The 72,089-nt window shown below is 38.2% G+C and overlaps 2 protein-coding genes across 6 annotated transcripts; one reads left to right on the forward strand and one right to left on the reverse strand.

The window, feature by feature from the left end:
- Positions 1–6,462: 6,462 nt before the first annotated feature.
- Positions 6,463–30,841, reverse strand: MDH1B (malate dehydrogenase 1B; the record flags this gene model as incomplete). Its single annotated transcript, XM_083358061.1, has 12 exons — positions 6,463–6,992; positions 7,944–8,009; positions 13,580–13,636; positions 16,692–16,743; positions 17,447–17,586; positions 18,956–19,119; positions 20,069–20,210; positions 21,286–21,785; positions 23,053–23,195; positions 24,271–24,405; positions 25,253–25,365; positions 30,820–30,841. The coding sequence occupies 12 exons, from the start codon at positions 30,839–30,841 to the stop codon at positions 6,919–6,921; spliced, it is 1,608 nt and encodes a 535-aa protein (XP_083214187.1). The 3' UTR covers positions 6,463–6,918.
- A 186-nt stretch (positions 30,842–31,027) lies between these two features.
- On the forward strand, positions 31,028–53,897 carry FASTKD2 (FAST kinase domains 2). Of its 5 annotated transcripts, XR_014493888.1 has the most exons (13): positions 31,064–31,347; positions 32,201–32,921; positions 35,729–35,832; positions 39,712–39,820; positions 41,248–41,371; positions 42,185–42,324; positions 45,054–45,226; positions 47,708–47,871; positions 50,030–50,245; positions 52,276–52,363; positions 52,466–52,579; positions 52,955–53,069; positions 53,244–53,266. XR_014493888.1 is itself a non-coding variant. In XM_083374780.1 (12 exons), exons 2-12 carry the CDS (start codon positions 32,247–32,249, stop codon positions 53,328–53,330), a joined length of 1,995 nt encoding a protein of 664 aa, XP_083230906.1. In that variant the 5' UTR covers positions 31,028–31,237; positions 32,201–32,246; the 3' UTR covers positions 53,331–53,897. The 5 variants fall into 5 exon arrangements, 4 of the variants coding, with proteins under 4 accessions (XP_083230906.1, XP_083230907.1, XP_083230905.1 ...); XM_083374780.1 differs by lacking the exon at positions 52,466–52,579 and having other exon boundaries at positions 31,028–31,237; positions 53,244–53,897; XM_083374781.1 differs by lacking the exon at positions 52,466–52,579 and having other exon boundaries at positions 31,046–31,072; positions 53,244–53,897.
- The last annotated feature ends 18,192 nt before the right edge of the window (positions 53,898–72,089 follow it).

Here is a 72,089-nt window from a genome sequence, read left to right on the forward strand (position 1 = left end):
GACTGACCGGTTTGATCGCATTGCAGTCCAAGGGACTCGCAGGAGTCTTCTCCAGCACCATAGTTCAAAGGTTTCAATTCTTTGGCGCTCAGCCTTTCTTATGGTCCAGCTTTCACTGCCATACAATGCAACTGGGAAGACCATAGACTTGACTATACGCACTTTTGTTGACAGGGTGATGTCTCTGCTTTTTAGTGTGCTGTCTAGATTTGCCATGGCTTTCCTCCCAAGGAGCAAGCATCTTTTAATTTCTTCACTGCAGTCCCCATCTGCAGTGATCTTGGAGCCCAGGAAAATAAAATCTGTCACTACCTCCATTTCTTCCCCATCTATTTGCCAGGAATTGAGAGGGCCGGATGCCATGATCTTGGTTTTCTTAATGTTTAGTTTCAACCCAACTTTTGCACTCTCCTTCTTCACTCGCAACAAGAGGCTCTTTAGTTCCTCTTCACTTTCTGCCATTAGAATTTTAATAAGATCAGTTAATAATTTCATTGTAATGTAATCACTTTTAAAAGAAATTAAGGCAAACAGATATAATCCATAAACTAATAACTCTTACATAACAGCAACAAAATGTAAATTAGAACAACTTATGTTACACGTTGCATAATAAAAAATAGAATATTTCAGACAATTGTATGCATAATTTACTCCCAGTATCGATAAATACTATCAGGAAAGCTTAGTGATCGATTATATGAGGTTCTTAACTATAAACTTCCATAAACCTCTTTATAGTGCATGGCACATGCTTTTCCAAACATCTCTCATTCAATATACTTCAGTTCCTTTAAGATGTTTAGGTCAGGGTGTAGGGAAGACAGCATTGCTATTGTGCCTAAGAAAAATCACATATCAAAAATGAAAAACTGCATTCTGCTATTTCAAGCATATACTTTTCTTTTACTGGCACAATCCTTAATGCATACATTTTCCTTAAATGAAAGCCTTACCTCTATGCTAACAAGCTACTGAAGATCTCTAGAACTGGCAAGGGAATCAGATCAGTCTGTCCTTGTTATATTAGGGCATCCTAAGAATAGCTGCTCTCTGTTTCAAAATAGTACATCATAATAATGCCCTATTTAATTCAAGCCATTAGGTCCTCCTGACTACCATAAAAATCTCAAGTACATTAATTTATAACAACTATTCTGAATAATCGAAGAGTGCCTTTGATCTGGCTCTCTAAAGGTTATTTCCAGCAAACTCACCTTCTGGTTTTCTAGAATGTGAGAACAAGCATTTACTGGTTGCTGAGAAACACAGCGCTGCTATGGCAACAGAAAGCAAGAGGAAGCGAGCGTCATTAATATCTTAAGAAGAAAATTACATGGTTTGCTTCATTACCATCTCTTTCTTTTAAAAAAGCTGGATCTGAACAGTTTTTAATGCTCTCAAGTTTACATGTCACAAGAGTTCAGCAAGGCATTTTCTAATATTATTACAAAACTGAATATTTTGTATCGACTTCTGTCTTGGGCAGAGGTTGGACTACAAGACTTCCAAAGTCCCTTCCAGCCCTATGATTCTATTTCTATCAGATATGGCTTAAAATGCAGAAGCATTCCTACTAACTATCCGAGTTATATGTAGCCATTAAATGTTTCCTTATCCAGAAGAATCAAAAACCTGCCAATGCTGATAGTCAACATTTACATAGCATTTTATCAGAATGGGATTATTCCCAGGTAATCCCATCGCTCCCCAAGTGTCCCCAAGTATCAGTAGAAGAGAGTATGTCCAGAGCAACTTACTATCTTTTCCAACGGGAAAGGTCTGGTATGAAGATACTTGGCTTGGCTGGTGGGAAACAATCCATGATGCTAGTGTGTGTTCTTCCATCCATAGACTTATAGGACAACGTACAGATTTTCAGTTTTTTTAAGAAATATTTTACATTATTTTAATTCACCCCAACCTGGGTTAAGTCAAAGGATTTAGTCAAAATATAAAATACTGATATGTATAAAACATTAAGTACATATAAAGTAATGGCATCAGTAAACAACTGATAAAACACCATCCCATAAATGCTTTCCAAAAAGGCAACTGGAGTTTCTTGATGTTTTTTTTCCTTGAAGACATTTTTTTTCCATCCAAGAAGCTTCTTCTGTTCTTCAGCAGAACTGAAGAAGCTTCTTGGATGAGAAGCAAAATATCTTCTGGGGGTAGGAACCTTTGGTACGACCAATCCCATAAATCAGGTAACCTAAGACCCCACAAACTGCTTTGATGTTAGATTGAGAAAGAAACTGAATGGCAGAGATGAGAAAGAATATAACATCCAAAATAGGTAAATAATTTTCAGCTTTAGAAATTTTTGTAACATAATTAATTCTGTAGGCTTCAATGTTTTTCTATTTTTCTGGCTGTTACTTTGAAATGTTTATACTCCAGCTTTTGGGATAGCAGATATGTTCTAATCATATGGTATCCTGACATTTTTGTCCACCAACTGTGGCTGGAACCTTCAGAGGTAAAAGCTTTGTAATTTCATTAGAACAACCTAAAAAACCCAAAGCAGCTGAAAGTGCACTGCTACATAATGGGCGTCTTTAAAGACAGACAAGTACTAGCAATCATATCAAATCACCATGCACAACTCCAACAGAAGCTATTAAGATTTAGAAACTGACAAAAAGGAATACAGTCTGACCCTTAACAGAGTCTGGTTTTCAGCTTTATGTCATGCTAAAATGAAACAGCGGCCCTGAATTAACAAACTGCATATAGCAATCTCACTTGAGTCATTCATTCATTCAGCGATCGTTGAAAAATAATAAACTTCAGCAAGATTCAAAGAGAGAAAGTAAAAAATTAACTCCTTTGGAATTTCTTCCAAATTCACCTGGATGAAGAACCAATCAGAAATCAGCCTTCCAATGATACAATCTAATTAGATATTAATTCAGTTACAAACACAAGAGGTCAGTCAGTTCCGGCTCAGTTGCCTGTGAGCTGCCAAGTAATGCATTACAGAGCAGATCGCTTTCACTTCTCAGGGTCCCAGCCACAGTTGCTGACAAAACCAAGAAATCAACTAATTAGAATATGTCCTATTAGCCTGGAAGCTCAACGCCACTGGATTGATGCTGGCTGGCTAAGAAAGACTTCATTGATATATTGCTTGTACCATTATAATTATCTCCAACCACAGAATGTTTTTGCACTCACTGAATTACAGCACATGAAGACATTTCAAATATAAGAAATAGCTAATTACTATTATGGAAAAAATCCCAAAGCTGTAGTATCTTAGTATATTTTTATTAGGTCAAAACAAAACATTGCAGAAGAGAGGTTGGCAGTCAGACTGGGAAAGTCTGCAGTCTTGATTTGGAATGCTGAAGAGGTACGGGCTGGACTGGAGGTGAAATTGATTTTAAATAGCATTCTGGACGGAATAGAAATCTGCCCGTAGCAGGGTGGTTTTGAATTTAACACTTCTAACACACCTTGAATTTATAAAACTTTTTCACCTTAGAACATTACCTCTCACTTAATGTTATTGCAATAAAATAGATAAACTTGTTAATCCAAATATTCTGACTCTTTTACCACATTAATTTGGCTAAAGCTAATACATTTAATACACAATAAAAGAAAAACTGCTTATGTTTTTATATAGCTACATACTCAATTAGATACAGAATGAAAAGGCAGTGTTTCCTGCACTCAATTTATTATTAAGTTGTAGAAATCAATTCATCCAGGAATGTTTCTGTTCCAGCTAATAGGATAAATTATTAATTTTATTCACTCTGCACAAGTTTAATCTCTACTTAAAATAAACCATTATTGATAAAGTATCACAAACTATAGAATAAAAATAAATAGAAGGGAAAAAACAGTCCAACCTACCAAAACCAGTGCCATAAAAAACAGAATAGAAACGCAAGTTAAGATAGGCAAGAAAATGGTACTTGAGCTCTTGTCCAGCCTAGACAAGTTCAAATCACCAGGACCAGATGGATTACACCCCAAGGCTCTCAAGGAACTGGCAGACGTGATCTCAGAACCACTGAACTATATTTTTCAAAGATCCTGGAGCACTGGGGAACTACCAGAGGACTGGAAGAGAGCTGATGTAGTTCCCATTTTCAAAAAAGGGAAAAAATAGATCCAGGAAACTACAGACCTATCAGCCTGACCTCAATACCTGGGAAGATTCTGAAAAAGATAATCAAACCACAAATCAGCGAACACCTTGATGCGAACAAAGTTATCACTAAAAGCCAACATGGGTTTGTCAAAAACAGATCGTGCCAGACAAACCTTATTGCATTCTTTGACCAAGTGACAAAACAAGTGGACCAGAGGAATGCTGTAGATATAATTTACTTGGATTTCAGTAAGGCATTTGATAAAGTAGATCACAACCTACTAAGATAGAAAAATGTGGGTTAGATAGCATCACCACCAGATGGATTTGTACAGGCCGTACTCAGTGTATGGTCCTCAATGGAACTGCATCTACATGGAAGGAAGTGTGTAGTGGGGTGCCCCAGGGCTCTGTTCTGGGCCCAGTGCTCTTCAACATCTTCATCAACGATTTGGATGAGGGGATAGATGGGGAACTCATCAAATTTGCAGATGACACCAAGCTGACAGGAATAGCCAATACTCCAGAAGATAGGCTTAAGATACAGGAGGATCAGGACAGACTCGAACACTGGGCACTATCTAACAAAATGAAATTCAATTGTGAAAAAAGTAAGGTTCTGCATTTAGGCAGGAAAAATCAAATGCACAGGTATAGTATAGGTGGTACCTTGCTCGATAGTAGTAACTGTGAGAGGGATCTCGGAGTCCTAGTGGACAATCACTTCAATATGAGCCAGCAGTGTGCTGCAGCTGCCAAAAAAGCCAACACAGTGCTAGGCTGCATTAACAGAGGGATAGAATCAAGATCACGTGAAGTACTAATACCACTTTACAATGCCTTGGTAAGGCCACACCTGGAATACTGCATCCAGTTTTGGTCACCACGATGTAAAAAAGATGTCGAGACTCTAGAAAGAGTACAGAGAAGAGCAACAAAGATGATTGGGGGACTGGAGGCTAAAACATATAGGGAACGGTTGCTGGAATTGGGTATGTGTAGTTTAATGAAGAGAAGGGTGAGGGGTGACATGATAGCAGTGTTCCAATATTTCAGGGGCTGCCACAAAGAAGAGGGAGCCAGGCTGTTCTCCAGAGCACCTGAGAGCAGGACAAGAAGCAATGGATGGAAACTAGTCAAGGAGAGAAGCAACCTAGAACTAAGGAGAAACTTCCTGACAGTTAGAACAACTAACCAGTGGAACCAGTGCCTCCAGAAGTGGTGAATGCTCCAAAACTGGGAGTTTTTAAGCAGAGACTGGACAGCCATTTGTCTGAAATGGTATAGGGTTTCCTGCCTTAGCAGGGGGTTGGACTAGATGACCTCCAAGGTCCCTTCCAACTTCTTCTTCTTCTTCTTCTTCTTCTTCTTCTTCTTCTTCTTCTTCTTCTTCTTCTTCTTCTTCTTCTTCTTCTTCTTCTTCTTCTTCTTCTTCTTCTTATTATTATTATTATTATTATAGAAGCTAGTGTATTTTGCTGTTCTTGCTTTTTCAGTAAGATACTTGAGTTAGTACTCTTCCAACTGAAGAGTTATCTTATGTTTATGGATCCCTGTATAAACATGCATAACTGTACATTTTGTCCACATACAAAATGCCTTATAAAAAAAGGAAAAGATAATTATTGTCCATATCAAAGAAAAGAAAACCAAATGCACATCTGAACTGTATACCTTCGGCCACATTTTCTCTCAGTTTATATTGCATCACTATTCTGGTCACTTAAATAACCATGGGCAAAAAAGATGCTTTTCAATTTGTGTGGTAACACACTAAAATTACATGCATGCAGGAATGTTAGTTATGACTTTACAGATATTGTAGTGCCATAATTTCCAGGTGTCTCTTTTACTAAATCTACTGTTCATCAATGTCTGGATGGCCACAGATTCTATAGTATTGCTCTAATGTCTGTAGGAATAAACTGAGAAACATTCCAAGGAGTGTAACAGCACATGCCCATAAATTCAGATATGAGTGCTGTCATTTTCACTTTATTTATTTAACAGAACTAACACAGATTGCATTCACATATCACACAAATCCATAATGTCATCTTAGTGGGAAATAGAGGTCCAGATACTGGATTAGCCAAAGTGATAAAATCACAGAATGCTTGTGTTGGAAGGGACCTTATAGAATATCTAACCCAAACTCTACTCTATGCAGGAATCCATTAAACCATCCCTAGTTTATGTAGTCAATGTTAGTGTGATATGCACTCCCAGGACTCAGACTTCATTCACGTCAGAAGAAACCAGAGAACAGAATCATACTTTGTTCTTATATTTCTTATTCTAGGAGAATAAAGACAGATAGATAAAGCCTAAATCTTCTTTGCAAATTATGCTAGGACACTGGTGTGTTGTTGTTGTTTTTTGCAACTGATCATGATTTATCCTAGAATCAAATTCAGATGTGCCCTCCTCAAATCACAATTCATCAATTCAAATCAAATATATTTTACATAGTTCATTCAAATTGTATAATTTCAGATGTTTGTGTCAGGCATATTTTTACTTTTATTTCTTCATATTCACATTTTGCCCAATACAATTCAGTAAAAATTATGACTAACATGAGGGTCTAACTGAATGTTTAACTCAGTGGGAGTCAAAATTCAAAAGCTTTGGAAAGATGCCAGGCATCAGTAAATATCAAAATAACTTTACATTGAAAATTAAATTTGACAAAGTAAAACAGTATTGCTTTCTTATATTTTTTGAAGTATATCATACAATTTTCTGCATTCACTAATGAATCAATAGAACTTTCGTTACGCATTAAAAATACTTTTGTATTTAGCTTCTTAATCATCTTCAGCTTCAATGTTTTCTTCTTCAATATTTCTGGACTCATTTAATTCATCGGTATCTTCTGTTTCTGTAATTGACAGAACTGTTAGTTTTACACATGCTCGTCTGCAAGGTGTTCATCTTTTTTACTTCAAGAAAAGAATGTGTGTGTGTGTGTGTGTGTGTTCTGCATGAATACTGAATGTGGTAGAGGTGAATTTGAATCAAGGATTGAATATGGACTCATATGTTAAGTTTTAGTAATGTGATCTCTTTTCCAAATGGCTTGTTACAGGTTATCTGCAATCAATTCCATTATACGGGTTAGCTTAGATGAGAACAAAGACTCATGTGCCCGAAGTTGTATTTTTGTCTTTTTAACATTGTTTTTAATGCTACTTTACTAATGCTAGTGATCAAGGGGCCTCATGATGCACTTGGAATGCATTTGTATGACTAACGGTGTTACACAAACATTGAACAAACTGGAGACAATATAATTTAATAGAGCTACACAAAAGATGAGGCTCTCCTGCCAGCTTCTTAATGTTCTACTTAAGAGTTAATTTATATAAGTACCTTTACAATTTCATCCTTGCAAATTAAGTAATAGATGGTTTATTACCAGGGCTTTTTTTCTCATAGAACGCTCAGAACAGAGTTCCGGCACCTGTTTTGGATGGAACCTTGTAGGGTAGGCAAGGTGGTTTGTATGACATATGTGAGTTCCAGTACCTTTTTCTTTTACAAAAAAGCACTGTTTATTACATTATTCATACAACATATCTCCTCAACTACCTAAAAGGAAATGCTTTTCAATGGGATCAGTTCTCTAGATTAGCTAAAGCTAGCAAACCTAACTCATTGCTTTTTCCAGTTATAATAGCCAACTACTAACTCTCCCAACCAAAAGAGGAGAAAAGTGTGAGAGAGTAATTCTGTGCCTGGAATTCAGCCAGAGAGAAATGGATTTATCTGCCTTGACTAGCACCATGCTCAAACTAATTTTTTTTAAAAAAGCATGTAGAAACAGATTTACCTTCAGCAACAGTTTGGTCTTCACTTTCCAAGGCTCTTTCTTGGTCAATTAAGGAAGCTCTGCGTTCTAAAAGAACCAAAATCAAAGTTAAACCAATCTCACAATCTTTTTGAAAGATGAATATAAAAACATTTATCAATCACTATACAGGTTTTCCTCGTTCAGCTATGCATACCAATTTGTAATGATTTTTAAATATAAATTTAAAGTATTAATATTCCTTAAAAAATCTTAGTTGTTCGTTTGTAATTTTATATATAAGCTAAATAGCAATATAACTATATAAATTACTAAATTACTATTTTTAGACTATACACTTACAAAGAAGAAACAAAACCTATTCTATAAAAAGAACTATATAGTGAGACAAGAAAAAAAAATCCAATGCTAATGGTCCTCGTTGATGGTAACTGGGGACTGCTGGAACTGCTGTTGCTAAGCAGCATGGTCACGTGACATTAGCCTTTATGAACGCATTGCTTAGCCATGGAAATTCTGCTCCCAATTACCATAGTTAAACAAGGATTACCTGTAAAGGCCTTCTCTGACACACTCAAGGCTTCTGGATTTCAGAGGATTTGGGGGAAATGGAGCCAAACAATGTACCCAACTAGTATTTTATCAGCATAATATGCATTGCATTTCAGTCTAAGATAAATTGTATTCCTTTTGTAAAATCTCAGAAGTTTTGAAAATATCATTGTAACTGATCATTGACCACAAAACATTTATACAAAAGTTTAATTTTGCTCTTGATGGTGAGATGGGAAGTGTATCATTTTAATTAATAAATAGTCAATAGTTAGTAAGGTAACAATCATATTATGAGCCCAGGTTTTCAACAATAAAAGCAGGAAAGTTTATTAGCCATTTTAAAATATGAATTGCTTCAATGTATCAATTTCTATTGAGAGGAAAAATCAAATTTAATTTTTAAGGGCAAAATATACCCAACTCCTCTGTTAAAACAGGAACTAAACCCATTCTCTAATTAGAACCAATAACCTGCCAGGATTGCAAGAGTACTAAATGGGAACTCTCAAACTGAGTCCACAATGGTAGGTATTCAATAATGTTTCCATTTCAATACATGATTAACAAGCCTAATGATGTTGTTTAAAAATTGGAACAATTGAAACTATTGTCAACATAAGACATATCTTTAACAAGGAGATCCTTGGTATTTGTTTAAAAGTTTAATCACTAACTTATCAATCAGTTTAAAACATTTAAGTGGAAGTAGTATAAACACTGCTTTCAAAAAGGCAAAATTAATTTTTACAAAATTTAAACTTTTAACAAACCCATGTGTATTTTCGTGTACTTCTTAATATCCTCTTACAGGTAGTCCTCAACTTTCAACAGTTAGTTTAGTGACTATTCCAAGTTACAACATTGCTGAAAAGTGACTTATGACCATTTTTCACGCTTACAACGGTTACAGCATCCCCATGGTCACGTGATCAAAATTCAGATGCTTGGCAACCAACTCATATTTATGATGGTTGCAGTGTCCCAATGTCACGTGATCACCTTCTGTGACCTTTTGACAAGCAAAGTCAATGGGGAAGCCAGATTCACTTGACAACCATGTTACTAATTTAACAAGTACATTGATTCACTTAACAACTGTGGCAAGAAAAGTCATAAAATGGGGCAAAACTCACTTAACAAATGTTTCACTTAGCAATAGAAATTTTGGGCTCAATTGTGGCTGTAATTCAAGGACTACCTGTATATCTGGGAAATACATTTTGAAATATTCTTATCCACTAAACTCGAAATTTCCTGAAGATATTATACATTTAAATGATGACATGACATGCCTGATGTCACTTATTCTCCAGCTCTTATTTTTGAGAGTTTCCATGGAAAATGTACTGTATTTTTCCATGTATGCTATTTTTTTCCTGCAAACACCCGGTTCAAAATCAGGTGCATCTTATACAAGTGGAACGTCTTATGCACGGAAAAATAATGGTAACCTCTGCAGCCCAGGGCATGCCTGTGTGGGCTGCCATGCCGCCTGGTGCAGGTATCAAGCCCCTGTGGGCTTGCCACTAATGGGAGGGGGGAGGGGGCAAGATCGTCGGCTGGCCGAACTTCCAGATTTGACAGCTCAGCTGTTTGACACTTCACTGAACAGCTGATTGGCACGGAGAAACTTGCATGCAGAGTGTCTAATACAAGGGTGTGTGCGTCTTATAGACGGAAAAATACGGTATCAAAGAAATCCAATAATATTAGCAGTACTGCTGTTATGTAGCAAATACATGCTCCCAAATTAACACAATAAGAAGTCCTGAAAATCTCTTATAATTTAGTCAAATTTGACAATCATTTATCAGCTGCCTAACTGAATCTGGATGATTAAAAAAACACTAAGCAAATTCAAACCTAGTTATTAGTAGATGAGATCACAAGGAAATCCCAGGGTTGTAAGTTAGACTAAGGAACAAGAAAAAAAGCTTCCTGGAAGAAGACAATAGCAAATCATTTTGTGCTGCTGAGAATAAAATTATATATCTGATCCATGAAATCATCAGGAATGTGATTTGAAGACTTTATATTTACATTGTCTCCTAATACATTCTTTACATTTCCCTATCCAAAATTTGTTGTGGACAAAAATACTGAATAAGGATATGTATATGGTAAAAGACCACATGTCCATCTTGGATGAGTTCAAATAACCAGGACCAGATGGATTATACCCCAAGTTCTGAAGGAACTGGCAGACATGATCTCAGAACCACTGAACTATATCTTTCAATGATCCTGGAACACTAGGGAACTATCTCAGGACTGGGAAAGTGCCGATGTGGTTCCCATTTTCAAAAAAAGAAAAAAAATGGATCCAGTAAACTACAGATTTATCAGCCTAACATTAATACCTGAAAAGATATTGGAAAAAATAATCAAAAACAGATCTGTGAACATCTAGAAACAAAGTTTAGTCACAAAGTGACTAAACTAGTAGACCAGCAAAATGCTGTGGACATAGTATATTTGGACTTCAGCAAGGCATTTGACAAAGTAGACTACAACCTACTTCTTGGTAAACTAGAAAAATGTGGGATAAACAGCATCACCACCAGATGGATTTATAACTGGCTGACATCAATACCTGGAAAGATTCTGGAAAAGATAATCAAGCAATAAATCTGCGAACACTTAGAGACAAACAAATTCATAACCAGAAGCCTACATGAGTTTGTCAAAAGCAGATAATACCAGATAAACATTATTGCATTCTTTGAGAAAGTGACAAAATTAGTGGATCAGAGAAATGCTGTGGAGGTAATTTATTTGGACTTCTGTGAGGCATTTGATAAAGTAACCAAAACTGACTACTTGGCAAGCTAGTAAAATGTGGGATAGAGAGCACCACCATCAGGTGAGTTTGTAACTGGTTGACAAATCATACTCAACTTATAGGCCTCAATGGAGTACATCCACATGGAGGGAAATAAGCAATGTGGTACCCAAACCTCTGTCTTAGGCCCATCACTCTTCAACGTCTTAATGATTTGGATGAGGGGATAGAAGGGGAACTCATCAATTTTGCATATGACATCAAACTGGCTCGAATAACCAACACACCAGAACATAGGCTCAACATACAAAAGGATCTCAACAGACTTGAATATTTGGCCCTGTCTAATAAAATGAAATTCAGTGGTGAAAAAAATAAGGATCTACATTTAGGAAAAAAAATCAAATGCACAGGTACAATATAGATCTGACTCAATAGTAATAACTGTGAGAGGGAATCTTAGCTGACAGTCACTTAAATTTGAGCCAGCAGTGTGCTGCAAAAGCCAAAAAATCTAACACAGTCCTAGGCTGCATTAACAGAGAGATAGAATCAAGACGATGCAGTAAAAGTGCTACACTCAATTTGCCAGCAAATTTGGAAAACTCAAGAGTGGCCACAGGATTGGAAAAGATCAGTTTACATTCCAATTCCAAAGAAAGGCAGTGCCAAAGAATGTTCAAACTATCGCACCATTGCACTCATTTCTCATGCTAGTAAAGTTATGCTTAAAATCCTACAAGCTAGATTCCAGCAGTATGTGGATTGAGAACTACCAGAAGTACAGGCAGGATTTTGAAGAGGCAGAGGAACTAGAGATCAAATTGCTAACATACGCTGGATCATGGAGAAAGCTAGAGAGTTCCAGAAAAACATCTACTTCTGCTTCATTGACTATGCTAAAGCCTTTGATTGTGTGGATCATAACAAACTGTGGCAAGTCCTTAAAGAGATGGGCGTACCAGACTATCTTATTTGTCTCTCGAGAAACCTATATGCGGGCCAAGAAGCAACAGTGAGAACTGGACACGGAACCACTGATTGGTTCAAAATTGGGAAAGGAGTCCAGCAAGGCTGTATACTATCGCCTTGCCTATTTAACTTATATGCAGAGCACATCATGAGAAAGGCAGGGTTAGATGAATCAAAAGTTGGAATTAAGCCGGAAGGAACATCAACAACCTAAGATATGCAGATGATACCACTCTAATGGCAGAAGTGAAGAGGAACTAAAGTGAAGAGGAACTAAAGAGCCTCTTGTTGCGAGTGAAGAAGGAGAGTGCAAAACTTGGGTTGAAACTAAACATTAAGAAAACCAAGATCATGGCATCTGGCCCTCTCAATTCCTGGCAAATAGATGGGGAAGAAATGGAGGTAGTGACAGATTTTATTTTCCTGGGCTCCAAGATCACTGCAGATGGGGACTGTAGCCAAGAAATTAAAAGACGCCTGCTCCTTGGGAGGAAAGCCATGGCAAATCTAGACAGCACACTAAATAGCAGAGACATCACCCTGTCAACAAAAGTGCGTATAGTCAAGGCTATGGTCTTCCCAGTTGCAATGTATGGCAGTGAAAGTTGGACCATAAGAAAGGCTGAGAGCCAAAGAATTGAAGCCTATGGTGCTGGAGAAGACTCCTGCGACTCCCTTGGACTGCAAGGCGATCAAACCAGTCAGTCCTAGAGGAGATCAACCCTGACTGCTCTTTAGAAGGCCAGATCCTGAAGCTAAAAATACATATGCATTGCATGCACACACATACAGAGTACCGTAATTTGCAGCAAACCTATGCAAAGTAAGAATAAAGTTGTTAATTGCAGGATGCATAAAACTGGGAAGGTACACAAACAGAGGTATAGATTTTGGGAAGAAATAGAGAAACTTTCTTCATGAGAGACTTGCTGCCTCTAGGATGTTACCTTTCAGCCTTAGAGATAAGGCAATGAAAGATGTGGGTAGGGGGACAAGTAGTGGATGGATAGATGGGAGAAGGCCAGGTGAGAGATAGTTCAGACAGATATGTACAGTAAGACCCCAACTTTGGGTATGGCAAAAAAGAAGAAAAGAAGGAGAGAAAGATTTCTAACCCTACCTAGGATTTGGAGCAAGAACAAGACAGAGTCAATTCCAAAAAAGGTGCCGGAACTCCGTTCTGAGCGTTCTATACCTTTTACTATCATTTCTTTAAAACTCTGTATTATTAACATTTTTAGTATTTTATTTTTGTTTTAATTTTGTAAAAATAAAAGAATGTGTAGGGGATGATAATAATTATTTTTAATTGCAGTTTTTAATATATTAAAACATTTCTTTGCCTTACCGTCATTTACTTCAAAGTCTTCCTCTTCTTCTACATCACGATATATCGCATGGACGTCTGTAAGAAATAATATTTGTGTTGTCCATTTAACTATACTCATTCTATTAATATGAAGATAAATAAAACACACATTGTCAATTGGCCATAACAAACTGAGTTATTAGCAGAATAAACTGAGTTATTAGCAGAATCCAAAAAATAAGCTAGTTAAAATGTTATTGTTATTACTGTTTGAAGTTAAAATTGCATTGTTATATCCATGTGTCTGCAAGTTGCTCCATGTATAGACATCTATAGATTTATATTGTAAATTAGGGATGTATAAATTCAAAATGTCAAGGGCTAAACTCCAAAGGTAGCAGAGCTGTTTTTTATTTATTTCTATTTCTTTTTCTATTTTTCCCCCACAGAAACAAATTGCCAAACTCTCCAATTTAGGAACATAGCTGTAATTTTTGTTAAAGAATCAAGAAAAAGCCAAGGAACAAACTCTTATTTCAAGCAGGACAGCAGTCAGATGAAGCAGCTGGCATAACAGTGATTGATACAGTATTTTATGTATTTATTTATTTTATTGAATTTGTATACTGCCCTATTCCCGTAGGACTCAGGGCGGTTTACAGGGCAGTTAAAACCATGAAATATAAAAAATTAAAATCAATTAAAACAATTAAATTAAATTCAAGCCCCAAGAGTAAATCTAAAACCCAGTTAAATTAACAACCCCACAGTCTGGACCAAACAGAACAAAGAGCCAAGTTTTCAGCTCCCGGCGAAATGAGCGAAGGTCGGGGGCAGTCCTAAGTTCCGTGGGTAGTTGGTTCCATAGGGCAGGCGCACCCACAGAGAACACCCTTCCCCTGGGAATAACCCGCTGGCATTCATTAACCGGCGGTACCCTGAGAAGGCCCTCCCTGTGGGGGCGCACAGGACGATGGGAAGATGATGCTGGCAGCAGGTGTTCCCTTAGATAGTCCATTTAGGGCTTTATAGGTCATTACCAGCACCTTGAATCTCACCCGGAGGGCAACCGGAAGCCAATGTAGCCCACGGAGAAGAGGTGTTACACGGGAGTATCGGGAAGCTCCCATCAAAACTCACGCGGCTGAATTCTGCACCAGTTGAAGCCTTCGGGTGGTCCTCAAGGGCAGCCCCATGTAGAGGGCATTGCAGTAGTCTAACCGGGAGGTCACGAGCGCATGAGTGACTGTACGTAGAGCATCTCGGTCCAGATAGGGACGCAACTGGCGCACCAGGCGAATCTGGGCAAAAGCCCCCCTGGCCATGGCTCCTATATGATCTTCCAAACTGAGCCGTAAATCCAGGAGGACGCCCAAGTTGCGAGCCCTTTCAATGGGGAGTAATACCTCATCCCCTATTGTTAATGATGGAGAAGGCTGGTCAGCCCGAGATGCCGGTATGAACAGCCACTCAGTCTTGTCAGGATTGAGACAAAGCCTGTTTCTCCCCATCCAAACCCGGACCGCCTCCAGGCAACGGGACATCACGGTGAGGGCATCACTGGGTTGGTTCAGGGTAGAAAGAAAAAGTTAGGTATCATCAGCGTACTGGTGATACCCCACCCCGAAACCCCCTAGTCACAGCTCCTATATGATCTTCCAAAGAGAGCTGTGAATCTAGGAGGACACCCAAGTTACGAGCCCTATCTATGGAGGGTAATATCTCACCCCCCATGATTAGAGATGGAATAATCTGAATTTCCCGAGATGCCGGCACGTACAGCTACTCAGTCTTGTCAGGGTTGAGCCGAAGCCTGTTCCTCCCCATCCAGACCCGAACTGCCTCCAGGCAATGGGACATCACATCGAGGGCATCACTGGGGTGGTTTGGGGTAGAGATGAAAAGCTGGGTATCATCAGCATATTGATGATACCCATCCCCAAAACCACGAATAATCTCACCCAGAAGCTTCATGTAGATGTTGAACAGGAGGGGAGAGAGGACCGACCCCTGAGGGACTCCACAAACGAGAGATCTCGGGGTGGACCTCTGTCCTCCCGTCAACACCGACTGGGAGTGGCCCAGGAGGTAGGAGGAGAACCACTGTAAAACAGTGCCCCCCACTCCCAGCACCCTGAGATGCCGCAGTAGGATACCATGGTCGATGGTATGAAAAGCTGCTGAGAGGTCTAATAGGACTAGGACAGAGGAACAACCCCTGTCCCAAGCCGCATTTATCAGCAAGGATCCTATGTTTTCAGTATTTTTAAAATAATTGTTTTGAAAACCTCACCAGAAATAATTCTTAACTCTTCCTTCCCTCATATTCCACTACCGTATTTTCCGGCGTATAAGACGACCCCCTACATTTCCTGTTAAATTATAGGGTTTGGGCTATACTCGCCGTATAAGACTACCCCTCTTCCAATGCACACCAAATAAAAATTAAAAAAACATCAGATTTGATTTTAATATGGTAATTTTAATTCAAATGCTTATGACATGCAGGTACTTAGTAGGAAAACTGTCACTTATAAACATAAGGCTGTTTCTCATCAAACATGTAAACATAAAACAGTGCAAGTGGATTAAACTTTTCCTAATTCACTCTAAAGCTTTCCCAAATGGGAGATCCGCTCCAGGTTTTCCAGCCAGCCCGCCCAGTTCCTGAGTCAAATGTGTCCTTAGAGCTAAGCAGCTGCTCTGGCTGCTGCATTCCCCACCTGCCTTTCAAGTTGGGATAGACTGCAGCTGCTCTTCAACTTTAGAAGGAAAGACGCCCAGACCCCAGCCTGTAAAAAATCACAGACTGCGGCTTCTTCTCCAATTGGTCCCGCTTTCCCTGCGCAGACCAAATGGGAGATCTGCTCCAGGTTTTCCAGCCAGCCCTGTCCCTAAAGTTTCAGCATCCGGCGTATAAGACGACCCCTGATTTTTGAGAAGATTTTCATGGGTTAAAAAGTCATCTTATACGCCAGAAAATACGGTAACTTCATAACTTTAAGCAAACTACCACTGAGAAAATACTAGTAGTAATTACAGCAACAGTGGAAAAAAATGTTAACTCCAGAGGGCACTCTACTATATAAGTAGTTGTTTATACTCCCTGTCCCACAACAATCAGTATTAAAAACTTGCTACTGATATTTACCTCTTCTCTGTGGATTCAGTTCTGCTACTTCACCTAAGGCAACTTGTTTTTCCTGAATAGAAAAAAACTGCATCAATTGGAGGTGATTTATAATAACACTGATAAGAAGACTTTCAATTAATAAAGACTTTTCATTAATACAGCTACTTGTATATAATGTGTTACTCCTACAATAATGTGTTACTCCTAAACAATTAATCTGTTAATATCATAAGTAGATTTGATTTTAACGGAAATTATAATTTCCACAGAATAATGTAATTTTTATTTTTATAATGATTTTTGCTAATTTTTATTTTCATAAAAATATTTTATCAGATACACCACTTGTTGCCATTGCCCACTGATGATGTAAAAAACCTTCAGCTTGTCTTTTTGAATTCACATTATCAATAAATTTATAAAAGCTGTCAATTATTTCATGCATCATGCCCTATTATGTACATATTCTTTTTTCCCATTGTCCAAAATAAACAGCTAACAAACCATCAAGAAAATAATTTTAATATAATAATTTAATAATTTTCAAATTAATTTTAATGTTTAAATTTCAATTTCAAAAAAGAACTAGACACTAGACTCTAAATGACTAAGTGTGTCATTTGCAAATAAGGCTCACTTTGTAGAACAGCTATAATATCTTGACGAAAACTTTCTAGGTTATTCAAACTAAAAGGACAAATTATATGAATAATTTGATATGAAAAATACAAATATGAAAAAATGAATATATACATAAACAATATGATTTTTACCCGAATGAGATCACAGGCCAGGATCAGAAGATACGATTGAGTTTTTTCATTAATTCCTATTTCTGTACAGATCTCCCAGCTGCCATTCTCAAACCTTATGGGCATTGAATAGACAATCCCCTCAGGTAGTCCAAATTGACCTAAGGAACAGAAATAATTGATTTCAAAAATATAAAACACACAAATAATAAATCCATAATATGCAGATATTTTTTCTATGCCATTTGAGCATCACAAGAATATGATGCACATCCCTCCGTTCTAATTCTAAAAAAATAAAACAGAATGACTAGAACTGACTTTTAGCAATAAATACTCCTCTCTGGTCTAGGAATTACTCCCATTGCTATGATGGAGAGAGCACTGTTCTAATCACTATAATTTAGGTTTAAACTACATTTTCTAGACATGGCCACTAGCAGAGGTATAATCTAGAAGATATTACAATATTTTACAGATCTAAAGAGAAGTTATTAATTTGGTAAATAAAACTGTATTAAATCTTACTGATGCATGATTTCTTAGAAATCCATCTGAGAAAAAACCAAAAGAGCACCATTATTATCGTTAATAATAAATGTCAATTGTTATTATTTCTAACTGTACCAAGTTGTTCATTAAAAAAAACCTAAGTTCTCATTTTGCTTGAGGATCACACACACTACTCCCCTAAAATAGGGATTGATTATAAATGTTGGGAAGAGACTGATCGTTATAATAAATATATATAAGTTATACATAAATGAACAAATATGAAATATACGTGCAGGCCAGACGGCCAGATTAATTTGATGCCAAACCTATATGCAGATCCATAGAACAACTCTTACATATCCAAAAATACAATATCGGAGAAGCAGTTGCCCTATTATAACAAAGAAGAGTAGATGCACACTTCATGCACATGTCTACTTCTATGTAAAATAAAATAAACAATGGACAAAGACAGAAACATTTATGACGATTACATCTAATGTTCCTATTTCAGTTAGATTTCTAAACTGAGATTCAGAGAATTGGCTCCTGTTTAAAGTAGATCCTGCAAACTCACGGGATAAAACCAGTTTAGTGTTGCAGAGGGTATTAGTCCCAGTCCTGTTTTGGACACAAAGCCAGCTGGATTTCCTTGATGCTTAGCCCTAAGGAAGCAGCCAATGGCAAATCACGTCTGAAAACCTGGTAAGAAAACTGCAGGAACTAGACTAGGAAGTTTCCAGGAATCAAAACTGACTCGAAGGCACAAAATCATCACCCTGATAGCATTAATTATCAGTCTCATCCAAGAGGAGGGATTGATGGCACCTCTGCAGCCCCTGCATCCCGATCACTTAGCTAAAAGGGCTGTGCATTTTACAGGTGCAGGGCTTTAAAAACACAGTCACATCTGCCATCTTGGCTTTTTTGACACCCCCCCTACAGGGATCCCTTGTTGAAAATATTCAGCTTTGGTGAAAAAGGCTTTAGTTACACCAAAGTAAGTGGGACAGAAAGGCTTTTCAGAACATTTACCTTCGCTAATTACTCCCAAGGAGATCATTTCTCCAGGAGGGGATCCTTGGTACCAGTATCTCAGCATAGTAGCAACTGTATGTGCAGGTGCCATTCCTATACCACGAGCTCCCCAAGAACTTAATGAACTCAATGAAGCCACAAATTCAATTTGCATCCATTCACTGTTAACAAGAAATTACAGCGTTTTAAAAACATAATACAGAAAACAAATGTAAAATGTCCTCTGACAAGATGAATGTCAATCAAAAAATTTAAATTAGCAGGAGGGGGTCCTGGAGACAAGCTTCTGTGCTGGAGCTCTCCTCCTGTAAAACCAGTTATCCTTAAAAATAAAAATCTACCTTATTATTATATTTAGAAAGTTATTCAGGCAGTCATTTTGGTATCAGAGACACAGTAATTATGGTATTAGGGAGATAACTAAACTAAATATTACGACTTTACAAACTATTGTCATGTGTTTTATTATATTTCTAAGCTATTTAGATTTGACCAATACAGATATCTGTAACAGAAAATTCAGGAAACAATATCCAGAAACAATTCTGGTAGCAAAATGTGTCTTAAAATCCATGAAGTAGAACTTTAAAAGAGCATTAGTTTAAAGCTGGACAACCATTTGCCTGAAATGGTACGGGGTTTCCTGCCTGAGCAGAGGGTTGGAAGAAGTCCCTTCCAACTCTGTTATTCTGTATGCTATAAAGCTGTTAATTGCCAGAGCAGCCCATTTATTTACTTTTTAATGTGGTAACCTTAATTATTTTAAAGGAAAATACCAAGCTTTAGGTAATGATATTCTTTAATAATACAGCATTACATACAGGGTTAGAAATATATCATAGAAATTTTAATCTGCACCAGAGTTCTAGAACTCTGTTGGTAGATGTAAAGCTGTAGGAAAATGCCTAATATCAAAAAAGATTTACATACTTTTACTGCTAATTATTTTGGGTGTTGAACATAAAACAAAACTATTGATGTTACAAAGCAATTTTAAATTTAAGTAGACAGCAGTCTTAACACTTTAATGTCAGCCTGTCAATCTTTCCATGTTTCTATAATGTTTCAAGAATTATATAATACCAATTTTAAAAATATCAGAAAGAATACCGATCAAATAGCACATCCAACAAAGGACGAAAAAAACTTGGTGGGCCCCAGATGGCACTATCATATCTATATAGCTCTGTTTTACTCAGATCAACGAAGCTATTGCCACTGATGTTCCCCCAGACAATGAGGTTTTTTATTCCTGTTGAAGACAACAATGGAAAATTGAAAGAACAGACTAACAAGACGAAAGATTAACCTATTTCAGCACCCTAATTGGCACTAAAATGTCTCAAACCCATATGCAGTCAATAATAGTCCCTGTAATTGTTCCCCAGCATACAGTTCTTCTAATTTGGAGGTGCCATGTAGTCAACATGGTCACCAGCATAAATAACAACCATCATTTGTGTGGGCTTTATCTGAGTCCTTCACATTCTCTTCCCTAAAGCACCAGAATTCCTTTACATTCATGCACAATATTGAACAACTTGTCTTCTGTGTATATCCAATCCCTCAAAATTTATAGCCTTGTGAAATCATACTATTACTAACTGGAATCCATTTATCACCTCATGAATTAGGATCCTTCCATATGCCTTTAGAGAAAATAGAGGATGGCCTGGGAGTGGAACAACACATCTGCACTTCATTCCCATGCCCCCTGACTTCAATTTTCCTGGGAATATGCAGAGAGCCATTTTACAAAAAGACTCCGACTAACTCTTTCCCATCTCCCTAGCGTGTAAGGGGAAGAGACATGGACTGATTTGCAAGATTTTGTTAGTGTAGACCAGGGGTGTCAAACTGCTGGCCCATGGGCCGAATGCATCATAGCGAAACCGCGCCCACCCCATTGCTGGCAATGGCAAAAAAGTCACAATACATTGCGACACGTCACGTGACGTTGCAAGTTTGACACCTCTGTTGTATCTCAATAAAGTATGACTCTAGTCCTCTTATGGAAACTCTTTCCTGATCTGTCTATCTAAGAAGGCCAACATTAATATTCCAAATCTTCCCAAGTTCCCTTTTCAGGAGAGGACCGGGTGGGAATAGTCTAGGTCTCTTCATAACACTCTTCTGACTCTCTAGATTTAACATGTTTCTTTTGCCCTAGTGTTTACCTAAAATGGCCTTTAGATTCTTTCTCTAAGTTCATCTCTCTGGACCTTAACATACATGCTTTAATTTTCATTTATAGTTTGTCTTTGTTACAGTTTTAAACATGAAACAAAAATAGTCCAACTAATTCAATGATTAAGCATCTAACGTACCTGCTGGGTGCATTTGCATTTTTCTTGCTACCACAGCCTTCGCTTCACTTTCCAACAGCATTGCAAGAGTGATAATATTTTTAGGATTTATAGAGGGTGCGTATGTCATAAGCATTAATGACTTAAGGTTGGTAAAAGTTTTTCCCATCACAATAATTTTGACATTGCTTTTGGCATTCTGCTCTATCAAAGGGCCATATGTTTTACATTGATTAGTCACTTGGTGGATACAGTGTTCGAGTGTTGGGATTGTTTCCTGCAGGATGTCGTCAAACAAAATGATGATATCAGCATCAAGGAAAATCTCCTCCAGTTCAGTATGTAAGGTGACACTACGAAGGACTGGGGATGCTAAATCTTGAGTCTCCATAACAATGCCATGAAGAATTTCTTTGAAACTACTACTGTCAAACAAATGAAGGCTTATCTCAGTTTCCATTCCAAATATTTCTCCATTGGTTAATAAAGGGATCAGATGATAGCTGGCAGAACTGCATGCTCTAAGAAAAAAGCAGTAAGGAAAACCTTTAGTTCTGAAGCATTTGGTATCCATAGAATTTATTTTTCAGTTCATTGGGGGCAGGTTGGTGGTAGTGGTGAAATTTTGCAAAGCAAGTGGCAAGAAAGGGAGACCAAAGCCTCCTTAGTCCATCAAATCCCTCACAATATATTAATGTGTATGTATGTATGTGTATGTATGTATGTATGTCTATATATTGAAAGGATCTGCATATTACATACCAATCCTGTGTGCTGATGCCCTTTTGCTTTATTCCGTGCTAGCATAAGCATCTGGAATGGGGTGGGTGGGTGAACTAATTCTGAGAAAAACAACTACACTGGCAGAGACTTTCCTTGCAAGTATCTGTAAAGTACTTTCCTCCTTTTTTAAAAGAGAGATTTTGAACGAATCTGGGGAGATTTTTATCCTATCTTTCAAATGAAATCAAGTTTTCATATAGTTTTCTTGGTAACAATATGGAAATTGCTTGCATTGCTTTCTTCCAGCAACGTTTTTGAATTTGTCATTCTAACCCATTGCCTAGAACAGGGGTGTCAAACTGCCGGCCTGTGGGCTGGTTGCATCATGCGGAGGCTGTGCCCACCCCAGCTTTGGCAATCCGAAAAAAGTCCTGATACGTCGCAACACGTCACATGACATGGAGAGTTTGACATCTGTGGCCTAGAATCTAGATTTCCTGGTGATTGTCCATCCAAATGCCACCCAAGCTTAACTTTTTGATACTGATCAAATTCAGTTATGTGATCTGACAAATATTACCCCCTCCACCAAACATTTGCATCTATCGGTTTAGCACAGTTGAAAATATATTTGCCTTAGGAGATTATATATAAACGTGTAAGAAACATAATGATAAATATCTGTGAATTTCCCCATTTTATTTAATCACAAAAATGATGAAACAAAAGAAAACCAATTTAATGGCAATAACACATCCAGGAATCAGCAAAAATATACAGATTCCTATTTTGAGCCAACTAAGCAGCATGGTCAGATAGATGGCAGGGATCATTCTCCTACTTTCCCATAGCTAACGGACAGTGGCAATCTGCAGTTGGACCCTAAAGAGGAATTATCCAAGTTCTTGACTGCTAATCTGGCAATCTTGGAATCACGACAAAAGAATGCACTCACTGGTATAGGTGCTTCCAGTTCAGCAAATATGACTCTGTAATCACTGTATTAATAAGAAAAAAATGAATTAAAGTTTTTCAGACTTTGTTGTTTCTTTTTCGTCTTCTCACCTATTAAGCCAAATGTGCAAGGGGTTGATAAGACTTTTTAGTTCTTTCTCTTCTGCTTCAATTTCTGTGCAAGTCTGCAAGTTTTCATTAGCTATTAGTAACATCTCTTCAGTCATCATATCTGATGTGATGTTATAGTATTGCTGAAGATTAAAAAGGCTGATCAATAAATATCAATTTATCTCAAATTCTGAAGACCAAAACACATTTGATTACAAAAATATAGAAATAATAACAGAATAGGGAGAGCAATCTAAATTTATGACATTAGGTGTCCAAGACGAACAGGTTTTACGTAAATAACATAACGTGGGAAGCAGATTTCAATTTTGCCAGATTTTATGTTCACCAGGCACTTATTCTACTACAAAGTCAAGAGCAAAGACATATTCTCGGAGTTTAACAATATGGTGTCTCTGGAAATTTCTTGATGTATGGATTTGTTTTAAATCCAGATATGAACTCAGTTCAGAGTTCCCACAAAAAATCTAGTGACTCCAGGGACATGCATAGAGTTTTACCGGGGGAAGTGCAAAAGTGTTTTGTTTTCTTCCCAGTTTAATCTACAGTTCTGGGATTTTCTGATGGTTTTCCTTTCAAGTCCTAATTCTGCACAGCTTTTCAAGATTGGTCAAGATCAGCTGCTACCACCTTATTGGCAGTTTACTTCCTCAAAATCCATTTTTCTTCATTTCAACATTCTTACATCCTGTTATTGCTATTTTTAAGTAATTGGGAAACAAAACCTTTTGCTAATCTACTACATATCACCCATTAGTCTAGATCAACAGTATACAGGATCCCATGACCAATTATCTTGGTGATTGGCAAGATTCTTTAGAATTATTTTACCTAGTGAATAAAGTTCTACAATTATGTACAGTACTGTTACAAATATTTTGCTGATTACCAAAACTGATTCATTAGTCTTTCAAATGGAAATTCCTTTTCCATTTACTTTAACAAACTGTTCTATTCCTTTATATTATGTTTCAAATGTCGTTCAATGAGATTCAGATATTTTACTGATATATTTAAATTTCCATTCACTAATTCCCTAACAATTTTAATTAAGCTGACTGAAGCATTGGGTTGTTATGGTAAAATATACTGTGTACTGAAATTTGGTTAGTCTGAAAACAATTAAAAGCAGATTGATGAGAAAAGAAAAGCTAGCAGAAAAATCAATATGCAACAAGTCAACATGCAGATTTTTACCTGAGCATGTTCTAGAAATTCATTGAATCCCCCTAGAAGAAGGCCCCTTCCACCACGGTCCAACAGTTCTCGCCAAATAATTGGGGAGCGTTTGTGTTTCCAGCCATTCTCATTACAGATCTCCTGAAGCCACTTCTAAAGATAAATGCCCTCAAATTAAGCATATCATGCAATGCTAATATGTATCAATCCATAAATGGCTTTCATTGCCATGTTGAAATAACCATCCTTCCATTTCCTACTATTATCCAAACATTATCCCTTCATACAGAACAAGAGGCTAATATGAAAAGTATATTTCTGAATAGAATCTATGAATGTGGATACTTCCATTCGAATGGAAGAGAGCTCACATACTAGCAAAGCAACTTGCCCACCACGTAACATTTGGTACCTGTATTTGAATGCCCAAGGTCAGCTCAGTCTGCAGATGAAATACACTCACCATTTTTGATTTACATAATTATAAAGTGGGAGACTTTTTCATGATTTGGTCCAAGCAAAACAGATGAAGCTTTTGTGTATCATCAGTGCCACTTTTATCCATCAATAAATATTAAAGTCATAAAAAGCTATTGTAGATTTCCTAAACTTTATTTTTATTTATTTATTTTAATTCCATTTATATCCCGCCCTTCTCCGAAGACTCAGGGCGGCTTACAAGCTTAGCAGTTGCCTTCATTCTATGTATATGCCTGCTTATTAGGGCTTTCACACACACACACCACAAGCGGCATTATTACAAAGTCAGCTTAATTGCCCCCAACAATCTGGGTCCTCATTTTATGCCTCAAGCCATCATACATTTGATATGTTACAAAGTTCATTAGCTTTCTTCATCATTGTTTCCATATAACTATGTTATGCAGTGTACATTTATCCCATCTCTCTCTTCTGCTACCTGTAAAGATACTTCTGAAGGTTAATGGATTCCAAAAGTAGAGAAGCTCCTCACTAGTGAACCAGACTGAAATAATTTTACCTCCCAGTTGTCAGGATGTTGAACAATCTTGTGTATCCTGAAGTTAGGCAAATTTTTCCCCAGATAGTCAGCAAGGAGTTCTGCCTTAGCATAGTAGGGACAATCTGCTCTACCTGGAAATTAAGTAGTTAATAAGAATTGTACACATTTATAAACATGTGATTTCTTTATTGGATTTACTGTATATCCCAGCTTTCATTCAAGAGCCCAAGATAGTGCTGCTTCTTCCTATTTTTCCCCACAGTAACCATCCAGCGGGAGAGGTTGGGCTGAAAGAGAATGACTGTTCCAAAGTCATGAGAAACTTCTATGGCTGAGGATGGATTAGAATTTGGGTCATCCACATCCTAATCCCAAACCTTGACCAACGCAGAGCCGCAGTAATGTTGAAGTAATTTGATATTAAAAATTAAAGAACATCAGAGTGTAATGATGATCAAACATTATTTCACAGAAACAATATTTGTACACAGCTTTGGTAGATTTTATTGGAATAATTTATAAAATAGCACTTGGATTGTTTAGACAATTCATGGAATTCATTTTAGTTTGATTTTGCAGCCCTTGGTTGATTAGGAGACACTGAAAACAAACCAGAAAACAGGCTAAAGTTAGATTATAAATTGCTCCTACAGCAAAAAATTAAGAAGACAGGAAATAAAGATTTAAATGTTTATGTTTCTCTTTGCTGCTATCTAGCAGTTGAATGTATTGTGCTGCCCAAATATAGCAGGCCTAATATTGTACAATGTTTCTCACACAGAAGGTATGGCTGGGTCCATACTGTTAAGCCATGATTTGTTTAATCAAGATTTACTGAATAATCCACAACAGACTGAATTCATACATTAAATCATTTCAATGGCTGGTTCATACAACCCTGAATGTTACAACCCAAATTAGATTTTAAGCCTGAAAGCCTATTTTTTTTAAAAAAAATTACTTGTCTTGGGCTTCCGGTTTTGACAGTGGAACGGAAGCAGGAAGATAGGGCTCTGTCTTTTGCATTCGATTTTGCCCTTCTGCGGATCCTGGAAAGGATCAAAAGTTACCCAGTAGAGGCGACAGGGAAGGAGGAGCCGCTTGATTGATCGCGGAAGGGTGGTGGCCCTTCCATTTGATCCAAGGAAGCCCTCCAAACCAGTGGGGGAAAGACTGGCTACATTCGTGTAGCCAGTCAGAAGCTGCTGACAATGGAAGACAATAAGCACTAACAAGCAACTTTACTGCAACGTGGATGAAACTGGTTGAGATTCTATCCTCTCTTTAAGACTTTAAGACCTCTTCCTGCAAAAAACTGCCCAAAGCACCCTCCCCGATGAGGAGGGAAGGGGAATTTCTACCCCATTCTCTCAGGAAGAGAAAAGCGGCGAATTACTTGAGAGAAACAGAAAATTACAAGATTAATTTGGAATTAATATACATTTATGGCTTTAAATTTAGGAACTAAAAGTGCTTTTGAGACTTTTTTTAAAAAAAAAATTTGAAAAGCTTACATTATAAGTTGAGATTTAAAAAGCTGGGAAACGGTGCTAATGACATCTAGTGATGAATTATGGCACTACAATTTCTTATGTCTAAAGGAAATTTGGTTTGAAGCCCAGATTTAGATAAGTCTCTTGCTGACCTTGGAAGCTTTCACTTTTGAAGCCTGCAGCTGGGGAAAGGGAAAAATATAAGAACTTTTGGGCTGCTTCTCGATGTGGCAGAGACAATGAACTATTTTGAAACTGGCTTGCCTGAATTACGAATATAAATATTATCAGACTTTCAGAGCTGTGTTGTGGAAGTATTTCCTGCAGGAAAAATACCCTTCCTTGCTTGAGATGATGGAATATTTTGGATTACATACAAAAAATGAAATGCACGTCCCATACTGAACTTGAAATGTTAATAAAAAAACATTTCTAACACCTGTTCCCAAAGGCTTCAGCTTGACATACTACCAAGAAAATATGGATGAAGATCAGAAAGAAATTCTCTCCATGATAAAATCAATGCAAGAGACTATTGCTTTAGCTCATGATGAGACTAGAAATAACACAAGAGGAGATAAAAGAACAATTTTTAATCTAAATTTACAAATTCATAATATGATTACAAAGAAGGAACTAGCAACCCAGAAAATAGAAGAAAAACTAGAGGAAGCAAATCCAAAGATGGAGGACCTAAAGGAAGAAACCAACTGACAGATTTGGATAACTGACAAACTAGAAGACGGAGTGATAATATCAGAAATGGAAAAAACATCTTACCAATTAAGAACTCAGGACATATGCGAGAAAAAGGAAGAAGAACTGAGTGAATGGAAGATAGAGCTGTTAGGAGAATTGTGGGAAATGCAAAAGGAGGGAAACTGTTTAATGAATATCAATGGGTTTTTTCCCCCAAAATACTTTAATCAAATGGTCTTCCTTATTCCAAATAATATACACAAAAACAGAGTAAAAATTACTTAATTATTCAAATGCATTGACTTGGAAAGTTATTTGGCAAAGGAAGAAAGCTAGAGTAAGACTGAAGAAAATAGAGGTTTTGATCAATTGATGGGGTATTACACTATGAACTAGATGTTTGAATATGGTGGAGAATAGATAATTGTTAGAAATAAAAGTAATATTATAACTAGAAAGTAAAATTTGTAACTAGAATAGTAGATTTTGGTATAAGAAGAGAAAGAGGAAAATGCTAAGAAGTTTGAATAAGGGAAGCTTTTGGTTACCCAAATATAACTTACTTTGAAATTATAAACAATAGAGACATTTTGAACACTGATGGGAAATTAAAATAAAAAAAGCAAAAACAAGATACTGATTGAACATATGGATATTAAGTGCAAATGCAATTAAGATACGTTTTGATTAGAAAAGTTTAAAACTGATATTATTGATATTATGAGAAAAATGTAACAAAGATGTTGATATTCAATTGTATATTTACTAATAACAATAAAAATTGTATTTGCCTAGTGTGGGAAACATTTGATAGTGCAATATAGGACCTAGATTGAAAAAGTTAATATATACCACTGAATTATTAATGGACTGGACAACATGTTGTCTATTAAATACTTGATTGTAAAAATAGAAAATTAATAAAATATTTATTTAAAAATTGCTTTGTCTTGGTAAATTACTTTGTCAAAGGTAGGACCCCACTCAATTAATATTGCTTTGCACTATCTACTTATGGATTTGGGTTTTACCCTTTAATTTGACAAGTCTCTTGGAGGCTTACAAATACAATGAAAATAATAATAAAAAAGATCCAGTTTGATATAGTGATTAAGGCATCAATCTAGAAATCAGAAGATAGTGAGTTTAGAAAAATGTGGGTTAAGAGAGAAAAATGTGGGTTAGACAGCATCACCACCAGATGGATTCGTAGCTGGCTGACTGGCCGTACTCAGCATGTGGTCCTCAATGGAACCGCATCTAAATGGAGGGAAGCGTGTAGTGGGGCGCCCCAGGACTCTGTTCTGGGCCCAGTGCTCTCCAACATCTTCATCAACAATTTGGACGGGGGGATAGATGGGGAACTCATCAAATTTGCAGACGACACCTAGCTGGCAGGAATAGCCAACACTCCAGAAGACAGGCTTAAGATACAGGAGGATCTGGACAGACTTGAACACCGGACAGTATCTAACAAAATGAAATTCAATGGTGAAAAAAGTAAGGCTCTACATTTAGGCAAGAAAAACCAAATGCACAGGTATAGTATAGTGGGTACCTTGCTCAATAGTAGTAACTGTGAGAGGGATCTCGGAGTCCTAGTGGACAATCACTTAAATATGAGCCAGCAGCGTGTGGCAGCTGCCAAAAAAGCCAACACAGTGCTAGGCTGCATTAACAAAGGGATAGAATCAAGATCACGTGAAGTATTAATACCACTTTACAATGCCTTGGTAAGGCCACACTTGGAATACTGCATCCAGTTTTGGTCACCACGATGTAAAAAAGATGTTGAGACTCTTGAAAGAGTACAGAGAAGAGCAACAAAGTCTGTAAGAATCAGTTTCATTCAGATTGTGACCCTGCATCAATTTTCTTTTTAGATGTATTATTTGCTTGCTTTGGAGGAAGCAAGTCGTTCTCCCCACTCTCCCAAATAATCCATTTTGTATCTCTTTCTGGGAATGAACACCCAAAGACTGTGGATATGGTGAAGATAGAAGAAAAATTATTTATGCTTACAGTGAGATCTATGTGTTTGAATATGTGTTTGAAGTTTTGATCTGATTTGATTTCTTGTTTGATTTTAATCCCTGTAATGCAACAAAGTCCTTGTGAGGGGGACGCAGGTATGAGACTGTTCCCAATGAGTTGAAATACCATTTTTAATGTGGAAAGAATTAATGTGTTAAATACTTGTAGAGGAAGGGACTGGAGACTAAAACATATAAGGAACGGCTGCTGGAATTGGGTATGTCTAGTTTAATGAAGAGAAGGACTAGGGGTGACATGATAGCAGTGTTCCAATATCTCAGGGGCTGCCACAAAAAAGAGGGAGTCAAGCTATTCTCCAAAGCACCTGAAAGCAGGACAAGAAGCAATGGATGGAAACTAGTCAAGGAGAGAAGCAACCTAGAACTAAGGAGAAACTTCCTGACAGTTAGAACAATTAACCAGTGGAACAACCTGCCTCCAGAAGTTGTGAATGCTCCAACACTGGAAGTTTTTAAGAGACTGGACAGCCTTTATCTGAAATGGTATAGGGTTTCCTGCCTGAGCAGGGGGTTGGACTAGAAGACCTCCAAGGTCCCTTCCAACTTTACTATTTTTTTTTTAATTTTTTATAAAACATTGATTTTACTGAAACTCTGACAACTGAAAATTACAGTGGATTGCAAAAAACAAATATAAAAACAAGAACTATACAAAATTGGACTGTATGGATTTTGAGTTTTGGTTAGCTTGACAAGGCTAATTACAGAGACTGGCATTTATGACAAACTACTTGAAAGGGGGAGACAACATGGATATGACATACTCAGCAAAAAATGACACAAAACAGCACTTAATATCTACTTAATATCCAACTTTACTGTTGTGATTATGATTATGAGTTCTAGTCCCACCTTAGGCAGAAAGCCATTTGGGTAACTTTGGGCCAGTCACTCTCTCTCAGCCCTAGAAAGGAGGCAATGACAAACCACTCCTGAAAACTTGCCAAGAAAGCTGCAGAGACTTTTGGCAATCTCTGAGAGACGAACACGACTGAATGGAAGGGGGGGAAAAACTTTATCGTAAATAAAAACTACTCGATTATTTTCGCCTTGCACCATCTGTATTGCAGATACTTATTTATAAGTATCCGCCTGCCGCCCCCATCAGTCTGGGCCCGGGGTAGGCAAGCTATGCTGGCTCAGGAATTCTGGGAGTTGAAGTCCAGGAGTCATAAAAGAGCCGAGGTTGCCTACCCCTGGTCTGGGCGATCTACAAAGAAGCACGAAACCATCAGGAATTCAAGGAAGGGAAGGCGACGCCAGTTTAGCCCAAAAGTATTCAATCATCCCCAGCCAACGGAGGTGTGTAAGAGTCGCCCTGGAGGGGTTTCCCCTTCACCTGCCAGCACGAACTTCGCCATTGACCAAGAGCCGCGGCAAGAAACCCTCTAATCTGAGGCGCTGCGGAGGGTTGCCTAGCAACTACGTAGGTGCGCACAGGCCGACGGGAAGCGAAACCGTGAGGCCTAGACAACTGGCTTATTTTGTCCGCTTCAGGCAACCGTATCTCGAGAAAGGGAGCCTCCCTTCGCGTCGCATGTGAAGTTGCGTCACCCGGCTTCTTGGTTTGAGCGTGTGGCGCAGAGAGGCGAGTAAGTGGAATGGATCGCTGGGAAAGTCTGGCAGGTTGAAGAAGACGCGGCTCCCTCAGTCAAGCAAGGAACAAGCAGGAAACCAAGAGCGCGGAGGAACAAGGGGTTTGGGAACCAGGAGGGCGGCGGCGTGGCAAAGGCGCCTTAGCCTTTTCTCGCGTGCAGGTCACTGTCCTCGGTGCAATTCTCAGCACTGGAGAAGTTGCGTGGATTTGACAATAGTTTCAGTATATTTCTTCTCTGATAGCGGTCGACCACAGACGGCCGAGAATTCAGTAAGGAGAGAGTTGCTTCTGTTGGTCCCTTATCCCCTAGTTCAGGGGTAGGCAACCTCGGCTCTTTTATAACTCATGGACTTCAACTCCCAGAATTCCTGAGACAGCTATGCTGACTCAGGAATTCTGGGAGTTGAAGTCCATCAGTCATAAAAGAGCCAAGGTTGCCTACCCCTGCCCTAGTTTATATTCCTAGATTTTCATAGCCTTATCTTCTGGCTGTGAACTCTGAAGCTTAGTATTGAACAGTAGACAATTTTGTTTTGCCTTTCTTCCTCGGTAATTGTTTAATACCTTGGGAAGCTTCCAGTTTTCTGAGAACCGAACACGTTTACTTGCTATTGTAATTCTTGCGTGGGCAAATGTACAAAATTGGAGGAGTGAATTAAAACTTTAAAAAACAAACAAACACACACCTAAACTAGTAATCTTTTCTTTTAAAATCAACTTAGAGATTTTTTTTTAAAAAAAACATTTAATCGAGCAAGAAAATCTCTTCATTTTCTTTGTCTATGGCAGTTTATTGAAGAAGTTTTGCAACTGAGACAAAACTAAACGCTTAGAGGCCAAACTAAATTTAGTATTTTGGATAGCTTTCAGAAATTGCAGTCACATTTACTTAAAGTGCAAATCCAACCTAAATACTGCACTAAATTTAAGTGTTCACAGTTTTGTCTCATTTGGGAAATTTTAGCCCAAATTGGTTCAGTCTTGCAATACTCAGCCCTCTCATTTTTTTTTTTAGATTTAGTTAGGCTATCACTTCATTTGGAAAACAGGTGACTGTACTAACTGCAGCAAAAAAACCCCAAATAAGTTATGTTCACAGCTCTCTTCTGATTTTCTTTTTTAGGTTCAAATACGTATTTCCAAGTAAGATATTGTAAAGAGACAGCAACATGAACAGGAAAGTGGAGTATTTTATAAGGTCAATAAGAAGGCTACAGGCATGTCACAATACAGGGAGATCTTTTCCTAGAAATGAAATCAAAACAACTGCATTTGGGATTAATGGTTATAAAAGTTCTGCACAAAGTATTCAATGTCCATTGTATGTTCCTTCTTGCTGGCGTCATTCTTCTATTTCAATTAGTTCTCAAAATACTTTTCTTTATGCTGGGAGCAGTGATGCAAATGAACAGAAAATAACTAATGATCTTGGCCATAAAGAGAAGTTTAAAGCCGTTCAAGTGAACTTCTCAGAGGAAGTTAGAAATACCATTGAAGAAAAGGATGAATTTGACATTTCCAAGGAATTTTTCAATGACCTTCAAAAATGTGTATCTCCTTGTGATGTACTAGACCTTACTGCAAGAAGTCTAGTCTATTCAAAGTATGTCAGTAACTGTTTTTCAGCTATGTGGACGCTTAAAAGAAATACAGTCAAGAGTCAGAACTACGATGAGACAAAGACAATGCTTGAACACCCTCAGTTTCGAAAGCTCTGCCAGTCGGTGATGGATGAAGCTAAGTACATGTATAGCAATGATTTGGCACACACTCTACTTTCTGTGGTAAAATTAGGAGTTCCACAAAATACCTTGTTAGTTCAGACATTACTGAGGACTTGCCAGGTAAGCAAAACAAACAACAACAACAAAAAACACAATCTAGACAAAATTTAAGGATGCTTTAAAACAGTTCTGGCTTAAACAGTTAAATTTATTATTTAGTATGTCTCAACTTTATATATTCTTTTCTCTTAAAAAAATAACCTAAGACATTTCAGTTTTATCATCTACGCATTGAAAAAGCTACTATTAATCTACGATCATGGGCACTCCATCACTGGAGATTTTTAAGAAGAGGCTAGATAGTCACTTGTCTGAGATGGCATAGGTTCTCCTGCTTGAGCAGGGGGCTGGATTAGACCTCCAAGGTCCCTTCCAGCTTCTATTCTGTATTCTATTCTGTTCTGTTCCTGTTCTGTTCCGTTTCATTCCGTTCCATTTGACTAAAACTTACAAAGAATGGCTGCAGGACTTGAGTTTGGCTAGTCTAAAGAAAAGAAATAGGGGAGACATGATAGTAATATTCCAGTATCTGAGGGGCTGCCACAAGGAAGAGGGGGTCACGTTCACCAGAGCACCAGAGGGAAGGACGAGAAACAATGGTTGGAAATTGATCAAAGAGAGAAGCAACCTGGAATTTAAGAGATACTTCCTGACAGTGAGGACAATTAACCAGTGGAACAGCTTGCCTTCAGAAATCGTGTGCGCTCCCATCACTGGAGATTTTTGAAAAGAGGCTAGAGACAGTCACTTGTTTGAGATGGTATAGGTTCTCCTCCTTGAGCAGGGGGCTGGACTAGAAGACCTCCAAGGTCCCTTCCAGCTTCTGTTCTGTTCGTCTGTACTCCATCTGAAAATGGAACTGAATTTAGGACTTATTTCCAAATTGATATGTATCACTGACCAGATACCTCACTTAGTCAATCAGAATTGGAGCTAGTTTGTACCCAGGAATTTTTCAGAAACTATCAGACCAGGAATCTAGACTAGAAAGGGTATTTTTAAAGAATAAAGTCCCAGATAAATGTTGAATTTTAGGGCGTTCATTGGTGCTCTGTTGGTGGGTGAATAAGAAGATACGAAAGGTTGAAGGGAGTTTCCTTTTGTTTTGACGTCTTTATGGCAGCTGATAGACAACAAAAATGGTAGAACCCTTTTACTTGGACTCAAGCAGTCCTTCACTGCAGGTGCCTAAGAGACATTTTTACAGTGGAAGAGCAGCTGATTTGGTTAGCTAGCACATGTAAGCATGGGTGATAATTTAGCATGTTTGAACTACCCTGTAGTACATGAGTGAGCAAATTTATTAACCGAAGATAATTGAGGATAACATGCTTCCTTTAGCCCAGTTTCAAAAGGAGCGGTATGCAAGAGATTTGTTAGGCTGGAAAGAACTTTCTGTCCTATTTCTTCCTTGTTTTATCTCTGGCCTTAGTTAGTACTTGTTTCAGCCTGCCTACAATGCAGCCCAAATCCCCATTCCCTATCACTGAGGGAATGGGGACTTGTTGGCTTACCCTATTACAATATATTAAGCGCTGGGGTTAAATTTCCTGGACTGGCTGTATATTTCTTCTGTATCTGAAAAATTAGAACATTTAAATATTCTAATTTTTGAGACAAAGGGAAAAGAAAAAGCTATTGGGCAATCTCATTTTTTAAAATAGTCTCATTGACATTAATAAGATTCAAATGAACTATTCAAAGTCATTTAAATTGATCTACAGTGTGACTATGAATCCAAACCTCCCTCTTAAGTTCTCAATACTTTATTGCTTTAAGTCAGGAGTGCCAAACTGCCGGCCCACAGGCCCAATGCATCAGGCAGAAGCTGTGCCCACCCCAGCTTCGGTCAGGGGAAAAAAGTTGTGATACGTCATGACACCCCTGCTTTAAGTCATCCATGTTATTTGTAGTGAGCAATGGTTTCATCTAGGTTGAAAGAGTCAGAGAAAAAGGGAACAGAGTTCCAGAAGTATTCCTCTCATCCCTGTCTTCAGTAGCGTAGCTGGGTGGGAATGGTTGGCAGCAATGAGCAGCACGGTTGGAATTGCCACTTTTATGAGCTCCGTGGACATTATCCGTATAGCATTTTGGCAGAGCAGCCAAATGCTGATTCCACTCCCAGCTTTCTGGTTTATAGCTAGAAAAGAAATGAAACCACCTTTGCGCTGCCACCATACTGCACGGAACCCTATATTGAGCAGGGCTGTGCTGTGGAATACTTGTTCTTTTTTTAACATTAGAGAAACTAACTGAGAGAATGAGAATGCTCACTGTACAATTAATAAAGCACTTATAAAGGTGGTACTGTACATTGTGGCTCTTTCCCCATAACCTCATCCCGCTAGAACAAGCCCATCTTACTTGTGCTAGCGGAAAGGACCCATTGGTCAAAGAACTCCGACTGCCAGGATCCAGAAGCAGAGCCTTCTCTGCTGCAGTGCTTGCCCTTTGGAACTTTTTACCCTCTTGAGATCTGCTCCTACCCTCCTATAACTCTTCAGTGAGCCTGAAGACTTGGCGCTGCCAGTTGGCCTGGGCACCGAATGGAGGAGTTCCACGCTGGAGGTAGCTGCTGGGTTGATGGCAGAAGCCACCTCCCCTCTTGCTCTCTGCTCTCCGCCCATCCATCTTTTTGTTATCATATTGATATATTCTCATGCTCTGTCATTTTTTTTCAATTTTCTTTCTCTTTATTATTTTAAGCTGCCTAGAATAGCCCCATGGCAAGATAGGCGGCAAATGAATTTAATTAATTAATGAAACAAATAAATAAATAGTAGGCATTTAATTTGTTAATTTTTCCTCTGTTTGGCCTATGATTTTATCTTTCCATGAAAATCTTCTAAAATGAATCTTTTCAATAGGAACGTATCAATGAATTTAATGATCGAAGTGTCTCAATTATTGCAAACACTTTGAAAGGCATGGAAAAATGCAAGAATGTGGAAGCTCTTCAACTTGGACTACAGTAAGAAAAGACTTTAATTAAGTTTGTACATTGGTACTCATCAGTTTTTGTGCACATGTGTGGGAGAAGTTTCTTCCTAGTTAAATACTTGTAGCTTATTCCAGTTTATATCTGAACCCAAATATCCTGAGCTTAGTCTTAATTCCAGTTCAAATTATAGGTTTTTAGTAAACTTTAATTAAGACTAATCATAGTTTAATATTCAGATGAAGCACTCATCAGATTTTTATTGGAACCAGGAACGTTTTTCTCCTTGTGATGGTGCAAGAGGAAAGGGAATTGGCGGCAGAGGTACTACATGAGGTTGAATTTAGTGATGCATCCAAATGTGTCCATAACTAAAAGGAACAAGAGTTTAGAACTGTGAATTTAAATTGATTAAATAGCCAATAGGATATTTGAAAATTAAATTAAACAGGTTAAATATGAATTGAAACTTTGTGTAAAATTGCTTCAGAATATAAAATGGAATAGATAGGAAATGTATGCATTTATTTAACAGCAAGCCACATTAAGCTAATGGGCAATTCCTGACAAATATACATAAGATCAATTTTTACTTTCTTAGACCAAATTCAACATACTATGATTCCAACTAAGATATAAATGAAGGATTTAACAGAATACTTTTCCTGTTTATATTATATTAACCTCTGGTGTAGTTCCTGAGAAACTTTAGTGTCCATATCCAGGCTGTCCACTGTTATTTGTTCTGGATATTTGTTTATCCCATTTTTAATTTTTTTCAATAATAAAGGCATCTTATAGTATTAGAGAGCATATCTGTGTCTATCATCTATTGCATACCATTAAAATCAGAATTGAAATTATCATAATGAATAATTAAAGGTTTGGTGGAAAAGCTGTATTTTTAATCTTCCTAAGTATTGGCTGAGTGGAGGTCAAATACATCTCCTTAGGGTGCCCATTCCACAGCCTGGGGCCCATGCAAAAGAAGGTCTTCCTGACCTACTAGATAACAAAATTCTATTAAAATGTGATCTGAAGAGATTTTTTTCTACTGATCAAAGAAGGCACGTTCATAGTTGGACATGTAGTTCTCACTATAGTCTGGCACTAACTAAAGCATTAAGGGCTTGAAGGTCTATTTATTTATTTATTTATTTAGTTACATTTATATACCGCCCTTTCCCTGAGGACTCAGGGCGGTTTACAGGGAATTAAAAATCCAACATGCAAAAGTTAAAAACCAAATTAAAAAATATTAAATTGACCCTGTACGCTTAAAAACCCCAATTAAAAATTAAAAATTAAAAAGGTCAATGCCAAACAAGTTGAATTAGGTCAGAAAACCAAGCATTAGCCAGTGCAATTCTTTCAGTATGGATTATGTGATCCATGCAACAGGTAGCATCCTGGCATTTTGCATCAGTTGCAAATTCTGGCATTTTTTGAGGGTACATGTATCCTCATGTACACCAGATTGCAGTATAAGTAGTTCTTAATTTATGACCACATTTGAGACTGGAATCTCAATTGTTGAGCGAAGCGGTCATTAAACAAGATGTCCATGTGATCATTTTGCTCAACAACTGTAATCCTGGCACTCCCGGTTGTGGTTCTTACGTGATCACAGGGCTCATTGAGTGGACAGAATCCCAGGTAAGTGTGTGTGGGGGGCCTCTGGGAGGCTCTATATAGGAGCTGAAAGTCTCTCTGGCAAAATCCAAGCAGGGTTTTCTGCTCCTAGGTGGAGAGACCTTAGCACACAGCCTGCACTGGGCCTCCCCAACCTCCCTTAAAGCACCTTGCATTTCTTTCCTTACCACCCTGCCTCTCCACTCAAGAGCTGAAAATCCTGTGACAAGAGAAGGCAACTTTCTTGGTCCCACAAGACGACATTTTTAATGGAGTGCATCACTGGCTGAATACATTAGAACAAGGTAAATGATGGACACTGGAACGGAGTTAAGGCTTGTGCTGGATCTGATTGCGCTCCCCAGCAATGTGCTGTTTGAGAGTGCTCCTCGATCTCCAGTTGTCACAAGAGTTTAGAAGTGCCAGTTGTAGTGAGAAGTGCATTTGCAACAATTACAGCCAGTACCTCAAATGTAAGTCTTCCTGAGCCAGCTGGACTTAGCAACTATTACCTGTGCCATGCTTATAACCCACGTAACTACAGGTAGTCCTCAAATTATATTTTTTAAAAAACGATTTTTGGAATCGGAACAAAGATACTCGACCTTACATCTGAAAGTACACTATTCCAGATATGGGTGACTGCTACAGTGAAGATTTGTGTAATGGGGAATCTGATAATGTATTTCTTTCCTTCTGGACCTTAACAAGGGAGGAAGAATCTTCTCAGAAAATCACCTTGTCCAGGAATGAAATATGTGAGAGATGTAAGGATGTTACAGAATAATTATTAAAGACCCAGCATATATTTCAGGACATATTAATGATCTGGTTTTAAGTATAAGATAGATTAGTAGTAAATTCATAGTTGATAGTGTCTCAATGCCCTTGTTAGGATGAAGAATCAGTTTACATGATCTGTCCTTGGCAGTTAATAGAATCTAAGGAATTTCTAAAGGCTTATAGAGGGTTTTTTCTATAGTGGTTAGTAGTTTGGGTAGTTTTAGACTAGAAGGTTAAAATGAGAGGGCTATTGATAGTATCTGGAATGCCAGTATCAGTTGTGGAAAGTGTATTGATTTACCAAGCAGCTATAGGTGATGCAGCTAACTAATATATTATCAGAATATAGGTGATGTAAATCTTTCCATGAGTTTGACCAAGTGTAAGTCAAAATATCTACCTAATACCATCCAGCTCATGCTTTCGGATCAGGGCTTCCTTGTGGATCCAACACTGGATTTTGTTTATGGTTCATTGGCAAGTAGTAAATCCTTCTCAGTGACAACTGGTTGTCCGTATGTCTTCATAAAATAATTAGAGGTTGGTGTTCATCCAGACCTTTAAAATACTTACTATTTTATTTCTGTTTTTAAAAAGAATGAACCTTTTTTAATTTTGGATTTTTTTAACATTCTGATTTTACTGTAAAGTGCCAAGGGCTCCTCTGAAAGGAAGATTAGAATATAAATAGTTATTTTTTTCTCTCATGGCCTCCTTTTTTGCTCAACTTTAATGGAAAAGTTTCAGATTTCAAAATACTTTAGGATAGCTTCTGATGGGAAGAATTAAGGAAACAGGAGAAGGTGGCAAAATTATTCCAGTGATTTAAGTTAGATTTGAAACAGTTCTTGGATTTTCCTTGGCCCAAATAATTTCAGAAGCTCAATTAAAAAAAGATTAGAAATTTAAAATATACAGACAGTATATACAATTTTGTGAAAAAGTACTTCTGTTTAGATTTCTTAAACTTGTGTTTATCTTCGCAATTAAATATCAGAGATTCATGTGGGACAAAGTACTATCAGACTGAAAACTAATACCACAGTTGGTATTTATTTCAAAATGTTTAGTGACAATATTTTAAAAATCCAGAACATAAATACTTTCCCCAAAACTCTAGCAAGCATATTAACTCTATAGAACTTTCATGGATTTAAAAATGAAATCATACTTGTCTAAACCAGGCATATGACACAAAAGTAATTGAATGAAATATATGACACTGGCAACTTATTTAAGTGTGACAAACAGACAGGTTTAGGAGATGCTGTGGAAATTTCCAATCCACAATTGTGTATAATAAGTCTCCAAAATTAGCTCTACTTTTAATTTTCCTGATGCTTAAAATGTATTTCGCTTCAATTAGAAGATGTATAATATCAGTCTTTGTGTGAGTGTGTGTGTGTGTGTGTGTGTACGTGCACACATACAATGATACCTGCTCCATTCATTTATGTCCATTACATAGTCTTTTTCTGAGTTTTTTTCCCTTAATAGGTTACTTTTACAAGAGAAAGTCCACAAAATATCGGATGTGTTTGTATTGCAAACCATAATGCGCAGTATTGGGAAGGATGTACCACTGACACTTAAGAGAAATTTGGAGGTAAAAATGGATACTGTTCTTTCATCTATGTTTTCAATTATTGCATTAAGTTTGTATAAATATACATGCAGGTATCATTGCTTTTGTCATCACAGAGGAAAAATTCATTTATTTTAAGAGCTACGAATGTCAAGGATCATGGAATATAGTCAGGAGCCTGATTAACTACCTATCTTTGATTATTTCTGCCTTTGCATAATTTTGCATGGATAATTTTGCACGGATAATTTTCCAGAAATCTTTCAACACTTAGCTATTCTCTCTGGCCTTAGAACACGATAGTTGTTGAACCCTACAGTTTTCTTGTTTTACTTAATATTTATGGTCATCATGATCTGTTTTTGTATTTTATTTCTTGCTTTTTTATGTAAGCTGCCCAGGCTGGGTTTGGACTAGGTTGGAATCTATATAAATAAATATTAAGTATTAAATCCTTACAGTTATGGTACAACAGAAGTGATTTCTTTATTTCTGTGTTGTTTTTACAAGAACTTTGATAGAAGACATGTATTTTCATTTATTTGATTTATCTACAATAATAAATAAATAAATATAAACAAATAAATAAATTACATACATACATACCCATCACATCCTGGACATAAAGTATTTCAACTTCTTCCCTCAAGACAATGCTATAGGGCATTGTACACCAGAACGATTAGACACAAGGACAGTTCCCCCCCCCCATGCCGTCACTCTGCTTAACTAATTCCCACAACAGTGTCAAAATACTTAGTAAAACTGTATTACTATGATACTCTTCATCTTTCCTATTACCTGTCCTCATCTTCTTATGACTATAATTTTGCTGCTTGTATTACAATTTATATTGTGGTGTTTTTTTGTACCCTAGTATGATTTATATTGTTTGCTTAGCTAGTACTCCATGACTATCACTTACCTTATGATTTTTGATGAAGTGTTGTATTTCACGATTTGTGATGAATGTATTTTCATGTTGTATATTATCATGATTATCACTATTACTTGTATGTACACTGAGAGCTTATGCACCGGAAACAAATTCCTTGTGTGTCCAACCACACTTGGCCAAGAAAGAATTCTATTCTGTTTTGTTCCTGCCATTTCATCACAGCAACACCAAGTGGATAAACAGATATAAAAACATAATACAAATAAACATCAAAATAACAGCATAAGTAAGTTTAAAGACAAACAGGCTAAAACAACATAATTATGAAATCACCATAACCGTATAGAAAGTAAGAAATTAAAAATAAGTAAATGGATAATTTTAAACCAAAAATATATGAAGCTGTTGACTACTTTTTCCAAACTTGAAATCTTCAAAGTAAAAGTAGGAGAAATATTTGTTAACTCTGTGACAAGAAATAATAATCTTATAATCCTTCTCTTGTAAGCCAATGATACTTCTGGCTAATTTGAAATTTATTTCAATTTAGAGCAAGATGTTGAATCTGATGGGTCACTTGACTGTTCCAAATGCTTTTCAAATGATCAGGGTATTGGGTGAAATGGACTATCTCTCTGTTCCAATCCTGAATGCTTGTAGTAAGACAATAATAGGTATGTCATGACAAATGTCTGAGATTGCTAATGTTCAAATCAGTTTATTTAATTATAATGCTTTTGAACCCAGTTTATTTTAATTTGCCATAAGAGTTTACAGATAAGTATTTGCTTACAAATAACAAAATAAAAAATAGAGGGTATACCGGTATGTGAATTATGGTTGAACTGTTGAGTTCTTGGTGTTCTCTGAACTTGATTGTTTTTCTGCAGATGTTTGCAGCGTCCTGTGGTCAGTGCCTGCAATTGGTAACATTTTTTGCCAGAAACAGGGATTTACTTCTGGTTTCTGGCAAAAAAAGGTCCATTGCAGACAATGGGTTTACTTAACAACCAAGGTGTTCACTTAATGACCAGCACAATTACAACTGTAATTTTGGGCTCAGTTATTGTTGAAAACCACGTATATTTGGAAATTTCCATATGGCCTATAGTTTATAAAACTAGACTTCTGCATTTATAGTGAAAGTAATAAATATTTAAGAGAATTGGCTCAAAAAGATAATTCTTAGACTATTTTAAATCACCACTAGGAAGGGGCCTTTTGATTTTATTTAACAATATGTAGTGGACATAGATAAGAAGAGTCAAAATGTTGGATGGCATGTTAATAAATTCTTCAAAAGAAAGAACCTCCACTTGACCAAATCTTGTCCCTTGAACAGTTCTTTAGCTTTGTCAGTTATGCTGTATTCTCTGCTTTGGGATTTATCATGTCATTTCTTTTTACAAACTAAAAGCACAAATGTGTTTACCAGTGTTATCAACCAAGTGAATTTCCAATGTTAGTTTTTTTTTTGTATGCATTAGAAAACATTGAAGGAACTCAATTTTGGAACCTAATGAATGTTTTGAAAACTGGCAAACAATTAAGATACCAAAACAGGATACTTTATTCTGCATTAGCTGATTATGCCACATCAGTCTTCTATACATGGAACAGAAATGAGGTAAATATGTAGAATGTCACTAGTCATATTACTGGCATTCTCAGTAGTAAATGAATGGTAGCATGGAATCTTAATATTGTTTTTAATTTTATTTTAGATTCATGATATTATTTAGGATAGTTCCCATAATTGCAAATTGGATTAGGGAGAGGTGTTGCAGTTGGACAATTAGCTTAATCTGTTTACCGTATTTTCCAGCGTATAAGACGACTGGGCGTATAAGACGACCCCCTACATTTCCTGTTAAATTATAGGGTTTGGGCTATACTCGCTGTATAAGACTACCCCTCTTCCAATGCACACCAAATTAAAATTAAAAAACATCAGATTTGATTTTACTATGGTAATTTTAATTCAAATGCTTATGACATGCAGGTACTTAGTAGGAAAACTGTCACTTATAAACATAAGGCTGTTTGTCATCAAACATGTAAACATAAAACTGCAAGTGGATTAAAAATAATAATAATAATAATAATAATAATAATAATAATAATAATAATAATAATAATAATAATAATAATAAGAAGAAGAAGTAGTAGTTGGAAGGGACCTTGGAGGTCATCTAGTCCAACCCCCTGCTAAGGCAGGAAACCCTATACCATTTCAGACAAATGGCTGTCCAGTCTCTTCTTAAAAACTTCCAGTGTTGGAGCATTCACCACTTCTGGAGGCAGGTTGTTCCACTGGTTAATTGTTCTAACTGTCAGGAAGTTTCTCCTTAGTTCTAGGTTGCTTCTCTCCTTGACTAGTTTCCATCCATTGCTTCTTGTCCTGCTTTCAGGTGCTTTGGAGAATAGCTTGGCTCCCTCTTCTTTGTGGCAGCCCCTGAGATATTGGATCACTGCTATCATGTCACCCCTCACCCTTCTCTTCGTTAAACTACACATACCCAATTCCAGCAACCGTTTCCTATTTTCCTAATTCACATTTTCACTTTTCCTAATTCACGCTAAAGCTTTCCCTGCGCAGAGCCTTAAGTAACACCAGCTGCCTGCAATTAGTGCAGGTTCTCATCCCACCAGGCTCAAGGTTGACTCAGCCTTCCATCCTTCCGAGGTAGGTAAAATGAGGACTCAGATTGTTGGGAGCAATAAGCTGACTTTGTAATAAGGCTGCTTGTGGGGTGTGTGTGTGAAAGCTCTAATAAGCAGGCATATACATAGAATGAAGGCTATTGCTAAGCACATTGATTTGTGCTTTAAATTGTAAGCCGCCCTGAGTCTTCGGAGAAGGGCGGGATATAAATGGGATTAAAAAAAAAAAGACCAAATGGGAGATCCGCTCCAGGTTTTCCAGCCAGCCCGCCCAGTTCCTGAGTCAAATGTGTCCTTAGAGCTAAGCAGCTGCTCTGGCTACACCTGCCTTTCAAGTTGCTCTTGCATTCCCCACCTGCCTACAGCTGCTCTTCAACTTTAGAAGGAAAGACGCCCAGACCCCAGCCTGTAAAAAATCACAAGACTGCAGCTTCTACTCCAATTGGTCCCGCTTTCCCTGCGCAGACTAAATGGAAGATCTGCTCCAGGTTTTCCAGCCAGCCCTGTCCCTAAAGTTTCAGCACCCACGGTATAAGACGACCCCTGACTTTTGAGAAGATTTTAATGGGTTAAAAAGTCGTCTTATACGCCGGAAACTACGGTATTCTATAATTTCACAAATGTATGCTGGACTATGAATAAAGTGAATAAAAGTTTTTTGTTTCATCTAAAAAGTTATCAGGAAAGTGAAAATAGATAGGAAAGAGGTAAATAAAAATTTAAGTATAATAGGATTTTTTAACTGGATGACTATATGATGATGTTTTTGTGGTCTAGTGATTTGGGACAGATTTAATTCTTCCATGTGTTTAGAGATACAGTGGTAATTTGCCATCCAATTTAAAAAGGTCTCCAATGCAGCTCATGATTATAAAATATAGTGACAGTATAATAATGTCCATACAAAATTTCACCCCTCCACTAGTGATAATATCATAAAAATATAATCAAATAGAAATAGATACATCAGTCACCAAATACATGATTTGTTAAAATGATAATTATTAAGTGCTTAGTAAAAGAGAAATCTAGACTGTTTAATCTGACTACTACTATTCTCCCATGTTACAATTGAGCTTCCTGTGAGGCTGGAAGTCATTTGAAAAAGAAAAGTGGGGGGAGGGGAGGGGGAGGGACATTGGTTTGATACTGTATGTTCTGAACAGCAAATGGTAGACGCTATTCTTTCACATTCTCTGGGGGTATTTTTCCCAGCCATTTTGCTTTAATTTAAATTCAATTTAAAGTAAACTAACAATTTATAAGTAATAATGGTTACTCATGCATATCATAACTTTCTTCTGTATTATGAAGAATTACAATTTGGAAAGGCTTTGAGTAGTTAACATTTGGGCTTTGGAGAATGCAACCAGGCTACTATTATAGCAGATTAGTTTCAGGGCGGTATATAATTAGTTTCAGGGCGGTATATAAATATTATTAAATATTATTAAATATTATTAAATAAATAAATAAAATAAATATTATTTCACAAAGGACCAAGGGGAGAAATTTTGCCTGAGAAGCAAAGGATTGTGGAATAGAGATGCAGGAAAGCAAAAAGAAATTGGCTTCTCTTTTCAGTTGTATATTCTCAGGCACAACAACCTTTTCAACTATTTTTTTTAAAAAAATCCCCTTAATAAAATTGTCTTGATATATGCGCATTATTTTAACTTCTTTTGATTTCAGGTAATTCTGTTACTTTCAGCCTTTGAAAATCTTAGTGTTCATCCAGTCCAACTGATGGATAAATTTCTTGAGGAAGTGATGCTTCATCCAGAGTCCTTGAACCTGAAAGATGTTATAATTATTTTACGAGTCTATTCCAATCTCAATCACTTCTCCAATGGCCAAAACCAACAGTAAGTTATTTTTTACTAAATACTCATTTCAGAAATAATTTCTGAAACATTTCTGGTCATTTGTGAATAATCTCAAATTTGCCACTAAATTAATATATAGAATTCTTTAATGGTTGTGAGTATTATAACATGGGTATTCAAATTTTGTATTACTACAATCCAGTAAAGGATGTCTGTGATGACACATTAACACACACCCCCCTGAGTAAAACAAAAAACAGAACATAAACATTTTTATTTTATTCTTGTTTGATTTTAACAGATATTTGAAAGGGGAAATGAAAGGACAGAAGAGAAGAGGAAAATAGAAAACAGATTTACAAGTCGTATAAAATTGAATAAATTCATAATAACATTAGATTTGTAATGCATATAAAGTTGGCCTTTATTCATTCACTCCCTGAGATTTACAGGGTGCCTCAATGTGTTACAACTCTGGGCAACTTACAAAATACAATAAGAAACCTATATCATTAAAAGAGAATCCAAGGAAAGTCAAAGTTATTTAACATACCAAAACATCCACCACCCCTTCAAAGCAGGGGCTAGAGCAGGGGTAGGCAGCCTCGGCTCTTTTATGACTCATGGACTTCAACTCCCAGAATTCCTGAGTCACGCATAGCTATGCTGACTCAGGAATTCTGGGAGTTGAAGTCCATGAGTCATAAAAGAGCTGAGGTTGCCTACCCCTGGGCTAGAGCATAGAGCACTTTACAGCCAAATCAAATCCATAATCCGTCGATATAATAAGGCCGTCGATATAATAAGAGTGGTCAATCAGAATAAACAATAGGAGTTTCTATCTAATAAAGAAAGTCTGTCATAACAAATCAAGCAAAATCTAATATTATAAAAAGCCTTAAACCCCAATTTTGGACTTAGTCCTAGTAGCAGAAGCAATATTTTTAACGTGAAGGGGGGAGCTGCCTTGGTCTGCATAATTTCTGAATCTGGATTTCCCTTTCAGTATAGCCTTCAGAGTAGCCTCTCATTCACCAAGATCAGGAGAAAAGAGGGGAAAGGCTCTTTCCTTGCCTGGGCTGCTCTAAGTACCCAAGTACTGTTGTTAAACTGCTGCCGCTTACAGGACATTGTCAGACTAAAGACTGGAGCAAATTTCTCCAGCACTGCCCATGAGGGAACATACGCATCTGTTGTTCGGGAATAGTTACACAGGCATTTTTTTATATGTCAGTGAATGTTAACGTTTCCTTCTTGACCGTGCCTCCTTCCTCCTCCCATCAGGAAGTAGGAACCAATCAGCATGCAGGGTGCACATCTCGCACAATGTGCAATTGAGATTCGGGAGGTGTTTGCATTGGCCCATCTGCAGCCCTGTGCAACCTCCACTTACCTATCAATCCCTTTGTAATGGAGGCATGCAGTGATGGCTGTTGGTAGTTACGGGTAATGCTAAATCAGTCTTAAGTGGCTTTTGGCCCTCTCTCTCACAGAGCCTTCACGAGCCTGGCCTTTTTTTAGTACCGGCCTTGTGCTTGTAAATCCCTTCCCCTCTGTAAATATTCTTTCTGCAGAATAAGCGTTGGGCCTTAAGGCATCATCATTCCTTCTTTGAAAATTAAATGTAATGTCTTTTTAAAAAGGATCAGCATCACTCGGGCTTCATACATCTTGCCCGAATATGCTGGGTTGGTTGGTTTACATTCACTACAGATTTGCATCAATGTATCAACGTGATACATTGGGATGTGGTGGCTCAGTGGGTTAGGACGCTGAGCTTGTCGATCAGATGGTCGGCAGTTTGGTGGGTCGAATCCCGAGTGCCACGTCACAGAGTGAGCGCCTGTTACTCATCCCAGCTTCTGCCAACCTAGCAGTTTGAAAGCACGTAAAAATAGTAGAAAAATAGGGACCACTACGGTGGGAAGGTAACAGCTTTCCGTGCGCCTTTGGTGTCTAGTCATGCCGGCCACATGACAAGTGCTGGCTCTTCGGCTTTGAAACGGAGATGAACACCGGCCCCTAGAGTCGGAAACGACTAGCACGCATGTGCGGGGGAACCTTTACCTTTACCTATCAACGTGATAAATGTCCTATAAAAATCATGGGCAGTGCTGATGCTGTTGTAGTTTGCTTAATTACCAGGATAAAAACATCATAGTCAGGTGCAGCAAATTACATTCTATCTTTGAAAATTAATATTAAAAATTGAGATGTTATAATGATAATTTTAAAAGCTACCATGGTACAAATATTTTTAATTTAAAAGGTAATTACAAACGAATTATAACTTGTTCTAGAAGTGATGCTAATACTAAACAAATCAAATCTGAACATGATGGAAGAGCTGTGTGTTTTGTTTTTGATTGTGGAAGGAAGTTCCTATTGCAAAATAATGATATGTAGATATTTTCCTTATTTATCTCATGAATATATAGCTATGAGTTGATATATAAGCTATTTGTAGATTTATTTAGCTTATTAGGAATTTATATATTTGTTTACCTCCATTTTTTAAAGGTTTCTTGACTCTCTGAATAGTATATTGAATAAACATCTACATGAGATTGATAATACAGATTTACTAAGAGTTGTATATTCATTCTGTCTTGGTGGGTATCTTCCCCAACTTGCTCTTAATCAGCTGCTTCAAGAGGAAATACTCAGTGATCTAGTAAAATCAGGTTAGAGATTAATTTATTTTATTTTTATTTTCTTTAATCTGTGATGATCATATCTATGTATGTAATTTTCTATGTAGACAAATTAAAACAGTCTTGAGGTAGATGTCTTGGCATGTATGTATGCATGAAAGTTTGTACCATCCAGAATAATGTGGTGTTGTGTATCTATTGTATACTTTTATAACAACAACAACTATAGAAGTTCTATAGAACTGAGGTTCTATAGGCTGAGGTTGATGGTGGGACTAGTCCCTCAATTTTCTTGGCAAGGGTACCTGCTTTCCAAGGACTGAGAGAGAGTGACTGGCCCAAGTTCACCCAACTGGCTTTGTCCCTAAGGGAGAACTAGAACTCATGGTCTCCCATTTTCTAGCCTGATATTTTAACTACTACAACCATTACACCAAAGTGGCTGTCTTTTAAGTTGTTTAGCATGGAAAAATAATAATAGAAGGCTACAAACACCCATGAGTTTACACCAAAAAATAAATGTAAAAATGCATAAAATTTCATGATTAGTATGTAATCATTACAATATACTGGTATATAAGAGGGATAGCTATATTAATTTCACGAATATACTTTAAACAAATGGTTAAGTAGATGTTAGCATTTTATGAAGCAGTCAGTTTCCAATATGTGTTTTTTCTCTCACAACAGCAACTCCCATGTGAATATGGGGAGTTTAATTTTCAGCCTTCCAACTATGCCATTGGCCAAACACATTTAACCTCTGTTCTGTTTTGTTCCATTCTGTGTTTGGGAAACAAAATTAAGTATGTACTACTGCAAAAAAAAATTAGAGAGGATTCCCGGCAAGTACATCTTTGTAATTATAGTCAAGATTTAGTTGTATCCAATACGTTGAAAACCAGTAGACATATTTGAAAGTTATTAGGGAAGAAACTGAAGCTGGTTTCTTGTTCACTTGAAAACTGACTCATTCATATTTTCCTAGTTTATTTTAAAATGGCAGATAAAATTTGGACTGAGAGCAAGGTTAAGTCTGTAGACCAATATTTTGTTCTTTGTGTCTTTGGCATTTTTGTGAGATTATAAAAAGAATAAAGCTTGACTAAAACTGCTAATTAAAACATATTTTATATTCACATTTGGTTCTGATACATTGGTGGCCTTGGAATTTCTTATTATTTTAATTAAATTAGATAATCCCCCTACCCCCAGGTTAAACCAACTTTTTTACAAATTTGGAATGAGGAATCTTCCAAGGTGATGTCTTCAGGTTTTTTTAAAAAATATGAAATACTTTCCTCGGGTTTTGAGATGAGAATAATTCCCAAAATATTTTGTGTAAGTGTTTCTATTGAACTTCTTAGGGATTGTTTCTAAAAGGCTATTTATATATTTTTCTATCCTAGTTGTTTCATAAATATGAAGATGTAGTAACAAATATGGCCATTGGCTGGAAATCCTACACATAGTCAAGAGAATGTTGACAAGGGAGATTTGTTTAAATATGTTAATGTGCTGTTAATTACATCCCCCAAATTTTGAATGGATCTATTTATGAAGAACTTTGGATATGTTATGCTTTGGTTGGTGTGAAAAAAAGATTGTTATGTTCTTAGAGTGACACTGGCACACCAGATTATAAAGAGCTATATGGTAAGGCGTTGATTTGGTCTTTATCAACACAGTGGAAGGAACAAAGTATATGATACTCTGTCAAACTGTAACTTAAAATTTGAGAAGCTTTAAATAGAGGAAACAGTATGTTTCTTTCATTACTTCGCCCGCATTTTTCTTTTTCTTTTTTGTCCTTTCCCCCTATTTTTGTACAGCACTTATATATTTTGTTTTCTTTTGCTGTATTAAAGCAATAAAAACAAAGTTAAAACAGGTAAAGGGGAAAAAAGGCTCCTGGTAAAGGTAGTTATCAAGCTATATTTATTTTATTTCTAGGGTGCAATGTGGGGAGAAGGTTGCAGACATCAAATTAAATTTGACCATGAGCTAATACTGATTAAGGATGCAGTTTGGAGCTTTCCGAAAGGCTTATGGCATTGAACAAATCTCCAGTATTTCATTCCAATATTTGAAAACCTTTTTTTTTCATTCTTAGGCAAAATATATGTCTTTATTCAAGCAGCAAAGCGTTCATTGGCTAATAGTTTTACTTTTAATTTCTTTTATATAGGAAAAAGTCTAAGTATGTTGTCTGCAATAAATGTTTGTCTAGAACTTGATGGAAATTCTTCCACAACATCAACAATTTTGTCAGAGAAAGTGTCATCATTACCAAAGGAAATACTTGATTTTAGTTATCCTGAAATACAGGAAGCCCTGCTTACGCTTTTGGGAAATGAAAATTCCTTTCAATCACATGTACAACTGGCTCAAGGTTACAGCTTAGGTATGAAATGTCACAGTGTTATTATCGTCCAATACTGAGCATTTGCTTTGAAGCCTGAACAGATGCTTTCCTATTGCTACTCAAATCATTTACTGATTTTTACACACATAAAACCCAGATATGACTAAAGCCTAGATTACTTGCATACTGCTCTCTACCTATGAGTACTGTGGTCATATGTCCTTTATTAAGGACAGTTCTTTATTTAAATTTATATATTTTTCAAATGCTACTTTCGCCCTTTCTGGTCACTTAACGTTTACTATACAAATAGTACCACTTAATGTGCAGCCTTTCACATTTTGTGAAAAATATGAAAATTGAATTGTCTTTTTAAAAATAAATTTACATTTATTTATTTAAAAATAAATTTTAGATATTTTTATTAGAATATGTGCTTTTGTAAAGTTTTTCTTGGTTTTGCTCTTGATTTTTCCTTTGTAAAACAAAGTTATTAAACACCAAACATTAAAAAATATCCATATGCGTCTCTTTCAGATTTGCCCCTTTTTGAGGTTTGTCCTTTATTTTTTCTGAGAAAATATAATCACTCTAGAGATACATAGCCATATAAATCCATAATAATAATATAAGGTAAAGGTAAAGGTTCCCCCGCACATGCATGCTAGTCGTTTCCGACTCTAGGGGCCGGTGCTCATCTCCGTTTCAAAGGCGAAGAGCCAGCGCTTGTCCGAGGACGTCTCCGTGGTCATGTGGCCGGCATGACTAGACGCCAAAGGCGCACGGAACGCTGTTACCTTCCCACCGTAGTGGTCCCTATTTTTCTACTTGCATTTTTACGTGCTTTCGAACTGCTAGGTTAGCAGAAGCTGGGACGAGTAACAGGCGCTCACTCTGTTACGCGGCACTTGGGATTCAAACCGCCAAACTGCCGACCTTCTGATCGACAAGCTCAGCGTCCTAACCCACTGAGCCACCGCGTCCCTCAATAATAATATACATATAAACAGATATGGCTAAAGTACAGATTACATGCCTACTGAGGGGATTGTCTTGCTATCTCCTCTTCCTCACCTTAAGGGGGGGAAGCCCAGAAGAAAGCCTTTTCTATGATTATTCCATCTCCATCTAAATGCATTTTTCATTGGGAAAAGCAACTGAAAGCTCCTAAGACAGGGGTCAGCAACCTGAAACAGTGAAAGAGCCACTCGGAACCGGTTCCCTCACAAAAGGAAAAAATGGGAGCCGCAAAAAAATGTGTGCGCATGCGCGTACATGCGTGCATGCGCAGAACAGGGTTTGACTGAAGAGTGGAGCCAAGGCGAGATATGCACCTACCCTGCATATTTGCATTGATTGGTTGAAGTTTTTTAGTCCCACTTTTTTTTTTGGACTGCACATGGCAGAGGACTGGGAGCCGCAGGAGACGGCTGAAAGAGCCGCATGCGGCTCCGGAGCCGCGGGTTGCAGACCTGTGTCCTAAGAGAACACTGGGATTAAGTGATTCACTTTCAGTCATTATTTTTGTGATGCTAGCTTTGAGCTGTTGTATAATTGCCTTGACCTAGCCCTCCCCTCACAAATACAAAGTATCAAATAAGCATAATGTTATAAAAGATAATGGAAGAAAAACTTAACACTTAATGGGGCAATCATGCTTATATGTAGATTTTAAAAGAAATCTAAAATTTCCTTTAAGAGACAATTTGTTTACGGTTTTAAAAAAATGATTTAAAGTTTTCATGTTGATAAAAATTCTCACTGATAGCATGTATTTTGTTTCCATGCTTACATGGGCTCACTGCTTCAGTGTGCAGAAGAATTCACAGCTGTGTATGAAACCATATTACTTGGGAAAGATTTTGTCCAAACCTCAGTTGTTTCTAATCAGTTGTGATTTTTTTCCTCCATAACAAGAGTAGTATTTCTCTTCATCGATGTTAGTAAAACAAATGTAGCTTATTTGCATTTAATATGTTATTGAAATACATTTTTCCTTGTATTATTTTGAGAAATTGTGAGTGTATAGCAATTTATTTATAAAAATATAATGTTTGACTCTTTTTTAGATTTTGAAATTTTAATGGATACAAACCGGAAAATAGCATTGACAAGCACAGAAGCAAATCAGCTGAAAGGTGATCCCAAGCTCAAAAGGTAATTTTATCTTAGTTACTCAGTAGATTGAATTTCCAGGCACAATTGTTTAGATTTCATGATCTGCAGAGAAATAAAGACTTCATTTATTTGGCTGTGCAGACATCCAGGTCTAAGGGCAAAATGTACATGTGGACACACTTCAAGAACCCATGCCATTTCCTGGGATTCAGCAAGTACCCTCTCTAACTGCTGTATGATCTCTGGAAAATAGAGGTGCATTTTATGTGTACACACAATAATTCATTGGAATGATTTCTCTTTATCTTTTTAAACTGTCATTATAAAGGCAATGGGTTTATAGCAGGGCTATAGGCATTAACCTGAAGTCTATATCAGCTTTTGAATGACCACAATGTAAAAGGGAATGGTACTCCATAGAAAGAGGTGGAAATGTGTTTAACTGAAACACATATTTGCATAAATCAGATAAAGTACATATGCATATAGGGCAGGCTTTGGTTACAGTTATCCAAGTGAAGAGCCTTTGGAGTTTTCATCCTTATTTTGCTGTGTTGATATTTACAAGATTCTGCAGATTGCTATAATTAATTCTGTTGTTGTAGGCATTTCTCTTGTTCTTGGTTACAGGATAGCAGTACTGTGCCCACCTTCATCTGCTTTCTCTAATCCCTCACGACACCCAAAGGGCAGGTTAGCAATGAAGATAAGACATTTAAATCAACTGGGATACGAAATTATATTGGTAAGAAAACGTTGAAATTATTAAGGGAGAATAATATTGGAACGTGTCCTTCCTTTAATGATAGAATGATAGCTCCAATATTTCCCCCCCCCTCTTTTCATTATGATTTTTGATGTAAGATTTGTGCTAATTTACAGTTAATTCTTTTCTCTTCTTTTTGTTTTTGTTGTCAAGGTTTCTTATAAGGAATTCCAAAAGCTGGAGAAAGAAGAGGCAGTTTTGTTCTTCAAAAGACAAATATTTTTGGCAGAAAACATTTAGTACCTGAATAAAGTACTCAAGATGGCTGAAATTTATTTTATTTTTATTTATTTTAATTCCATTTATATCCCGCCCTTCTCCGAAGACTCAGGGCGGCTTACAAGCTTAGCAGTAGCCTTCATTCTATGTATATGCCTGCTTATTAGGGCTTTCACACACACACCAGCGGCATTATTACAAAGTCAGCTTAATTGCCCCCAACAATCTGGGTCCTCATTTTACCTACCTCGGAAGGATGGAAGGCTGAGTCAACCTTGAGCCTGGTGGGACTCGAACCTGCACTAATTGCAGGCAGCTGGTGTTACTGAAGGAGGCATTAGCCCACTGCGCCACCAAGGCTCTGGGTGCAAATCCAACTGAGTTCATTGAATTTTGGATTTTGAATATTTAATAATAGTAATTTCAATATTTTGTAGTTTAAGAAAAAAACTGAATAAGATTCCTTAATATTCCTGTCTCTCAAATTCATGTGAAAATGAAGAACATACATATGTAACTACAAATATATTTACCATATCCAATGAATGCTAAATATTGGGTAGCAATAAATGATTGTTTTCATCCTCAGTAAGAACTTGATTGCATAATAATTTATTGACTTGCATACGAATAAGTATTTTGTTCCGCTAGCTTTGTATTTATTTATCAGATGCCATTTTGAAGATCCACTGTAAAGTGTAATAATCAGGGATATTTGTGTTTTTAAAATGTTTTGGAAGAAATGGTTTAGACCTGTTGGATTACCACTTCTAACACCCCTAGCCAAGCCAACCAATGAAAGTTGCCTCCATTAAAGCTGAATTTGATCTTTTATGCCACTCATAAAAGTTTATGCCTTCATTCGTCCTACAGGTGGTGCTATATGCTTGGTCATAACTTACATTTAGGAAGACTTCTGTATTACTTTCAATTTAGCTGTACAGAACTTTTGCTCCCATTAAGAAAAGAGCTAGAGGACACATTTTTCCTCATTTCTGCCTTAACAGAACAAAAATTACCCCAAAATGTGTTTCTTGAGAAAAATTCAAAACTTAATTTTTCTGAGGGCTGATCATGATTACAAATAAAATAATAATATTGCTGTACTTGCATCTAGTAAGACCAAGATAGGCATAAAAGCTAAATGTATTATTTCCACATTGTTCAGATGAGTTTTTGCATTGTTAAAAGTGAGGTGGTTGTGAGTTATGTGCCTACATGTACTTAAATATTTTACTGAAATGAATAACGGAGCCCAGCCCACATACATTACTAGTGAGACGGGGGACATACTGTATACCATGTTTCCCTGAAAACCCATTATTTTATTTTTTTTGCCTCCAAAAGAGGCACCAGGGCTTATTTTCAGGGGGGGATCTTTTCCAGTCACCTTTCAGCAGCAACACCAACAGCCCCGCCCAACCAGCCCACTTCTTTTGGGGCCGAAGGAGCAGCTTCATTCTGCAACTGAATCAATTGCTCGGTTCTCAATTGAATAGGCCTTCTGGAAAAGCCTCTGACTGCAAAATGCAGGCAGCTGCAGAAAGAAGCTACTCTTTCAGCCGCAAAGGAAGTGGGCTGGCGAGGCAAGTGTCGATCCATGGTAGGCCTGGTGTTCTGACCTGACTCCCCAAACACAACAGACGCACCAATAAATCTCCAGTGTTCTTTTTATTCAGGAGCGCCAGCATCTTCACCCAGCCAACTAGTTGCCTCCAAACAATGGAGCACACTCTTGTAGCAAGAGTCCTTCAGGCAAGCTGGCTATTTTCCAACAAGCTCAGAAGGCGCACTGACTCCCAGCACCACAGGATCCGAGGAAAACTGGCAAGTTTCCAAACAAGAGTCAGGAATTCCAAATAGAAGTGGCTGATTGGCAGGGAGACAAATAGTTGTCTGCCACACCTATTTGTCTCTGCCCCTGCCTTTTATCCACAGCTGAGGGTGGGGCTCTCTTAGCAGCAGTGAGTCTTCCACCCCGAAGGCCGGCCCATAGCCTCTTGCTGTTATCCTCTTTACTTTATAGACACCACATTCATGGCCAAATGTTCACTTCCACAGTGCCTGATGTCTACCCCACTCCTTGTGGAAACCATCGATGGCCAGTTGCTGCAGTCCAGTCCAATTATGGCCACCATGCGACCGCTGCAGATGCATATTAGCACACATGAGGCTATCCAATTTAACATCGCCTCTGACCTGCATTTTCCTGTGGTCCTAGGCATGGACTGGCTTTGGGCACATGACCCCCTGATCTATTGGTCCCAGAGCCTCATTGTGTTCCCAAGCCAGCAATGCACCAGCCATCACCACTAAGTATGGGCAGCCCAAGTCTCACCAGGGCAGCCCTGCCATCTGAACTGTGACTTTGCTGACATCTTCAGCAAGAAAGAGGCGGACCAACTGCCCCCACATGAGCCTTACGATTGCCTGATTGATCTGGTCCCTGATGCCCCACTTCCAGTTGGCTGTATTTACGCCATGTCCGAGTCTGAACTGGCCGTGCTGCATGATTTTTTGGTGAAAAACTTGGCAAGGGGTTTCATTCGGCCTTCTGCTTCCCCACTGGCCACCCCCATGTTGTTTGTTAATCATGGGAATTGAGACTCTATTGTGATTACCACAAACTTAACTCCATCATGGTGCACAACAGGTACCTGCTACCCCCCTCTCAGAACTCTTAGAACGGCTCTGTGAGGCTTGAGTTTTCACCAAACTGGACCTATAGGGGGCATACAATTGGTCCAGGACTGGGCTGGAGGCAAGTGAAAAACAGCATTTCATACTCAATATGGGCATTTTGAGTAGATGGTCATGCCATTTGGCTTGACCAATGCCACTGCCATCTTCCAGCACTTCATGAACGATATTTTCCGGGACCTATTAGACTCGTTTATTGTCATTTATTTGGACATTTTTATTTACTCCCCATCCCGGGAGAGCCATCAACAACACCTCCAGTTGGTTCTGCAATGGCTTTGGGAGCATCAGCTCTATGCCAGTCTGGAGAAATGCCAGTTCTTCCAAACTACCATCGAGTTCCTAGGTCATCACATCTCCTCCGAGGGCATAGCCATGGAGCCCAGCAAGGTGGAGGTGTTACATAACTGGCAGCCTCCACATCTTCTCCAATTACAATTGGACTTTCATGTGATCCTCCTCTCCTGAATCACTTGCCTCAAGACATGGAGGTCTCAGCCTTTCCATCTGGGGGCTGGCGGACAGCCCAGGCTCTGTCTCTGTCCCTGACTGTGACAGCTCCATTCCTTCATCCTCATCGGAGCTTTCAGATGGCCCTGACGCTGGGGCTGATGCCCACTCCTGTGCTTCTTCCTCTGAGTTGGCTGTGGAGTCCTCCGGCGGCCAACAGGCCATAAGCTCCACTCCTCCACCCCTGCCCTAGCTTGATTTTTAGGCATGCACTTTGCCCCAAAACTAGGACTTATTTTGTGGGTAGGGCTTATATTAAGCCCATCCCCCAAAATCAAGCTGTGTGTGTGTGTGTGTGTGTGTGTGTGTACCCATACATACATATACTACATATGTATATATTGTGTGTGAGATTCCATCTTGAACTTGCTGCAATGGATTAAATGGATTAATTATATCTCTCCGGGAAACTCAGTATTTGGGTAAATTCCTTACTGTTTCTGATGAAACTACAAAAATCATGTTCATGTGATTTGTATAATTTATACAGGTAGTATTGAATTGGGCTTAATTTGTACTAATTATTCATTCATTTTAAGGTTAGGCCAGGGTATAACCTTCACGTGAATTTGGAATACTCAGTAAGTCAATCCAGACTATTTTTAAAATGGATATATTGAACAAGTTCATTATTCTCCCAAAATTCTCAAGACTGTGAAAAGAGAAAAGGCAGAATAGTTTTCCTGCAACTACGAATGACCTCCCCCCATATATCTGGAATTTTGAGATACCAGACAGATCAGGCCTTTCTACTTTTTGTTTGGAAAAAGGGAGTGTTGGTGTAGGTAGCATGGGCAAGTAAGTCATCATCCTAAAGGCTTGTGAGGGTTTGGACAGATGTGAACCCAGTCACTACCCAGACATAAACCAGCATATGTGGAAGACTTTAGCAAAATGAAGGAGCAGTATGTGACACAGATACTTCACCACTTGTATAACTCTCACTGTAAAAGGTGGGAAATAGTTTGCTGGGTAAGATCTGGCTAATCAGGACCCCAAGCATCCAGAAACATGTTCATGCAAGTATCTTAAAGAGTTAAAATCAATATTTTTCCTAAAGTATCAGCTTATGATTTATACTGAAAATAAGTACTTTGCTTTGGTCTTTTGCTAACACTCTAATTTTTCAATTCATGTCAGACGAGCCTTGGTGGAGCAGTGGGCTAATGCCTCCTTAAGTAACACCAGCTGCCTGCAATTACTGCAGGTTCGCATCCCACCAGGCTCAAGGTTGACTCAGCCTTCCATCCTTCCAAGGTAGGTAAAATGAGGACCCAGATTGTTGGGGGCAATAAGCTGACTTTGTAATAATGCCGCTTCGGGGGGGGGGGGGCGAAAGCCGTAATAAGCAGGCATATACATAGAATGAAGGCTATTGCTAAGCACATTGATTTGTGCTTAGAGTGTAAGCCACCCTGAGTCTTCGGAGAAGGGCGGGATATAAATGGGATTAAAATAAAAAAAATAAAAAAATTATTCAGTGCTTAAATCATTAGGCAGTTTTATATTGCTTGTAATTAAAAAAACCTGAAAGTGTAAGTAGCTGGTCATCTCAGTGCATTAGAGTAATCTTTTTAGCTTGGTTGAGAATCATACTGTGTTTCTTTTACAGATGAGCTGAGTGTAATCAAATTCCGCATCTATGCAAGATTTTTATTCTGTTACAAGCAAAGCATTGATTATAAATGGGTTAAACATTTAGCAATAAAAAACATTTAGGAGGAACTTCCAACAGATTACACGAATTATCTTGATGATCTACCATTTCTGTTGTGATGGGTTACAATCTTTGCCCATTTATTTAGAAGAAAGACACAATCACTTTAGCAATTAGGTATTCAGAGAGCCAGTTTGGTGTAGTGGGTGAAGCATCAGACTAGATACTGGGAGATTCTGAGTTCTAGTCTCACTTTAGACACAAAGCAAGCTGGATGACTTGGGCTGGTGGCTTTCCCTCAGCCCTGGGAAGAAGGCAAGGGCAAACCTTGCCAAGAAAACTGCAGGAACTTGTCCAAACAATGTCCAAAAATCGGAAACAATTGAAGAGACAAAAAAGGGGGGGCACGGATAGGATTGTCTGAATACAGAAAGGCATAGGATAGCCTGTTCGTGTTATAAAGTGAGGAAGATTGTAGTGCAGAACCTTGATAAGAAAAAGCTGTCAAGGCTGTCTGAGAGTAAAGTAGAAAACCTACTCTAAAGTAGTCTAGATGTTAAAATCATGACAAACGGATTTTTATGCTTACCAACTCTGCCATGTAACTTGATACTGTACCATTATATCCCTTGTCTCAGCCAAAGGGCATATACTGTACAGTCTAATAGCCATAGACTGATAGGGTATATTTATTTATTTATTTATTTATTTATTTATTTATTTAGATTTATATACCGCCCTTTCCTGAAGGACTCAGGGCGGTTTACAGGATATTTAAAAGAAAATCAATACAAAAGTTAAAACAAATTAAAACAAATTAAAAAGATTAAATGAAACCCTGAGAAAAAATAAAAACCCAGTTAAATTTTAGAGGAAGATGAAAACATTAAGGCTGAACCATTAATGTCAAGACATTGAAATCTGGATTAACAACCTGCCTCCATTTTACACTGTTACTATTAACTGGAGAAAGTACAAATCATGTCTCAAAGATGGCCTGTTTAGGCCTGAAATGTGTCATAAACCAGAAAATAGCATCTAATTTACATGTTTTCATTAACATAATTAACAGTTTGCATCACATTTGCTTGAACATCAAGGATGCTACCCGTGCCAAATATGTTTCCTCCTCATAAATTTTATTATTATATGCCCTGAGGGGCCTTTAAATTTTAGATTTGTTTGTTTGTTTAATCCAGACAATCCTTACTCACCAGCTGAGTTGGCCAACTGGTTGCACCCACTGAGATTTCACTCTTTTTGTTAAAAATGCTCCTACTCTCCCTCTGAAAATTTGTCAGAAAATATAAAATATAAAATCAGGTAAGTCCTTAGGATTTTCTTCCAGTTTTGGGGACAATTGATTTTTATAACTCCTCAGAAAATTAGTCTTAGACAATTACCATTTCAGATTTGGCTAGCAGAAAAAAAAACAATTATGTGGGTTAGTTCTTATAATGAAATACTAAGGTCTCAGAAGAATCCATAGATTACAAATGTTCCATTCGGGGACATAGTTTGACACTTTTCTTAACCTGTTTCCATATCCAAATTTTCTGTTTCTGATGAAATGGGAGGCCTCTATTACCCACACCCAGATTGCTCAGGCTGAACAGATTTCAGATTTCTAGATACATTAAATGACTAAGACATAGACTGGGATGGACAGAGGAGAGGCAAAGTTTGAGTTAATCCTAAATGGTAATGATTTGTTATGGGTATTGAAGAACTGATAGAAAATGGTGACTATTTCATTACTAAATTTAGCATACATGGATGTGAGAAATTGGCATCCCACACAGTCCTACTCAAATATACACTTCTAAAAAGCTTCTCTGGGAGGTCATCCAGTGATCTAGGGTCCACTATCATCAATGTGCTAAGGACACCCAATTCTACTCCAACTCTGGGTTGCTCTGGAGGACTGTTGAAGTCTTGTCATGCTATCTGGAGGCTCTAAGGACTGGGTGGGAGAGAACAGACTTAAATTGAATCCTCGCAAAACAATTACCGTTGTTTGCACCTTGGGGTTTCTGTACAACCCTTCTCTAGCCACTGGATGAGGTTGCAGTGCCTATGAAAGAGCAGGAGTGTAACTGGAGAGCCTTCCTGGCCTTGCAGTGGAGGTCACAGAGGAAGGGGTCTTCACCCAGCTTCAGGCAAAGTAGTAATGAGCTTTTGGCCCTTAGGTTAAGTATGCAAAAAAGATTCAGAGGAGGAGTGTGGAATTATAGGCCGGTCAATTTAATATATGTACCTAGCAAATGTATAGAAAAAGGAGGAAAAGATACTTAAGTACAAAGAGTATGTTCACAGAGGACAGATTTGTCAAGACAGTGAGCATATCTAATATTCCTTCCTCTTGCTATTTTTCACACAACAACCCTGTGAGGTGGATTGGATTTAACTGACACTGAAGTTCCAGCATCCAGTTTGTTTTTCATAGCATAAGGAGTTTAGTACCCACAGAGTTAGGTACAGTATATGATTTTTAGCATGCTAGATACAGGTTCTTTCACTGGTAGCCCAACTCTTCGCCCTTACTAATGAGAATATAGCATATATTTTACACTCAAATATCTCTGACTCAATGCACATGTGGCAGATCTAATCTTTAATCCAGGTAAGTTCATACTTGAGAATGATGTGGACAACCACATTAAATTTTATTATGTTTTTTGAAAGAAAGTAAGAAAGAAATCATACAAATTATATGGAAAGAGAAAGAGCAATGTATCATTAAAGAAATACAGCAGCTAAACAACAAATCTGAAATATCACACTAATATATGCCAATGTATTCTTAAGACACATACGTAATATCCATTAACCCATGACCTGTTGAAGTTTAAATTAATTATTCTTGTTTAATATAGTGCAAATCATTTTAAAAGAGTGTAGTTAGTAAACAACACATTAAATCAGTATTGTAAATTAGATATGAAATCAAGATATGAACTCTAGAACTCAGATCTTGGATATGGTAATAAAGTTGTAATCCAGAATGGTTTCCAATTAGAATTAAATTCTATACTGGATTTACTTTTTAAATAAAAGGTTATTCTGCACAATGAAGCATACTCCCCAAAAAGCAATTAAAACTGACTTGCTCAGGAAAGCTTTGAGGCTTGATGTGGTTGACGTTTATATCTCTGGAGGGGGAATGTTCCTCGTTGGTTGGTGTCAGTAGTTGAGGTAAATTATTATATTTATATATATATATATATATATATATATATATATATATATATATATATATATATATATATATATATATATATATATATATAATCTAAGGGAGCACCTGCTGCCAGCGTCAATTTCCCATCGTCCTGTGCGCTCCCACAGGGAGGGCCTCCTCAGGGTACCGCCAGTCAAGAATTGCCCACGGGCGATCCACAGGGGGAGGGCGTTCTCTGTGGGCACGCCTGCCCTATGGAATCAACTGCCAACGGAACTCCAGACTGCCCCCCGACCTTCGTTCATTTCGCCGGGACCTAAAAACCTGGCTCTTTGAGCTATCTGGTCTGGACTGAGGGGTTTAATGTTTTTAAGTTGTGATTTAATTTTTGTGGCTAGACTTAATTTAATTTATTTTAATTTATTTTAATTTTATATTGGATTGTTTTTAAATTTTGCCTTGTAAACCGCCCTGAGTCCTTTGGGAATAGGGCGGTATATAAACCGAATAAATAAAATAATAAATAAATAAATAAATAAATAAATAAATAAATAAATAAATAAATAAATACTGTGTGTATGTGTGTGTATATATATATATATATTTGTTTTCTGAGGTTTTCGCGGGATATATATATAGACCAGCTCAGGTCTAAGGCTGGCAGCTGAGACCAGCCCATCCACTCAAAACACCCCCCCCACCCAATCAGAACACACCCACCATTCAAAACACACTCCCACCCAATCAGAACACACTTACTCCCCCACCCAATCAGAGCACACCTCCACCCACAGAACACACCCCCTCTGGCAGTTTAAAAAAGAGGAACAAAACATGGGACAAATCTTTATTTCCTGTTTCAGCCTAACCGAAGGCCATCTGCTCATATTTGTGTAAATTTTTTAGATTGCTAACAAAGAATTATATATATATATATATATATATATATATATATATATATATATATATATATATATATATACACACACAGTATATATATATATTTGTTTTCTGAGGTTTTCGCGGGTGCCTGTATGTGGATCCTTGGTTTTTCGGGTTTTTCCCTGCGTAGAACTAAAGATCAACTCCGTAGCCAAGACACTCATCTCCAGAACAAAACACCTAGCTGACGAACAACACCTAAAAACCGAACTACACACTCTCACTAATGTACTAACAGCCAATGGATTCCAAAGAAACACGATTACCAACTTAATCCAAAGAGAGACACCCACAAAAACCCAAGACAAAGAACAAGAAAATGGCAAAGCCCTCCTCCCATACTTAAAAGGGACCACAGACAGAATCAGCAAGGTCCTCCAAAAACACAACATCAAAACAGCATTCTACACAGACAGAAAAATATCCACCATCCTAAGAAACCCCAAGGACATAATTGGGTTAGAAAACCAAGGAGTATACGAAATCCCATGCACCACCTGCCCCACCACATACATCGGACAGACCAACAGAAGAATAAGTGCACGCATTGAAGAGCACAAAAACTCACTCAGAAAGGGAGAACAAACTTCATCCCTGGTCCAACACTTGGAAGCCACGGGACATGAAATTGATTTTAAAAAAACCAAAACTATCGCCAAAATTGAACATTTTAACAACAGAATAATCAGAGAAGCCATTGAGATAGAAAAACGCCCCCACAGCATGAATAAACGAGATGATACCTCTCGTCTACCAGCCATTTGGAAACCTGCCTTGATTGACAGACGAGGCCCAACCACCAAGAATGATACCAGACCCAAACTCATGATAACATCACATGACATCACCACCACACAACCATTCAAAAATAAAATCCGAACCCACAACGATAAAGACACACAACCACAAAACAGAAACCTAACTACAGCTGCAACATCAGCCACTTTAAACCCCTCCAAACCACACAATAAGCAAACTGACACCCACTATAAAAACATGGCACCACCACAAACACGAAGCCGAACAAAAGCAGCACAACTCACCAGCTCAGGTCTGGAGCTGGCAGCTGAGACCAACCCATCCACTCAGAACACCCCCCCACCCAATCAGAACACACCCACCATTCAAAACACACTCCCACCCAATCAGAGCACACTTGGTCCCCTACCCAATCAGAGCACACCTCCACAGAACACACCCCCTCTGGCAGTTTAAGAAAGAGGAACAAACAGCCACATGCTTCTCCCAGTATAGGGAAGCTAAAGCCTGATGATGACGGATGGGATTCCGTCGAAACGTTGCGCCTACATCTTTAGTTCTACGCGGGGAAAAACCCGAAAAACCAAGGATCCATATATATATATATATATATATATATATATATATATATATATATATATATATATATATATATATATATATATATATATATATATATATATATATATATATATATATATATATATATATATATATATATATATATATATATATATATATATATATATGTTTTCTGAGGTTTTCGCGCGTAGAACTAGAGGTGTAGGCGCAACGTTTCGACGGAATCCCATCCATCATCATCAGGCTTTAGCTTCCTTCTTCTGGGAGAAGCATGTTGCTGTTTGTTCCTCTTTCTTAAACTGCCAGAGGGGGTGTGTTCTGTGGAGGTGTGCTCTGATTGGGTAGGGGACCAAGTGTGCTCTGATTGGGTGGGAGTGTGTTTTGAATGGTGGGTGTGTTCTGATTGGGTGGGGGGGTGTTCTGAGTGGATGGGTTGGTCTCAGCTGCCAGCTCCAGACCTGAGCTGGTGAGTTGTGCTGCTTTTGTTCGGCTTCGTGTTTGTGGTGGTGCCATGTTTTTATAGTGGGTGTCAGTTTGCTTATTGTGTGGTTTGGAGGGGTTTAAAGTGGCTGATGTTGCAGCTGTAGTTAGGTTTCTGTTTTGTGGTTGTGTGTCTTTATCGTTGTGGGTTCGGATTTTCTTTTTGAATGGTTGTGTGGTGGTGATGTCATGTGATGTTATCATGAGTTTGGGTCTGGTATCATTCTTGGTGGTTGGGCCTCGTCTGTCAATCAAGGCGGGTTTCCAAATGGCTGGTAGACGAGAGGTATCATCTCGTTTATTCATGCTGTGGGGGCGTTTTTCTATCTCAATGGCTTCTCTGATTATTCTGTTGTTAAAATGTTCAATTTTGGCGATAGTTTTGGTTTTTTTAAAATCAATTTCATGTCCGATGGGATTCCGTCGAAACGTTGCGCCTACACCTCTAGTTCTACGCGGGGAAAAACCCGAAAAACCAAGGATCCACATACAGGCACCCGCGAAAACCTCAGAAAACAAATATCTTACCTCTACGGGGAGGAAATCTACCAGCTAACCAAGACCTACGAAAAACTCGAAGTACGAAGAGCTTCCATTCTGTGTGACCTCACATTCCTACGCAACTGCCGAGATCAAAATTTAATCCCCACATCCTTCCAATTGAAATTCCACTCCAACTCTGCAGCCATCAAACGCATCCTGATAAGAACAGAACTGGCCCTAATCAGAAACGAACTCCACACAAAAAGATTCCTCCTGGACCGAATCAACAGAGACCTCCTCACACTTCACCTCAAACTCAGCAACAAGATCCACCCCACACTTTGGGACAAATTCAAACAAATCGCCGTCTGGAGAGCTGAAACAGAGACTGCCTACAAAACAGACACACACACCAATAAACTCCGAAGACTAAAGGAACGCCAGAAACAAACCCCTCCTCTCCCACAGCAACACATGAAACAAACTGTGCACAACATCTCAGATAGGATTCTCACCAAAGCCGAAACCAACGTCCTGTCTAAAGGATTTAATTTTGCAGTCGCTCCCAAACACATTCCCACGGAAACCATTATATGCGGAGTCGAATCCAGCCTGACCAAAATTAACCCTGATGACGCCAACAAAATCAGACTCGAAGTTACCAACATCCTCTGCACCAGCAAACCACCCAAAAGCAACTTACCCAAAGAGGAACAGACAGCACTACTTAACCTAAAAAATGACACCAGCATAATCATTCTGCCAGCAGACAAAGGCAACGCCACGGTGGTAATGAACTCATCTGACTACCATACCAAATTATCCAACCTACTCCGAGACTCCACATACAAACTCCTCAAGACAGATCCCACCACCTACCTGGAAAAAACCACAAAATCAAAAATAAAAGCCACCCCCATCAGTGAAGAGATCCAGAAAACAATCATTCCCAGAGAAAAATCATCCAGATGTCCTAAGCTCCATGGTCTGCCCAAGATACACAAAGAAGGAACTCCACTCAGACCCATAGTCAGCTCCATAGGCTCACCTCTACAAAATCTAGCCAAATTTCTTGCCAAACAACTACAGCCTTATGCAAATTCCATCACCTCACACGTACAAAACTCATTCCAATTCATAGAGATCATAAGTAAACTAAACTTACAGCCCTGTGACCTACTTGTGAGCTTCGATGTTGTATCCCTCTTCACCCAAGTGCCAATCAAAGAAGCCTTGACAGCTATCCTAAATAAATACAACCCCCCAAAACACATCCTAGATCTGACCAACCACTGCCTATCTAACACATACTTCATCTACAATGGACAAAGATACAAACAAATGGAAGGAGCACCCATGGGATCACCCCTCTCACCTGTCATCGCAAACCTCTACATGGAACACTTTGAAACCCTCACTCTAGAAAAATCCAACCACAAACCCAAACTCTGGCTCAGATACGTAGATGACACCTTCGTAATCTGGCCACATGGCAAAGAAAAACTGGATGACTTCCTCATACACCTCAATAGCCTACACCCCAAAATACAATTCACCATGGAAACAGAAGCTAACAATCAACTTCCCTTCCTTGATGTCTTAGTCTACAAGAAATCCAATGGCTCCCTAGGACACACTATCTACCATAAAAAAACACACACAAACCGCTATCTGAACGCACTCTCACACCACCACCCAGCACAGATCAACTCCGTAGCCAAGACACTCATCTCCAGAACAAAACACCTAGCTGACGAACAACACCTAAAAACCGAACTACACACTCTCACTAATGTACTAACAGCCAATGGATTCCAAAGAAACACGATTACCAACTTAATCCGAAGAGAGACACCCACAAAAACCCAAGACAGAGAACAAGAAAATGGCAAAGCCCTCCTCCCATACTTAAAAGGGACCACAGACAGAATCAGCAAGGTCCTCCAAAAACACAACATCAAAACAGCATTCTACACAGACAGAAAAATATCCACCATCCTAAGAAACCCCAAGGACATAATTGGGTTAGAAAACCAAGGAGTATACGAAATCCCATGCACCACCTGCCCCACCACATACATCGGACAGACCAACAGAAGAATAAGTGCACGCATTGAAGAGCACAAAAACTCACTCAGAAAGGGAGAACAAACTTCATCCCTGGTCCAACACTTTGAAGCCACGGGACATGAAATTGATTTTTAAAAAACCAAAACTATCGCCAAAATTGAACATTTTAACAACAGAATAATCAGAGAAGCCATTGAGATAGAAAAACGCCCCCACAGCATGAATAAACGAGATGATACCTCTCGTCCACCAGCCATTTGGAAACCCGCCTTGATTGACAGACGAGGCCCAACCACCAAGAATGATACCAGACCCAAACTCATGATAACATCACATGACATCACCACCACACAACCATTCAAAAAGCAAATCCGAACCCACAACGATAAAGACACACAACCACAAAACAGAAACCTAACTACAGCTGCAACATCAGCCACTTTAAACCCCTCCAATCCACACAATAAGCAAACTGACACCCACTATAAAAACATGGCACCACCACAAACACGAAGCCGAACAAAAGCAGCACAACTCACCAGCTCAGGTCTGGAGCTGGCAGCTGAGACCAGCCCATCCACTCAGAACACCCCCCCCACCCAATCAGAACACACCCACCATTCAAAACACACTCCCACCCAATCAGAACACACTTGGTCCCCTACCCAATCAGAGCATACCTCCACAGAACACACCCCCTCTGGCAGTTTAAATAAGAGGAACAAACAGCCACATGCTTCTCCCAGAAGAAGGAAGCTAAAGCTTGATGATGACGGATGGGATTCCGTCGAAACGTTGCGCCTACACCTCTAGTTCTACGTGGGGAAAAACCCGAAAAACCAAGGATCCATATATATATATATATATATATATATATATATATATATATATATATATATATATATATATATATATATATATATAAAGGGACACGGTGGCTCAGTGGGTTAGGACGCTGAGCTTGTCAATCGGAAGGTCGGCAGTTTGGCGGGTCGAATCCCGAGTGCCGCGTAACAGAGTGAGCGCCTGTTACTCGTCCCAGCTTCTGCCAACCTAGCAGTTCGAAAGCAAGTAAAAATGCAAGTAGAAAAATAGGGACCACTACGGTGGGAAGGTAACAGCGTTCCGTGCGCCTTTGGCGTCTAGTCATGCCGGCCACATGACCACGGAGATGTCCTCGGACAAGCGCTGGCTCTTCGGCTTTGAAACGGAGATGAGCACCGGCCCCTAGAGTCGGAAACGACTAGCACGCATGTGCGGGGGAACCTTTACCTTTTTACTATATATATATATATATGTATATATATGTATATATATATATATATATATATATATATATATATATATATATATATATATATATATATATTTCAAATGTTAACTATTTAGATTACCTTGCTAGGCCCCAAACATGGGGCAAATCTTTATTTCCTGTTTTCAGCCTATCTTGAAGGCTATCGAACAGGCAGTAGTCACACCGGACAATTCATATATTTGTGTAAATTACTAACAAAGAATTAAAGGGAAACTGAGATGCATTTCTGACTCCTTAGTCGTCCTCAGCCAGCCATACCCTTCTGAGATTCGAACCAGGGCTGATTGCATATGAGGCAGTGTTATTTGCCTCTAAGCCACAAGGTCTCTCTCGCTCTGTTAGCTTTTTTTCTGCAAGGGAAGATATGTTTCAAATGTTAACTATTTAGATTACCTTGCTAGGCCCCAAACATGGGGCAAATCTTTATTTCCTGTTTTCAGCCTATCTTGAAGGCTATCGAACAGGCAGTAGTCACACCGGACAATTCATATATTTGTGTAAATTACTAACAAAGAATTAAAGGGAAACTGAGATGCATTTCTGACTCCTTAGTCGTCCTCAGCCAGCCATACCCTTCTGAGATTCGAACCAGGGCTGATTGCACACACATATATATATGTGTGTGTGTGTGTGTGTGTGTGTAAATTTTAAATTGCTAACAAAGAATTAAGGGAGACTGATATGCATTTCAAACTTATTAGTTTTCATCAGTCAGCCATACCCTTCTGAGATTCGAACCTGGGCTGATTGCACATTAGGCAGTTGTTTTCACCTCTAGGCCACAGGCTCTCTCTCGCTTTGTTAGCTGAGAAGCAAGGGGAGATATATGTCAAACGCTTGTTAACTATTTTTAGATTACCTTGCTAGGCCCCAAACATGGGGACCTAGCAAGGTAATCTAAAAATAGTTAACAAGCGTTTGACATATATATATATATATACACACACACACATATATATATATACACACACATACACACACAATATATATATTTGTTTTCTGAGGTTTTCGCGGGTGTTCGTATGTGGATCTTTGGTTATTCGGGGTTTTTCCCGCGTAGAACTAAAGGTGTAGGAGCGACGTTTCGACGGAATCCCATCCGTCATCATCAGGCTGGTGGCTTCTGCTTCCTTCTTCTGGGAGAAGCATGTGGCTGTTTGTTCCTCTTTTTTAAACTGCCAGAGGGGGTGTGTTCTGTGGGTGGAGGTGTGCTCTGATTGGGTGGGGGATTAAGTGTGTTCTGATTGGGTGGGAGTGTGTTTTGAATGGTGGGTGTGTTCTGATTGGGTGGGGGTGTGTTTTGATTATACACACACACACACACACACACACACACACATACATACATACATACATAAAAGCATAAAGGTCAGCCCCTGTTCTGCATAGGAATCCCAGACAACAGATAACTCACTCAGGAAGAAAGTAGAAATTCATCACCTATCATTGGTCATTGATTCCAATTGTTTAATTTTATATATGGTTTTCTTAAACTTGTAGGTTGCAATTCATATTTATTATTACTAATACATTTTAGAGAAATGTCAGTGAATCCTCTTTATCTCATCTGTTGAAGAAAAAGAGAAAAATAACCTTTTTCTTTTAACCCCAGTATTTGATGACATCCTTTTTCTTTTTTAAAAAGTGGCCCACATTTTCTTTTCTAGCTCTGAATGATATGTTAAGGGCCTAAGACAGATATTATCAGAGACAGTTCCAAAAGTGTCAGTAAAAGATAATTGGATAATTTTTCTTTACAAAAAATGTAAGTGGTTACAAAATGAATGGAAGAAGAGAAGGAAATAGACAACATTTATATAGAACCAGTGGATATAAAGAAAGAAGAACTCTTTACAGATAGTCCTCTTTGAACAATCACAATTAGGACAGGTAACTCAGTTGTTAAATGAAGCAGTCACTAAGTAAAACCAAAACTGCTTATGATCTTACTTTAGCTTTCCTTTGCCTTATAGACCTGCAAAGGCCATACGTAAATTAGAGGATTTGTTGCAAAGTTACTTTTTCATTATAATTTAAACAGGCACTAAACAAGGCAGTTGGTAAACAAGGATTACCTGTACACAGGAACTGATGGATCTAAGCATTTGGTCATAGAAATATATAGGCAGAAGACTGGTGAACTACAGGAATGAAAGTATTAATTCCTCATGATGAAACATTTTTTCTTAGCCAGTATATTTTGAAAGATGTGGTTGTAGCATTCTTGTACTGCTGCCGTTGTCTGATGAAAAATAGTCGCAGGTTGACAATTTAGAACTCATTAATCATCCACTTTTAAAATATGTTGCATTTCTTTGTGATTGCAAGGGAAGAACTTTTGAAGTGCACATGTATACCTGTGTACTTGCTGAAGGAACCAGTCTGCCCTTTGTCATTTTAAAAACTTCAAAAAAGGAAAGAGCAAAATGCAAGGTAATAATTGCTACAGTAATTAATACAAACATGCATACACATTCCATCACTTTTGTACCAATTAATCTAGATATGATACAGAGAAATTTATACAAGTTGGGGAAAAACAAACAGTGACCAAAGCCAAGATCATTTCTTTTGGGGGAATATTTCACCAATTAAAAAGCAAAAGCAATTTGAAACCCATTAATTAAAGAATGAAGTACATACATTTGGTTAGATTTACAGGGTAGCTTTCAAATCAGTAAACATCCTTCAGTCTTACTAGGTTAAATGATATGTCACTATAGTACAAGAAAAGGTGGGATGTCAAAATACCTAAGAATATTGCAATAGTGTTTGTTGTTATAAAGTGTAATTCCCTCTGCCAAAGCGAAGCAGATTGATGGAACACCTCCATCCCTCTTTGGGAAATTTATTAGGTAATATCAACCAACAACAGAATAACCACTATTGTTGTCTTTTTCTTCCCCATCTCCCTTTCTCTAATTAACAAGACTGAGTAGTCAGTTCAGAGATTTAATTTGAAGATGTTTTAGTTGACCCTCAGAATGAAGCTGGTATTTATAATTACCCAATAATTTGATCTGAATCATTCTGTTCAAGGAGCCACTATTAAATTGAATAGTTTTGGGGACTTCCTGTTCCTGTTTTCCAGTGAGCAGTCTGAAGATTCGGAATGCCAAACTCTTTGGCTGGAATTTCTTTTTGTTGGGGACCCTAAGGGGCCAGAACCCACCCTGAAGGGGTGGAATGAAGGAAGGAAATCCCAGGGACTTAGGAGAGACAGTGGTCTCTCTGAATGGTCCAGGAGAAGCCTCCCAGAAACCAACAGAAGAAAATTAAATTTAATTTAATTTTATTGATTTTATATACCGCCCTTTCCCATAGGACTCAGGGCGGTTTACAGCACATAAAAAACGTCAATACAAAAATTAAGAACAATTAAAAAGATTAAACTAAATCCCTGAAAAATATAAAACATATAAAACCCCAGTTAAAACCCCAATTAAAACTCAGCCTGGGCCGGAAAGCTCGAAGAGCCAGGTCTTCAGGTCTCGGTGAAATGATCGAAGGTCGGGGGCAGTCCTAAGCTCCATGGGCAGCTGGTTCCAAAGGGCAGGTGCACCCACTGAGAAGGCCCTCCCCCTGGGTGTTATCTGCCGGCATTCTTTTACCGGTGGCACCCTGAGAAGGCCCTCCCTGTGGGAGCGCACAGGACGAAGGGAACTTGATGCCGGCAGCAGGTGTTTCCTCAGATATCCTGGACTCAAGCCATTTAGGGCTTTATAGGTCATCACCAGCACCTTGAATCTCACCCGGAGGGCAACCAGAAGCCAATGCAGCTCACGGAGCAGAGGTGTTACATGGGAGTAACGGGAAACCCCCATCACAACTCACGCGGCTGCATTTTGCACCAGCTGAAGCCTCCGAGTGGTCCTCAAGGGCAGCCCCATGTAGAGAGTGTTGCAGTAGTCTAAACGGGAGGTCACGAGTGCATGAGTGACTGTGCGTAGGGCATCTCGGTCCAGGTAGGGTTGCAACTGGCGCACCAGGCGAACCTGGGCAAAAGCCCCCCTGGTCACAGCTCCTATATGGTCTTCAAAACTGAGCTGCGAATCCAGGAGGACACCCAAGTTGCGAGCCCTATCAACGGGGGGTAACACA

The sequence above is a fragment of the Vipera ursinii genome (genome assembly GCF_947247035.1).
Source record: "Vipera ursinii genome assembly, chromosome: 1".
In the NCBI taxonomy this organism is placed as follows: domain Eukaryota; kingdom Metazoa; phylum Chordata; class Lepidosauria; order Squamata; family Viperidae; genus Vipera; species Vipera ursinii.

Bases quoted from the DNA above. Each gene is read 5' to 3' on its own strand.
- FASTKD2 (XM_083374780.1), top strand. From the start codon at position 32,247: ATGAACAGGAAAGTGGAGTATTTTATAAGGTCAATAAGAAGGCTACAG. The intron at 35,833-39,711 runs GTAAGAAAAGAC...TTCCCTTAATAG, and splicing joins GCTCTTCAACTTGGACTACA to GTTACTTTTACAAGAGAAAG. The intron at 45,227-47,707 runs GTAAGTTATTTT...CATTTTTTAAAG, and splicing joins TCCAATGGCCAAAACCAACA to GTTTCTTGACTCTCTGAATA.